Here is a 72,089-nt window from a genome sequence, read left to right as displayed (position 1 = left end):
TTGATTTTATTAACTTCATGTCAATCAAATGAATATATTGCAACATATGTTGCCTTTGAGCAAAGCCAGCGTTTTCATTCAAACAGAAAACATTTAAAAGTGTAACTGACCCAGCATCATACTTGTCCAAAGAGCTGCCTGAGGTAAGAAGTAAGCTGCCAATGATGAGATGAGTGTCTCAGAGTAATAGACATTAGGGTCCCCTTCTTTGTCTAGGGGTGCGCTGTTTATGACATCCAGGAAGTGTTATTGAAAAGGTGTTGGACCAAAGGCGTCCTAAAAGAAGAACAAGAAAAAATAAATATATATATCTCTGATTTTCAAACTCGATTAACAAAAGACATTATTTCAAATCATTTAGAGATTAGTGGGTACCTCAAGGTCCTCAGGAACAATGCTGCTGTAATCAACAGTTGAGTCCCCAGTGGTTGTCAGCATTTTTTGAATGTTGTTGAAGTGCTTCTCAACATTTTCTGAGCTGCATGGGCTGGAGAAGATGACAGTGCAGCTGAAGAGCATTTCATCTAACTCAACAATGGAACTAGCTGATGTCAACAGTCCAAACACATGCATGGCCAGCTTGAAGTTCTTGGGCACACTATGAGAGAAATAAAAATGATTGCATTGTCTTAATAAGCACTTTGTTGCTAGTAGTATACTGTAGATATCTGCATTCTAAAATAATGGTTTCACTTAGTGCTTTTTGCAATAAGTTTTTGCAGTTTTCATTATGTGACTGAGACAACGGTGGAGGATACAATGGCTGAAGTCTTGAGCAATTCCTTTCCCTGTTAGTATGTTATAAGAACTGTGGAGCAAGGCATTGAGGTTTGTTTTGCAGAAAGCCATTTTTAAGGCCTGCATGAAGACCATGGAGCTATCACATATAACCATGAGTGGACTGATGTTTTTTTTTATCATTATTGTTTGGCATGATCTGTCTGAAAGGAACTAAGAAAATAAGGAACAGAGGCCGTTGTGTGGTTACAGGTCACAAACGTAGCGACAAGAAAAGGAGTGTTTCTGACCGCCAGCTCAGACCCTTGCTGTGTTTTGATTTCTTAAGAATGCTTCCAGTTGCATCTTGGTGCACTATGTCCTCTTTAGATCAGTTGTGGAATATGCTGATGTTTCTCTTGGACCAAAGCATCACACCCGTTGGATGAAAAATTACTTTCTGAAGCACTTCATCAGGTTCGTCTTTTTTTTCTTCTACCATCTTCAGGAGACTAAGAGTTTCATTTTTATGTTTCCTTTCCATCATTCTTTGTCTACAGGAAATGGATTTAAGAACACCTAATGATGGTGCTTCATCTCTACAACCTGACTCAACCACTGATTCCTCAAGTTTGGCCAAGCTTTCAAGATAAAGTGCCCTTGGAGGGGTGTTTTGTAGTTGCTGGTGTATTATTTTTTGATTGTCTGCTATGACAGGTTGCCTTTGCAGCTCTATTTTACTATGCACTGCTGTTTCGCCTCTGAAGTACACGTGTGCTTTAAGTGTGGTCTCACTGTGCACAATGACATCAACTTCCACTGGACAGTCACTGTACAAGCAATGTGCAGAGCATTGAAAAAGAGGTGCATTCCTTGTTGATCCACGAACTTTGACCCTGTGTCCAAAAACTGCAAAACTACAATGTGCAATGCACAATGGCTGAAATTATGTTAGTCCATTGCTGTCCCTTGAAGTGGTCCTTCTTTTGAGTTTTCTGTAGTTTTGTCCAATCCTTGCGAAGAACAAAATAAATGAAGGTGGTGATGGAAGGCTCTGTATAAAGAATTCCTCTTCTTTGTCATGAGTAAATCCAGCTACTGGTGGTATACATAGTAATAAATGTTTACCATGTGTAATAAATGTAATTCCTTACATATTCCTCTAGCGGGGCATATGTCGTCTCCTGTGCAACGTCCTCTTTTAAATCTTCCTTCTCTTGTATCAAGTCCTTTTTCATTGCCTGTTGATTTCTATCTTCTTCCTTTTCAAAAACGTCCATCTCTTGTGTGTCTTCTTCCTCTTGTGCGGCTTCCATCCGTGGTGCATCTTCCTACTTTTGAACCATTCGCATTACGTATTTTTATTTCTTCTTTATTTCCATCCTCTTGTCCAAAAGCTCTGTCCTTTTCATTATCCTCCTTTTTGATGTCCTCATTTGTCGTCATTCCACCGCTGGTTATCTAGGTGGTGCCCAGCCAACGACATGGCCAACGTTGATAATTAGAACTCTTTCTGGGGAAAGCCTGGTCTGATTAGACGAGATGGAGTTCACCTCACCTTGGCGGGTGCTTCTCTTATCTCTAGGAATTTGACCGATTTTATTAACCCCCCAAAACCATGACAACCCAGAGTTAAGTCCAGGTGGCAGAGTGGCAGGCTTACATGCCTCTCTGCTGCTTCTCTAATACTGTCTCAGACCCATAACTCCCCAAAGTCCATAGATGTGCTGTCTGCTCCCAGATTTTTTGAATGGAAAAATAACAATAGAGGAGTTATTCATAGGAACCTTATCCAAATCTACCTATCTGATGACGTAACTGATCATCAGATTGATCTATTTAGTTTGACTGAAACGTGGCTGCAGGATGATAAGTATGTCAGTTTAAATGAGTCCACGCCACTCAGTCATAGTAACTATCACATTCCTCGAGGCACAGGCTGAGGAGGAAGAGTGGCAACAATCTTCCACTCTGATTTATGTATTAATCCTAGACCTAAGCAAAGCTTTAATTCATTTGAAAGCCTTACTCTTAGTCTTGCTCATTCATACTGAAAAACACAAAAACCAATTCTCTTTGTTGTGTTGTATCGCCCACCTACTCTTTACTCAGACATTTTAGCTGAATTCTCTGAGTTTCTATGTGATTTAGTGCTTAGAACAGATAAAATCATTATGATAGGTGACTATAACATCCATGCTGATGTTGGCAGTGACAGTCTTAGTTCTTCATTTATGTCATTATTAGACTCAATTGGCTTTTCTCAGAATGTAAATGGTTCAACTCACTATTTCAATCACACCTTAGATCTTGTACTAACTTATGGCATAGACACTGAAGGTTTAACCGTATATTCTCACAACCCTCTATTGTCTGATCATTTTCTTGTAACATTTGAATTTACTATAAGTAATTACACAGAAATTGGAGAGACATTTCGTTATGGTAGACACTTATCTGATGATGCTGTGACTAGATATAAGGAATTAATACCTTCAATATTTAACTCAGTGCCTTATGTTAGTGATGTGGATGTCAGCAACCACAATCTAACTCGATCACAAATAGATTATTTTGTTGACAGCACAACAACATCGCTTAGTACAACTTTAAGTCTAGTTGCTCCTCTTAGAAAGAAGGTGGTAAATCGAAGGAGGGTAGCTCCATGGTATAATTCACAGTTGCGTAGTTCAAAGCAGACAGTTCGAAAGCTGGAAAGAATTTGGCATTCCACTAGTTCTGAAGAAGCTCACATAGCCTGGAAAGATAGTTTAACAACTTATAAAAAAAAATTCTCCGTAAGATTAGGACAGCGTATTATTCTTCATTAATAGAAGAAAACAAGAACAACCCCAGATTTCTTTTCAGCACTGTAGCCAGGCTGACAAAGAGCCACAGCTCTGTTGAGCCATCTATTCCTTCAGACCTCAGCAGTAATGATTTCATGAGCTTCTTCCCTGATAAAATTGTTGGCATTAGAGATAAAATTCATAGCACCCTTCCATCTGTCAAAGATGTAAGTACAGTGGCATTAGAAACCTCTGTAGGACCTAGTCAATATTTGGATTCTTTCTCCCTAATTGATCCTCCTGAGCTCACTTCAGTTATTACAGCATCTAAACCATCAACTTGTCTTCTAGACCCCATCCCAACTAAGTTGCTCAAGGAGGTTTATCCATTAATTAATACCTCCATATTAAATCAGATAAACTTATCTGTATTAACAGGATATGTGCCCCAGTCTTTTAAAACTGCTGTAATTAAACCATTACTTAAAAAACCCACTCTTGACCTAGATGTTTTAGCCAACTATAGGCCAATTTCCAACCTTCCTTTTATCTCTAAAGTTTTGGAAAGGGTTGTTGTCAATCAGTTGCTTGATCATTTAAACAGGAATGGTTTGTTTGAAGAGTTTCAGTCAGGTTTTAGAGCTCATCATAGCACAGAAACAGCTCTGGTTAAAGTTACCAATGATCTCCTCATGGCTTCAGATAATGGACTTGTCTCTATGCTTGTCCTGCTAGATCTCAGTGCTGCATTTGACACTATTGATCACAATATACTACTACGGAGACTTGAAAATGTGATCAAAATTACAGGAACTGCACTAGACTGGTTTGAATCATATCTGTCAGACAGATTCCAGTTTGTCCATGTAAACAACAACTCTTCTATATATACCAAAGTAAGCTATGGCGTTCCTCAGGGTTCTGTGCTAGGACCAATATTATTCACATTATACATGCTTCCCTTAGGCAATATTATTAGAAAGCACGGCATAAACTTCCATTGCTACGCAGATGATACCCAGCTATATTTATACATGAAACCAGATGAAACTAATCCGCTGATTAAACTCCAAGCATGCCTTAAAGACATAAAGGCTTGGATGACCTGTAATTTTCTACTTTTAAACTCAGACAAAACTGAAGTTATCGTATTTGGCTCTAAACATGTCAGAGATTTATTATCTAATCACCTGCTTTTGTTGGATGGCATTACCTTGGCCTCCAGTACTACTGTGAAAAACCTTGGTGTTATATTTGACCAGGATATGTCCTTTAATTAAAGCAGGTGACCAGGACTGCTTCCTTTCACTTTTGTAATATCATCAAAATTAGGGAAATCCTTTCTCAGAGTGATGGGGTAAAACTACTTCATACATTTGTGTCTTCTAGGCTGGATTATTGTAACTATCTGGCTGTCCAAATAGCTCTTTAAAAAGCCTCCAGTTGATTCAAAATGCTGCAGCAAGAGCACTGACAGGAATTAGCAAGAGAGATCATATTACTCCAGTATTAGCTTCTCTTCATTGGCTGCCTTTAAAATCTAGAATTGAATTTAAAATCCTCCTCCTTACATACAAGGCCCTGAAAGGCCTAGCTCCATCATATTTGAAAGACCTCATAGTACCATACTATCCCAACAGATCACTACGATCTCTAAGTGCAGGTCTGCTTGTGGTTCCTAGAGTTTCTAAAAGTAGAATGGGAGGTAGAGCCTTCAGTTATCAGGCTCCTCTCCTATGGAACCAGCTCCCAGTTTGGGTTCGGGAGGCAGACACAGTCTCTACATTTAAGGTCAGGCTTAAGACTTTCCTTTTTGAAAAAGCTTATAGCTAGGGCTGGACTTAACCATCCCTTAGTTATGCTGCTATAGGCCTAGGCTGCAGGGGGACAATGCACTGAGGACATGTCCTCTCCTCTTTCTTCTAAGGCTCCTGTCCTCTAATATCTTATCATTTTATTTTCTATCTCTTATAACTTACTAACCACTGTGTCTTACTCTCTCCCCTCCGCTCCCCTCCCCCTCCATCATCTTGTGAGGGTCTCTGGTCTGGAGTGCTGAATATCTGACCTGTGGAGTTTTAAGCTACATCTGCTGCTGTGGCCTCATCAACCAGCCCAGTCTTCATGGTCTGGTGTGCTGTGTATCAGACCTGTGGAGCTCCATAAACTGCATCTGCCCCAGTCATCATGGCCTCCTCCAGTTGTCCACTCCTACCTAGATGAACAATTCACCAACCTGCCCATGATTCCTGTCATACTCACAAACTGTCACAGATCATGCGCTATGTGTTATATTACTAGACCCTACATGTTTCCTTCTGCTTGATGTATGTATCTATGACAGAAGTTTGTTTATCTTGTTTCTCCTGCTCTTCTTTTCTCTCTATCTTCGCTGTTTCTAACCGGCTGGCCTTAGGCAGATGGGTCCCTCCATATGAGCTGGGTTCTGCTCAAGGTTTCTTTCCTGTTAAAAGGGAGTTTTTCCTTGCCACTGTCACCCTCAGGCTTGCTCTGGAGGTTGCAGGCTGGTTTTTGTGAAGCGTCTTGAGACGATTTGTATTGTTATTGGCGCTATATAAATAAAACTGAATTGAATTGAATTGAATATATACTTTTCAAGTTGAGTCCAGAAATTGATAGATTGGGGACAGTGGTAGAATAAATGAGTTACGGTTTCTGGTTCCATATTGCAAAAACTGCATTTGTTATCCCCATCTAAACATTTAGAGAAATATAAATTTGTTGGATATATAGTGTGTAAATTTTTTATGTAAACCTCTTTTATTTTATTGGAAATACAATACTTACAAGGCAATTTCCATGCCTTCTTCCAGTCAGTGCCCATAAAGATGTTAACCCAAAATGCTTTCCCTCGGGGAGTTATTTTCCTCTTTTCATAAAAAGTATTACGTATATGTTTGTCGTTGCACTTTGAATCCATTAAATCAAGTCCACTTATCATTAGAAGCGGTTTTATTCTTAATGTTTGTTGATACTGAAAATGGCTTCTCATCAGGAGAGAAAGGCCATTAGGGATTGCTTTAGTTATGTAATTAAATTCTTTACTTGTAACAGGGAAGGATTTAAGACGAAGACAACGTTCATAACTAAGCATTATACCGTGACAATCAAAAAGGCCACATACGAAAATAATGTTCTTATCAATCCACTTCTGTTTAAATACGGATTTTTTTCCTGACAGTAGTATCTTCACTATTTCATATTATGGCTTTGTGAGAGGAAAAATTGTGGGAATAGCACAGTTTCCATGCTAAGAGTGCCGTAAAATTTTGATAATTTCAAAGGTAAGTATTTTGTTAATTTCTTTGGATGTTGAGCACTCGACAAATTATGATAGAGCAGGATATACCAGTCTTGAGATACCTTCCGCTTTGGATTAAGAGAATTCTGCCAAAAATAAATGGGTCACGTTGAAGCCATGATATTTTGTGTTTTATTAAGTCTGGGGAGGAAATTAAGTTGTTGTTGACATATCTTTAGTGATATCAATGCCTAGGTATTTCACTGGTCCAGGAAGGGTCCAGTGCAGTGTGGATTGGGCAGCAGACCAAGGCAGGGGCCTTGGCGATCTGACCCTCGGTTATGGAAACTTGCTTTTTGGACATGGAACGTCACCTCTCTGGCGGGGAAGGAGCCAGAGCTTGTGGAAGAGGGTGAGCGTTATCGACTAGATATAGTCGGCCTCACCTTGACACATAGCATCGGCTCCAGAACCCAAGTCCTTGAGAGGGGTTGGACTTTCTTCTTTACTGGAGGTGCTCCGGGTGGGAGGTGGAGGGCTGGGGTGGGCTTTTTGCTTGCTTAGACTCTCTGCCTGTATGTTGGAGTTCACCCGGATGGAAGAAAGGGTTGCTTCCCTGTGCCTTCGGGTCGCGGAACAGGTCCTGACAGTTGTTTGTGCATACGCGCCGAACAGCAGTGCAGAATACCCGCCCTTTTTGGAGCCCTTATGTCGGGTGCTGGATTGTGTGACCTGGAGGGGTGTGATTCGGAGGAACGGCCTGCTTGATCTGAACCCGAGCGGTGTTCAGTTATTGGACTTCTGTTCAAGTCGCAGTTTGTCCGTAACTAACACCATGTTCGAACATAAGGTTGTTCATCGGTGCTCTTGGCACATGACGGTCTATGTCGTAGGTTGATGATCGACTTTGTAGTCATATCATCTGACCTGCGACCATATGTTCTGGACACTCGGGTGAGGAGAGGAGCAGAGCTGTCAACTAATTCCCACCTGATGGTGAGTTGGATCAGATGGCAGGGGAAGATGCCACACAGACCTGGTAGGCCCAAATGAATAGTGAGGGTCTGCTGGGAATGCCTGGCGGAAGAACCTGTCAAGATGGTCTTTAACTCCCACCTCCAATAGAGCTTCAACTGCGTCCCGGGGGTGGTGGGGGACATTGAGTCCGAATGGGCCATGTTTCGCTCCACCATTGTCGAGGCGGCTGTTGTGAGTTGCAGCTGCAAGGTTGCTGGTGCTGGTCATGGTGGTAACCCCCGAACCTGCTGGTAGACACCAGAGGTGAAGGGAGCCGTCAGGCTGAAGAAGGAGGCCGACACGACATGGTTCGTCTGTGGGTCTCCGGAAGCAGCTGACCGGTACTGGATGGCTAAACGGTCTGCGGCCAGGGCAGTCGCTGAGACAAAAACTCGGGCGTGGGAGGAGTTCAGTGAGGCCATGGAAGAAGACTATCGATCGGCTCCAAAGAGGTTCTGGCAAACCATCTGGTGTCTCAGGGGTGGAAGACGGCAACTTGCCCACACCGTTTTCGGTGGAGGCGGGGAGCTGCTGACGTCTCCTGGGACTATTGTCCGGCGGTGGAAGGAATACTTTGAGGAGCTCCTCAATCCCACCAACATGCATTCCATAGGGTCCGGGGTTGGACCGTCCAATCTCTGGGGCAGAAGTGACTGAGGTGGTGAAGCAAATACCTGGCGGTGGAGCCCCAGAAGAGGATGAGATCTGCCCTGGGTATCTCATGGCTCTGGATGTTGTAGGGCTGTCTTGGTTGACACGCCTCTACAACATTGCTGGGGTGGTGGTTCCCATCTTTAAAAAAGGGGACCACAGGGTGTGTTGAAACTATAGGGGATCACACTCCTCAGTCTCCCCGGGAAAGTCTACGCCAAGGTGCTGGAAAAGAGGAACCAATCGATGGTTGAACCTCAGATCTAGGAGGAACAATGCGGTTTTCGTCCCGGGCGTGGAACCATGGACCAGCTCTTTACCCTCACTAGGGTGCTGGAGGGGAAATGGGAGTTTGCCCAACCAGTCCACATGTGTTTTGTGGATTTGGAGAAGGCCTACGACTGTGTCCCCAGGGGCATCCTGTGGGGGGTGCTCCGGGAGTATGGGGTCGATAGCCCCTTGCTAAGGGCCATTCAGTCCCTGTACCAAAGGAACGCAAGTTTGGTCCGTGTAGCCGGTTGTAAGTTGGGCTTACTCCCAGTGAAAGTTGGACGCCAGGGCTGCCCTTTGTCACCGGTTCTGTTCACAACTTTTATGGACAGAATTTCTAGGCGCAGCCAGGTGGTGGAGGGTGTCGAGTTCGGTGATCAGAGGATAACATCCCTGCTTTTTGCATGATGCGGTCCTCTTAGCTTCATCAAACTGCGACCTCCAGCTCTTGTTGGGGCGGTTCGCAGCCGAATGTGAAGCGGCTGGGATGAAGATCTGCACCTCCAAGTCTGAGGCCTTGGTCCTCAGTCGGAAAAGAGTGGATTGCTCATTCTGGGTCGGGGAGGAAGTCCTGCCTCAAGTGGAGGAGTTCAAGTACGTTGGGATCTTGTTCACGAGTGAGGGTAGAATGGAGCGGGAGATCGGCAGATGGATCGGAGTGGCGTCTGCAGTGTTGCGGGCGCTTAACCAGTCCGTCGTGGTAAAGAGAGAGCTAAGCAGAAAGGCGAATCTCTCAATTTATCGGTCGATCTATGTTCCAACCCTTACCTATGGTTGGGTGATGACTGAAAGAACAAGATCGCGGATACAAGCGGCCAAAATTAGTTTCCTCCATAGGGAGGCTGGGCTCAGCCTTAGAGATAGGGTAAGGAGCTCGGACACTCGGGAGGAGCTCAGAGTAGAACCGCTGCTCCTCTACATCGAGAGGAGTCAGTTGAGGTGGTTCGGGCATCTGGTGAGGATGCCCCCCTGGACGTCACCCTTTAGAGGTGTTCCGGGCATGTCCCACCAGTAGGAGGCCTCGGGGTCGCCCCAGGACGCGATGGAGGGATTATATCTTCCGTCTGGCCTGGGAGCGCCAGGGGATTCCTCCGGAGGAGCTGGTGGAAGTGGCTGGGGAGAGGGCCGTCTGGACCTCCCTCCTAAAGCTGCTGCCCTTGCGACCCGGACCCGGATAAGTGGACAAAGACAAGACAAGACGAGATGTTACATATGTTTGCACAATCATAAAGACACAAGATTTCGCATTTGTTAATATTGAGATGTAAATCTGAAGCTTCAGAGAAATCATTAATTTGTTGTGAAGCCGGCTGAACTTGATGTTTTTCCTTGATGTAGAGCGGTATCATCAGCTAGTTGCATGATTTTAAGTTCCTTTTGAAATAAGCCTTTTATACTGTCATTATTTAAGATTTTTAGGGAGAGGAACTCTACTGCAATTAAAAATAAATATGAAGAAATGGTCATCCTTGGCGGACCGAGCGGTTGATCGGAAATCTTTTGGAGGTGTTAGGATAGATCATTAAATTACGGTTGATGTCTTTGTATAACATTTTAAAATGAATGGGATTTGGAGAAATCTTTGTGTCATTAGTTAATGTATTAAAAATAAACAAGTCAGAAGCTTTGTAGAAATCAAGAAATACAATAACTGCTTGTGACGCCACATGTTCAGACTAGTCAAGTAAATCTAAGATTAATCTAATGTTATTACTAATGTCTTGCTTAGACATAAAGCCTGTGTGGCATTCATTTATTATCTCCAAGATTAGATTTTATGTGTCTGGAATAGTAGACAAATACAAATAATTTATAATCCACATTCAGAAGTGTGATGGGTCTTTATCAATTAGGTCAATTATCTATACATAAAGGGTCTTTGTTTGTTTTTGGAATTAGGCTGGGTATTCAGAGAATAAAAGCTGCCACTCCGAATGCCCGAGTAGATCAGACTAGGAGTTTAGGGTTTAGAAGGCCCCTTTTGTCTGAACATTTAGGCTAGTAGATTGCCCAGGTATTCAGAGAAAAAAGCTGCCACTCCGAATGTCTGAGTAGATGAGACTAGGAGTTTAGGGTTTAGAAGGCCCCCTTTGTCTGAATATTTAGGCTTGTAGATCGCCTAGGTATTCAGAGAATAAAAGCTGCCACTCCGAATGCCCGAGTAGATCAGACTAGGAGTTTAGGGTTTAGAAGGCCCCCTTTGTCTGAATATTTAGGCTTGTAGATCGCCTAGGTATTCAGAGAATAAAAGCTGCCACTCTGAGTGTCTTAATAGATGAGACTAGGAGTTTAGGGTTTAGAAGGCCCCCTTTGAATATTTAGGCTTGTAGATCGCCTAGGTATTCAGAGAAAAAAGCTGCCACTCCGAATGTCTGAGTAGATGAGACTAGGAGTTTAGGGTTTAGAAGGCCCCCTTTGTCTGAATATTTAGGCTTGTAGATCGCCTAGGTATTCAGAGAATAAAAGCTGCCACTCCGAATGTCTGAGTAGTACAAGAGAAGAGTTTAGAGGTCTGAATGTATCTGAATGTAAAAGACACCCTATGAGGTAATAAAATAAAAATAAGAAATCATTATAAAATAGCAGAAATAGAGAAAGATAAAAGAGGCTATGAGGTTTATGTAGGTATTAATAAGGTGTCTTGTGTTTTTACTGTTGTGAGTGAGATCTGCAGAGCACGCCGAAGCAGCGGGTGGACGGAAACCGTAACAGTGATAGCATAAGTCCACTGTCTGTTGAAATAGACTGTTCCCAAAGCACTTTTTACAGAACCCATTATTCATTCATACACAGTCTCACTGGTGGTGGTAAGCTACTTTTGTAGCCACAGCTGCCCTGGGGCAGACTGAAAGAAGCGTGACTGCCAATGTGAGCCGAACGGCCCCTCCGACCACTGCCACATTCATACACATTAACACGGGGCAAGGTGAGTAAGGTGTATTGCCCAAGGACACTACAACAGTAACCGGGACAGAGCGGGATTCGAACCGACAACCCTCTGATCATTGGACGACCCGCTCTACCACCTGAGTCACTGTCGCCCCAAATAAGTTCAAAGGTCTAAATAAGTTCTGGTGTCGTGACCGGGTCCTTATGTGAACGGTCACTTGGGCTAAGAACTCGGGACATAACGTGCCATACCTCTCAGCTGGCCAGATCGTGTGAACGAGTACACAGAATGTGTGATTCAGAGACAGAACCAGAACCCTATCTCTAAGGCTGAGAGGCTGCAAAGGAAAGTCATTTTGGCCACATGTATCCATCATCTTCCCTTCCAAAACAAAAATATATTGCAGTATAGTATATACAGAGGGTTCGTGATTTTGTTTCTTGTAACGTTATATGTTTTTTATTTTTTGTACAAAAACTGCTATATAAACAAAGTTTGATTCGATTTTATTTTGTACCATGTATTAACTAACATGAATTCCAATTTTTGGCACCGAGGGCAAAACACAGAGTATTGTGTGGTATACTTCATATTTGCCTTTCAAACATGAAAACTGCATGGCGAGACTCAGCTCCTTCAACTCAGCTGTTTCACTGACCAAGGGGATCGCACATGCTTTGATAGAGAAGGTACTCTCTTGCTCCCTCTCTAAAACCTTAATGATGCCTATTCCCAAGCCTATTTCTGGTACATCAAAGGATCAACTAGTCTGAGCGCTCATGCCACAGTATAATGGTACACGCTGAAGCCCCTATTTTAAAAAGTGCCACCATTACAATACTGATGTGAGATTTTTCCATTTGCTGCAAAGAGCATGTCCGTGACATGAGGCAATGACGCCATCATATGGGCAGTACAGGTACTGACAATGGAATAAAAGATGAAAACACAGGTGATAAGCCTTGCGGAATTTATGCATGGCTCTAAATAGATTTAGATTCAATTTGTTTTTGGTAGCAAATCAGAGTGAATGACATTTTAGTCACCAGCCATCCTGATCCAACATTTAAACCGTCTTTAAAAGATTACAATGAATTCTGTGTCTAATATTTTTAGATTTGATGACTTTTATGAATCATGACATCCCAAATTACACAATTTTCCTGTAGGAATGATACGTTTCATGCTTTTGGTCGCTTAAAACTGCTAACGCTCATCTAAACTTGTGATTTTCTTTGCTGTTTTGTCCTCCATCAACATCTGCTGCTTGAGGATGGCCATAGTGATATGTCTGTTGCTAAGCAACCCCTTTGACTCTCATTTAGTTGTGCAGGACCATTAACTAGATTTTAAGTCAAGGTTGCATCAGTTTGGTTGGATTCTTCTGCAATGCTGAAGACATGTGGATATCATAGACTCTATTACTGACTCTCTTTATTATTGATGTGGCTGTATCTACAGTCATTATTTTGATACTAGACTGTTACAGGCAGGAATACAAATGAATGGAGAGAGTAGCTGCATGTAGCAAGGAGCTCTGTGATGTTTACCTTTTCAGGTTATCCTTAGTGTGTTATTGGTTGTTGTTTTTTTTTGTTTGTTTTTTTTTTGTCTGACTTGTTCTAGTTTTTCTGTGCCTTGAACCATTCAACATTGCCTTTTGAACATTTTAGACAGTGTGGTGTACAGCACTAGTCACAAGGGTACAAAACAGGCATCAATTATCACAACTGAATGTCAACTCCCTCTTAAGTTTATATCAACCCCAGATTTCTTTTCAGCACTGTAGCCAGGCTGACAAAGAGTCACAGCTCTGTTGAGCCATCTATTCCTTCAGACCTCAGCAGTAATGATTTCATGAGCTTCTTCCCTGATAAAATTGTTGGCATTAGAGATAAAATTCATAGCACCCTTCCATCTGTCAAAGATGTAAGTACAGTGGCATTAGAAACCTCTGTAGGACCTAGTCAATATTTGGATTCTTTCTCCCTAATTGATCCTCCTGAGCTCACTTCAGTTATTACAGCATCTAAACCATCAACTTGTCTTCTAGACCCCATCCCAACTAAGTTGCTCAAGGAGGTTTATCCATTAATTAATACCTCCATATTAAATCAGATAAACTTATCTGTATTAACAGGATATGTGCCACAGTCTTTTAAAACTGCTGTAATTAAACCATTACTTAAAAAACCCATTCTTGACCTAGATGTTTTAGCCAACTATAGGCCAATTTCCAACCTTCCTTTTATCTCTAAAGTTTTGGAAAGGGTTGTTGTCAATCAGTTGCTTGATCATTTAAACAGGAATGGTTTGTTTGAAGAGTTTCAGTCAGGTTTTAGAGCTCATCATAGCACAGAAACAGCTCTGGTTAAAGTTACCAATGATCTCCTCATGGCTTCAGATAATGGACTTGTCTCTATACTTGTCCTGCTAGATCTCAGTGCTGCATTTGACACTATTGATCACAATATACTACTATAGAGACTTGAAAATGTGATCAAAATTACAGGAACTGCACTAGACTGGTTTGAATCATATCTGTCAGACAGATTCCAGTTTGTCCATGTAAACAACAACTCTTCTATATATACCAAAGTAAGCTATGGCGTTCCTCAGGGTTCTGTGCTAGGACCAATATTATTCACATTATACATGCTTCCCTTAGGCAATATTATTAGAAAGCACGGCATAAACTTCCATTGCTATGCAGATGACACCCAGCTATATTTATACATGAAACCAGATGAAACTAATCCGCTGGTTAAACTCCAAGCATGCCTTAAAGACATAAAGGCTTGGATGACCTGTAATTTTCTACTTTTAAACTCAGACAAAACTGAAATTATCGTATTTGGCTCTAAACATGTCAGAGATTTATTATCTAATCACCTGCTTTTGTTGGATGGCATTACCTTGGCCTCCAGTACTACTGTGAAAAACCTTGGCGTTATATTTGACCAGGATATGTCCTTTAATTCTCACATAAAGCAGGTGACCAGGACTGCTTTCTTCCACCTTCGTAATATCATCAAAATTAGGAGCATCTTTTCTCAGAGTGATGCGGAAAAACTAGTTCATGCATTTGTGTCTTCCAGGCTGGATTATTGTAACTATCTGGCTGTCCAAGTAGCTCTTTAAAAAGCCTCCAATTGATTCAAAATGCTGCAGCAAGAGCACTGACAGGAATTAGCAAGAGAGATCATATTACTCCAGTATTAGCTTCTCTTCATTGGCTCCCTTTAAAATCTAGAATTGAATTTAAAATCCTCCTCCTTACATACAAGGCCCTGAAAGGCCTAGCTCCATCATATTTGAAAGACCTCATAGTACCATACTGTCCCAACAGATCACTACGATCTCTAAGTGCAGGTCTACTTGTGGTTCCTAGAGTTTCTAAAAGTAGAATGGGAGGTAGAGCCTTCAGTTATCAGGCTCCTCTCCTATGGAACCAGCTCCCAGTTTGGGTTCGGGAGGCAGACACAGTCTCTTAAGGTCAGGCTTAAGACTTTCCTTTTTGAAAAAGCTTATAGCTAGGGCTGGACTTAACCATCCCTTAGTTATGCTGCTATAGGCCTAGGCTGCAGGGGGACGATGCACTGAGGACATGTCCTCTCCTCTTTCTTCTCTGGCTCCTGTCCTCTAATATCTTATCATTTTATTTTCTATCTCTTATAATTTACTAACCACTGTGTCTTACTCTCTCCCCTCCGCTCCCCTCCCCCTCCATCATCTTGTGAGGGTCTCTGGTCTGGAGTGCTGAATATCTGACCTGTGGAGTTCTAAGCTACATCTGCTGCCGTGGCCTCATCAACTAGCCCAGTCTTCATGGTCTGGTGTGCTGTGTATCAGACCTGTGGAGCTCCATAAACTACATCTGTCCCAGTTGTCCACTCCTACCTAGATGAACAATTCACCAACCTGCCCATAATTCCTGTTATACTCACAAACTGTCACAGATCATCAGCTATGTGTTATATTACTAGATCCTACATGTTTTCTTCCACTTGATGTATGTATCTATGACAGAAGTTTGTTTATCTTGTTTCTCCTGCTCTTCTTTTCTCTCTATCTTCGCTGTTTCTAACCGGCTGGCCTTCGGCAGATGGGTCCCTCCATATGAGCTGGGTTCTGCTTAAGGTTTCTTCAAGTTAAAAGGGAGTTTTTCCTTGCCACCGTCGCCCTCAGGCTTGCTCTGGAGGTTGCAGGCTGGTTTTTGTGAAGCGTCTTGAGACGATTTGTATTGTTATTGACGCTATATAAATAAAACTGAATTGAATTGAATTGAATTGAATATCCGGAAACGCTGCTGTATTCATTGAGAATTTGAAAAATAGTAGTGAATGAACTGATTGGGTCTGAGACATATAAAAGAAGGTTGTCCGCATATAGGGAAACTTTGTGTAATGAATCTAAACGGGTGATATGCTGTAGGCCAGCATCCGAGTGTAATCAGAGAGCCAGTGGTTCTATGACAAGAGTAAACAAAAGTAGGGAGAGAGGGCAGCCCTGTCTCGTGCCATGGCCCAGATGGAACGTAGAAGAGGAAATATCGTTGGTTTGTACTGAGGGTTTTGGAGACGAATATAGAAGTTTAACCCATTTAATAAAAGCACCACCCAGCCCGAATCTGGCCAACACTTCATGTAGAAAACTCTACTCAACCCGGTCGAAGACCTTCTCCACGTCGAGGGAGACCACAACTTTTGGGGAGAGAGAACCGGATGAAGCTATAATGTTCATCAAGCGCCTAGTGTTATGAAAGGATTGTTGGTTTGGCATAAAACCGGTTTGGTCCAGATCTATGATAGATGATAATACAGTCTGAAGTCATAGGACGAGAATTTTTGAAAAGATTTTAAAATCGACATTCAGGAGCGAAATTGTCCTGTAACTACTGCAAAGGAGGGGGTCTTTATCCTTCTTAAGGAGGAGAGAGATGGAGGCCTCCAATAGGGTATCTGGAAGGTGACCTAGGGCAAAAGCTTCGTTGTACATATCAGCCAGATAAAGGTTAAGTAAGTTTGAGAAGGACTTATTATTAGCCTTGAGGTTGCTTCAGCCCTTGCGATTATATTGTGAGCGAGTAACTTGCCTGATTTGTCTCCCGATTTGGGAGTGGTGGAAATAAGTGGTGGAAATAAGATCAAACTCGGACTTTAGTTTAAGGCGTTCTCTATACAGGCTTGGGTCTGGATTAGCAGCCTAGCATTTGTCAATAGCCTTTATATCTTTAAGAAGTCTGGCAGATTTTGCAATCTCAACTTTTTTGGAGATTGATATATAGGAAATAAGGTGGCCCCTAATGCAAGCTTTGGATGCTTCCCAAAGTATTCCTCTGTCTGTGTCGGGCAAGTCATCCTCCAAACCTCCAAGGTCTCAATGGCTGCAGTCGTGTAAACAAGGCCAAATCAAGACAAGTTGGGGCATGGTCACAAATAGCGATACTATGGTATTCTGTTGTAATTATTTTTGAGAGTAGCCTTACATCTAAAGAAATCTATCCGAGAGTAGGAGTGGTTGACGTGGGAGAAAAATGAGTACAATGAGGCCAAATTGTTGTGACAGGGTAGATAAAGTTTTTGCCGACTTGGATAGTGGAGCGACTTTGTTGGACGATCTGTCCGAGTCCTGAACCAAATTAAAATCGCCTCCCGTGATTATAGAATGACCGTCAAGGTCTGGGAAGGATGTAAATAATCTAGATATAAGAGGATATCATCCCAAATGGGGCCATAGACACATACAAACAGAACAGGAATTCCTTGGAGTCGCCCTGAAACCATCATATACCTCCCCTGCGGGTCTGACATTGATCCATATGCAGTAAATGGAACCCCCCTGCAAATTAGTATGGCAGCACCCCTGGCTTTGCTGTTAAATGTTGAGTGGAAAACTTCTCCAACCCAGCCTTTTTTAAGCCGAACTGTCTTCCTGTTAAGCATGTGTGTCTCCTGGAAAAGGTATACATCACCTTTAAGCTGATTCAAGTGGGTCATTACTTGGCCCAGCTTTGTGGCATTACCCGTCCCCTTCACGTTCCAGGAAATAAACCTAAGTACAATATTTGAATTCATACCTCAATAGCAAAGTCACCAGGATGTATGAAGATCTGTCACATACGATTTAGGTTAGAGATGTGCGAGGCAGCCAGGGTAAGCATCTGCGAAGAGACTGGGAAGGCAAATGAACAATGGAAAGAAGAAAAAAAAAGAAAGACAGAGAAAAAAAAACCCTGCAAACTCCTGTCGAAGGAAGGCATCTTCCTCTCCTTCAGTACTAATTCTATCTAGACTCCGCCCGTAAGATAATAGGGAGGAGTACTGGCTCTCATGTGTCAGTGAATTTCTATGTGTAGTCAATTAGCTTTATCTGGTGTCCAGCATATGAAGTATTAGGGTGTGATGTATCCTAGTCTGTGAGCAAGCTGTAGCAAAGCGGAAGACAACTCCTTGTATGGTGAGATAGCGGAAGTAACATTCTTTCTGATTTTTCCCAGTGTTATACACAGGCTGAAAGCCTTACTTAACCCCTTAAAACCCAACAAATCCCCCTGTTGGTGTGCCTTAAGGGCACGCCACCCCTTAAATATCATGTAATGTAAAAAACCCTGTATAAAAATGGGTGTATGGATGCAATCTAAACTATATTTGTAACCTGGGCCTCCTTCCAGCGGTCACGTGAATGTGCTCCCCCAAACATGTTGCCATCTCTCCGGTAGGTTCAGGTTGTGTGTGCAACATCTTTGGAAAATTAACTAGCATTCACTATGTGTGTATAAAATACATATATATATATATATATATATATCAAAAGCCAAAGCCTAGAAGCAAGCCACAAAGCGAAATGCTATTCTGACATCATAAGATCAGTTATTGTAGACCCTGAGCTAACACTACATCATCCAGGTCAGGCTCGTTGTCAGAGCCCCCATCTGAATATTGGAATGGCCTCTCCTAGATATCAGCACTTGGATCAAACAGAGGCACACTCTCTGTGAGGTTCATCTGATGCGCTAGGGGCGCTCCCTTGGACTCCATATTCCCCCGCGCCTTGTTGATACACCGCACAATGAGAGCCCTAATATATGGGATGGGAACAACCACACAGAGCAAACACCACAAATGCAATAGCCAGTGAGGATGCGACGCTAGCTACTAATTTTCCTCATTTACCGAAGAATTTGTCAAACAGTCCAGATAATGGGGTCAGTGAGCCCAGAATGCTCTTTTAATTCATTCGAGAGGGCTCTAAGGCCTCTCAAGGTTTTGGTCAGGAATCCATCAGGGGCAGTATTAATGAGGATGAATGTACAGCACACTTCTCCAAACATGCTACAAACACCCCCTTTTTCAGCCAGGATCATATCGAGAGCAGGTCTATTTTGGTGTACTGTAAGAGAGGTCGCAGATAATTGACCATGAACAGCCTCGAACCCATCTCTTGTATAGTTCGCCAACCTCTGGATATTATAGTGCAAGTAATTTATTCAATCCACATTTTTGTTGGGGGTGATCCAGTGGAATATGGATTTCCACCCGGCTGCAATCTGATCAGCTAACTTATACTCATCTGGTATCCCTCGGGGTATCCCAGTCGCATTTATCCACACTGGGCTTCTTTCATTGTAGTCAGCCAATCTTTTACTCCTAGATGCATGATCCCTCCTTAGGGCTGATCCTTCTGTATTCATGCTTTCCTCTATGGGGATGACCTGTATGGGGGAAAGCAGAGACACGAGAGCACACACACCCTGCCAGTTGTGGAGCAGGTAATCATACAGCGCTTTTCCTCCACAACACCACCATACATCAGCCCTGGCCACCTTAAGTTGGTTCCCTAACTCGTCTTCAGTAAAGTTTCATTGAAATGTATACAGAATGTAGCATTCTGAGCATATTCAAACGCTGTTTGAGTCAGCCTAAGGTTGTGTTTTTCTGGCTGTAACCAGTCTCGATCTTAAGTAAATCAGTTGGTGTGAGTTTGTTGACTTCATAGGTTGTCACTTTTTTGTTTTCCCCATTTTGGTGCTTAGCAGTGGAAGGGTTAATATCAGAGTTATTAACAGGTTTATCGTACAAATGTAACCAGACCAGTCCCATAGTATCCTTACCTGTCTGGTCTACACCCAGAACAAAATACAGTGTGTCATTCCTCTCAGTCTCACAACTGCGGCCACCCATGGGGTAGTCGTTTTGCCTGAGCCCTTTTACTGTAAACAACATTGGAAGGTATTTTCCTCCGGGGCCAGGAGCCCCGGAGGAAAATACATATCCCCTCCACTGGACGCCTTCACCCCCATAAATTATCACGTCACACAAATCAAATTGGAAGGTAGTGTCTGTACCCTTTTCACAATAGAGCTCAACCCCCCCGTACTTCTGTACTTCCGCATGCATTGATCTTGGTGAGTCTCTTGACGTGTTCGAATTTCGGGTCTCCCTGTTGGAGTGATTACTCCATGGGAGATTCTACAGCATCCTTCTCCTCTGCATTCAGCCATAATAACAGCATGGGCACTATCAGACTTACCACTGCCAAACAGGCTAGTGCATGCCATGACCTGTAGGTCAACATCTTATTCTCCCTGTTTCTTCACCTATGCACCTATGTCCCTTAGGTGCTTTCTGATTTCTCTAAGGTTTCTCTCTGTGGACGGCTGTCCTTTTCTATTGTGTGTTTTGTGCCAATATTTACTTACCTTAGTCTGCTCCTCATCCAGCCACACTCACACACCATATGTAGTTGATGATACTACCTTGAACGGCCCAATCCACCTTAGCTCCTCCCACGTCCTGTGGAACACTCTTCTGTAAATCCACTCTCCTTCTTTTATCTCCTCCGATGGAGCTCCACTATGCTCCTTTATAAGAATTTCCTGTACGTAGAGAGACAAAAACTTCACAGCTTCCTGCAGCTGTTTCACATAGTCAGCTATCTCTTTCTCCCGAGTGGCCAGGTCAGGAGTTTCACCGCTATGCAGGTTATTTGTGAAAGGACAGGGCATGTTTCTTCCTGTCAACAGCTCATGAGGTGAAAGTCCTATTGTGTTGCCTGGGCTTGATCTTCAATGAAAATAGGACCCGAGGTAGAGCCTCTGTCCATTTCATCTTTGTTTCATCACATATTTTGGCCAACTGTTGTTTTATTGACTGATTTGCTCTTTCCACCAGCCCCTGGGAGGTCGGGTGGTGGGCCGACCCAAAGCGATGTTCTTTCAAGGACTCTGCTGTAAAGTGGGTCCCGTTATCAGAACGGATATGTTATGGGACCCCGTAGCGAGGTTTATATATCAACCAATTTATGACCTCTTGAGCTGTCTCAGTTTTGGTGGGTTTAGATTCCATCCATCTAGTAAAAGTATCAACACAAACAAGCAAATATTTCTAGCCTTTTACTCTCTGATTAATCCCCATGTCCGTGAAGTCAATCACCACTTTTGCCATGGTCTGTTTGGGATGGGAAACGCTCCCATCCCCATTTTAAGAGTTGCTCAAGGGTTAAACTTCGAGCAACTGGAACATGTATCTACAACATATATACACACTTCTGATAGATAGGAATGCCACCATTTTTGTCCTATCATTTCAGTAAGCCTTCTTCCTGATTTATGTCCCTTTTTATGTCCCTCTTCACATAACATCATCAGCAAGGTAGAGGAGGTGACAATTCTCCCATCATGTGACCTCCATATGCCTGTAATTTTACATTTACTGGAACCTTTTTCAACCCACGCCTGTTTCTCATGAGGTGCTGCTTCAGCTTGCATACTCAATACTTCACTAATGATTTTCTGTTCCATAGTGTCATTGCCTTCTTCCTTCATTCCTTTTAAGACCATTTGTAAGGTTTTGCTGAGTTTTTCTTCATAGCCGGCCACCTTTTTAGCCACTGCGTCTGCAACATTGTTGCCTAGTGCTGTCATACCTGTCCCTGTTTGGTGTCCTGAACATTTTATAATTGCTGCCTTACAGGGTTTGGAGAGAGCTTCTTGTAATTTTATCATTTGAGTCATGTGTTTCACAGGTTTGCCCATGCTGGTGAGGAAATCTGTTTTCATCCATTGTTTTAGATCTACGTGTACAGCTTTCACAGCATAAGTGGAGTCGGTGTAGATATTCACTTCCTTTCCCTCACTTAGTTCACATGCTCGAGTTATAGCTACAATTTCTGCTAATTGTGCAGAGGCTTGAGGTGGTATTATGTCTGCTTCTAAGGTGGTCCACATGTGTTCTTTTATCAGGGAGACCTTCCTGTCGACTGCAGCATAGGAGGCAATTATGCCTCCCCCTGGTATTCCATGACTATGACCATCTGTAAACAGATTCTCAGCATCAGCTATCACTTCGGTGACTATGTTGGGAAAGGTGTCCATTTCTTCTCTGACCAGGGCTTCACATTCATGAGATATTTCGCTGGTTATAGGAGCGGCCATGTTGTTTTCTGAACTGACATGATGCATATTTGGCTGAAGCAATATCTCCTGCATTCTACTGGTCCTTTGTTGGCTTAGGGTGAACTTTTGGCTGGAAATGTAGCTCGTCACCGCGTGGTTTGTGCGTACTGTGATGTCCTGTCCTCGTGTGATGTGAGCTATCCCTTTTAGCGGTCAGGTCAGGTCAGGTCAGGTCAAGTCTTTATTCATCCCACAGTGGGGAAATTCTGGTTGTTAACAGCAGCAGACATTCAACATTCAACTACACAAGCAGTGCACACAGTGCACATATGGGCGGACAAAAAAAAAAAAAAAAAGAATAGAATATAAAAAATATCAAAAATATATAAGAAAGTTATATTGCAACAAGCAAGGCAGTGTTTACATAAAGAAGTGAGTATGTTGATAAATATAAATGTGCATATATGTTCACATATCTCCAGTGACAGGGAGATGCAGACAGTGCAAAAAAAGAACGGCAGGTATATAAACAAAATGAAATCTAAACGGTATATGTACATGTAGTTAAGATTGGAAGGAGTATTGCACAAGTATATGTAGGAGATATTGCACATAATTTCACATTGTGTAGTTGTGGGTCTACTGGGAGCAGATCTGGTTATAGAGTCTGACAACAGAGGGGAGGAAGGACCTGCGGTACCGCTCCTTTGCGCATCGTGGGTGCAGAAGCCTGGCGCTGATGGAGCTTTCCAGGGCTCTGACAGTCTCATGCAGGGAGTGGGAGCCATTGTCCATGATTGACAACAGCTTCGCCAATATCCTCCTGTCCCCCACCACCTCCACAGGCTCAAGACTTCAGCCCAGGACTGAGCCAGCTTTCTTCACCAGTTTGTTCGGTCTTTTTCCCTCTGCTGCCATGATGCTGCTGCTCCAGCAAACCACACCATAAAAAATGGCTGACGCGACCACAGAGTCATAGAAGGTCCTCAGGAGGGCGCCCTGCACTCCAAAGGACCTCAGTCTCCGCAGCAGATGGAGTCTGCTTTGGCCCTTCCTGTATAGTGCCTGAGTGTTGTTAGTCCAGTCCAGGTTCTTGTTTAGGCGAACACCCAGGTACCTGTAAGAGTCTGCTATCTCAATGTCCATTCCCTGGACGTTCAGCAGTGGCGGGGGAGTGGCTTTGCTCCGTCGGAAGTCCACAACGGGCTCTTTGGTTTTTCCTGCATTAATCCGGAGGTGGTTCCGCTGGCACCAAGCCACAAAGTTCCGGTTCAGTTCTCAGTACTCCCTTTCGTCTCCGTTGTTGTTGATGAGACCGACGATGGTCGTCCAAGAACATCTGTAGGTGACAGTCGGTTGAGTGGTAGGTGAAGTCGGCTGTGTAGATGGCGAAGAGGAGAGGGGCCAGGACCGTCCCCTGTGGCGCCCCCGTGCTGCAGATCACTGTGTCCGACACGCAGTCCTTTGTCCTCACAAACTGTGGTCTGTTGGACAGGAAGTCCAGGAGCCAGGGTGACAGCAGTTGGTGCACCCCCACACGGTCCAGCATGTCCCTCAGGAGTTCCGGCTGAATGGTGTTAAAGGCACTGGAGAAATCGCAGAACATGATTCTAACAATGCTTCCAGACTTCTCCAGGTGGGACAGGGATCTCTGAATGAGGAAGATGACAGCGTCCTCAGCTCAGATGCCAGGCTGGTAAGCGAACTGCAGTGGGTCTGCGGATAGGCTCACCAGGGGGCGCAGTTGTTGGAGGACCAACCTCTCCATGGTCTTTGCCAGGTGGGCTGTTAGAGCTACTGTTCGGTAGTCGTTGAAGTCGCTGCGACAATTTGACTTGGGCACCGGTACCACACAGGATAACTTCCACAGCAGTGGTACTTTCTGCAACCTCAGGCTCATATTGAAGAGGTACTCCACAATCCCATACAGGTGGCTGGTGCAGGATTTGAGGAGCCTAGAGCTGATGCCATGTGGACCAGTTGCCTTCTTGACCTTTAGCCTGGCCAGTTCTCTCTCTACCTGGGAGAGCACCATGCTGGGTGGAGGGGCAGTGGGTGTGCTGGGCTGTCGAAGGATAAGGCCCTTGTGCAAGTACGATAGCCTTAGTCCAGGTAAGGTTAGCTTTTAGCTGGCTATGTCCCACATCTGTAATAAGCCTTCTTAAAGGGGACACAGTCTCAGCGTACTCAGGTGTGTAATTTTACTGTAATTGGCCATCCCTAAAAAGGCCATCATTTGTTGTACAGTAATAGGTTTTGCGTATGTTGTTTTTGTGGTTTTTGCTGTCATACCTACACCATGGCCTGAAATTATTCTCCCGAGGAACACCACTCGAGCTCTGCAGTTTTGTAAATTAGATTTGGATACTTTAAACCCTTTCTCTCCCAACCATGTGAGCAAAGCAGCTGTCAGTTGTGCAACGCTTTCCTCAGTCTCACCTGCAATCAGAATGTCATTAACATATTGCAATATGCAACATGATTTCAGCAACGGATTTTGGAATGTGGACATTAGGACCTGTAGTGAGTGGTTAAACAGGGAAGGGCTATCCGTGAGGCTTTGTGGTAATAGGTATATTGTTTCCCTTCAAAAGTGAACACAAATAAACACTCTGGTGCTATAGGGATACAGAAGAATGCATTTGATAGATCCATCCAAGTTTTGTGAACAAGTCTTATGGTTTAGGTATGGGGTACTGATCTACCTCAAGCCAGAGGTTAACAGACACATTACAGTCCCCACAGATTCTCACTGTTTGATCCACTTTAGGAATATTTACAGTTGGAGCAGCCCATTCACTGAAATTAACAGCTGAATAACCCCATGAGCCTCCATTCTGTTTGGTTGGGCTTCCATGGCGTCCCTAAATGCATAAGGCACAGACCGTGGTTAACAAAACTTGGGAACAGCCCCTAACACCACATGTAGTTTAGCTTTAATTCCAGTCACTTTTCCTAGACTGGGCTGAAACACTTCCGGGTATGTCTTACATAGCTCATCAAATCCAGTTTCTTCCCAACAATGCTGGACCATTACCTTTTACCACAAGGAGGGTAAGTATGCGTGTGCTTTCATTACACTTGACTTTCACAGAAATACTCCCCATCAGTCTGAGTGACTGCGTACTGTAGGTTCTCAACACACAATCTGAAAGCATTAATTTTTCCTTTCTTAAACCTTCGTTTTTAGTTTTTCAGAAATCACAGAAGCTGCTGCACCTGTGTCTATTTCCATTTTTGACCATTTCTCATTTACCCTTAAATAGACATAATAGGGTTGTAACGAAGCTCATTTCGTTACCTGTATATTTTTCACAATTATATTTCTTTCCACAACTAGCGGGTGATAGCAATAATTGCACATTGCACTTTAATCATGATAGCACTTTATTTGCGAAGCTTTGCACAGTACAATTTGCACATTGCGTATTTGCACATATTTTATGGATCTTAAAATTACTCTATTGAATGAGCTTCACGACCACGGTTGATTGTGTGCTGTCGGGGCAGGTGCGGGAGTGTGCCTTCGACTTCGCCTGCAAGAGGAAAGGAAAATTAAGCTCCGCTAAACGTGTGCATATAATTGAGAGAGTAAACCATACGCGTGCCGAGGTACTGGGAAATAAGTGTGGCGCAATATCGTCAAGTGGTATAGGTATAGAGATGTTGCGCTCGCAGACACTTGACACAGTGTCGACCTTTTAAAGTAGAAGTATTGCGACAAGAGTGTTCGATGCCTCGCTTCACACAGCGAAAAATCACGTGACTCCTCAAAAGAAACTTCATTACATCACACGTGTATCGCCGTACTGAATTTAGGTCGGGGTTATCGATCTCACTATGTATATAAATAGTCACAACTCCTCAAAATGTTGTAGTTTTTTGAGAGGAGAGTTTTGCATACGTCATCGATTTAGAATGAGAGAGTGTGAGGTTTTGGGTACGAGTAGTATAACATTAGATTGACTTATATACTTACATTGGCACATAAGCATTCACACACATATACATATATTGAATAACATAACTACATACAAACCTACATACATACTAAGCACACATACAGGGAAACAAGTATTTTATACAACCATTGTCACCACACTTTTGGTATGTTGTATTTCTATCAATCACCCAATATCTAAAACATACAGTATTATATGAAGGCACAACCACGCAAGCATACTATTGTTACAGTGCCTTGCGGTTTCACGACACTTTGCCCTTTTACTGTGACCGCTATGTACACTTGTATCCAGCAGATATCGCTACATTTAATTGTATCAAATGCTTCAATACACTGAACCACTTCAACACAACTGCTTCATATCGATTTAGTGTTTCAGCAAGTTTCGGTTTCTCCATCACTATATTGGTCCAATGGTGGAGAGAAACGAATTGGTTGGGTTTAACTTACCTGTCCGGTCCAGTGTCTGTTTCAGGATACGCAGCCAAAAGATTCACCCGGAGGCACAGCGCCATGATAAACCTTCCGGGAGAGACCAAGTGGCAGGATAGGAAGGGGGGAGTTTCTAATAGTGGTGTTGTTTTCTATGTATTGTTATTATCTTTTATATATGTATTTGGGGGTCACGATAGCGGCAAAATGAAGAATTGTAAATATTATTTCTTAAGAGGAAATATATCTGTGGTTAGTTAGCCATAGGATAATATTTTAGTTCACCTCTGAGTGAAAGAGTCCAGTGATTAGGACCAGGGACGCAAGTTACAATCTGTCTGTATTGCAGGTCTCATCTCAGGCATGAAGATCTCTCTCGTTTGTTGCTGCTCGCTAGCTGTTGATTAACAAATGTAAAGAAAACTGGGAAACCTGAACACTGCCTGCTCTTCCTTCGACATCATCCAGCCGCTCACGGGTCACCTAGCTAACAAGGGTTTCACAATCTCTGTACCTGCTTCAGATGCAGTGTCCTCACTTTCAGTCTCCATGGAAAACAGTTCTGACATTATCTGACCTATACCATGTGACAAAGCCAGGCTCTGCTATAGTCTCTGCTATCCCGGCTTTCTGTTGCTCCGGCCCGACAGGCGATGTCGTCGTCTCCCTCTGTGTGGGAAAGGCGGTGAAAAACGACAACTAGGACTGTTAGCAGGCAGCAACCATTTATTAACGTGCAGGGTGGTGTACCATCTCAAAACTCCTTACTGAACAGAGAGGAAACCCCGTGACACTCGGACAGTATACTTGTTGCGCCCTCTAAGGATCATACAATGTGCAGCCGGGCACTGTCTAAAATAACCCTTTAACCCAGACCTGGGCATTCCCGTCTGGCCCGTGGTATGCCAGTCATAAACACAAATGAACAAGTATTTATGCTGTGCATGCAATACGAATGTGTTGCTTTTATTTACTTTTATTATTTTTACTTCACTGTTAGTCCGTTCATTCTTCAAAAAGTAAGCTTGAAACAGCTTCTTGCCATCTATTAACCCTCAAAAGCCTGAACGGATCGCTTGCATCCGTCAAAGCGGCTGATTTTGAATTACCGTAAGTCACAGTGGTTTGCGCTATTGACAGTATTCATTGTGACTGAACACTGGTTAGTTGTGCTTTTGCCTGGAAGACCTTCGTGACATCTCAAGGGTATAACTAACTTTGTTTTTACCAACAAATTCCTCCAAACAAGTCCCTCTTGCCGGGGCTCCGCGATCGTTGCTCTCCAACCTGCAGCCGACAGCGGCGGTGCGTCATCATTACCGTAATGGTAGCGTTTTTTCTAGAATGCGCAAATTGAATATTGTCCATCGGGGAGTTACGGTAATTCAAATACAGCAAACTTCTCTTTGTGGGCAGACGGACATTCAGGTCTTAAAGGGTTGAAACATTTATTGAGCTTTATTTGGTCCCTCCTTGGTCCACCGAAGTTTTCACAGAGGACAAAGTTTCCAACATTCCAATGCGTTATATCCAAAACTACACATTGATTATGTTTCATATTCATCTTCAACCTACACCAAAACTCATAAATTTAAATAAATATCTACAGAATATTTTTATGTTTCTGATTACCAGTAGCAGCTTATCAACATATATAATTTACTGCTTTTTACAATGGGCCTTCTTGTAGTTGCTGTCAAACCATCCCCTCACCTCTGACCCTGAATCACCTCACCAACCCAAAGGCACTTTTAAGAGCCATATTTCTAGGACCACGCCTGCCACTTTTGTGGCCTGTTTCACGTGTTTCATGTGTTTGTGTAATGTGCTCAGAGCATTGATAATCATTCTGATTATGTGTGTTGGTTTAAATGAAAATAAGGTGAACTAAATGCATTCCTTTTGTCTTAACTGTCCAGGCTCTCATTTCATTGTGCCTCATATTTGTTTATAATCTTATATCTACAACACCTCATTTGCTCTACTTTACTTAAGGCTGACAAATACCACCTATGATATTAACATAGTCATTTATAGTATTGTGCATATGGGGTAAAGATGCCAGACTTAGTACTTAGTTCATTGCACCTTTTAATTACTCATAGTAACTTATATCAGATATAACTCACTATGAGTACTGAGTCTGGCATCTTTCCCCCATATGCGTAATATCATAAATGACTATGTTAATATCATAGGTGTTATTTGTCAGCTTTATGTAAAGCAGTGCAAATGAGGTGTTGTTATAAATAGATATAAGACTATTATAAACAAATGAGGCACAGTGAAATGAGAGCCTGGACAGTAAAGACAAAAGGAATGCATTTAGTTCACTTTATTTTCATTTAAACCAACACACATAATTAGAATGATTGTCAATGCTCTGAGCACATTACACAAACACATGAAATACGTGAAACAGGCCACAAAAGTGGCACGGCATTGTCCTATACTATGTTGTGGTGGTGTTGTGGTATCAGTTTCTTTATACAGGATCGCTAGAAGTGTCCGCGTTTATTTGTCCTATGTACGGCAAGATATCACTACGCTGGCAATTCCGTCAGACATTATTTTAATATAGTTTTTATTAATATTATTATTATTGTAGAAATGTCATTCCTTAGTCCATGACCCCTGACCTCTGACCCCACCCACCCACCTCCCTCCCCAACTTCACCCACTGTTGGAAAGCATTGACTGTATGTACTAGTCGGAAAGCGGGCCACATACACTTATAGCCACAGATATAAAGCACTATAGTAGAAGTCAAAACTCATTATGCATCACTATACACACAAGCAAAGCTCAGTAGTTATGATGCATCATAAAATGAACAAGTGACTAGGCAGATATTGACATATTTATAATGCACTATTCAGATTAAAATTATAATCATTCATAACCAGTTGTCATAATGCATCATGAAGTTGGTTATGACGACTTGTGAATATGTATAGATGGTAATAATGAGCATTACAATGCTTTATAGACACCTTATAAAATATTATGAGCACATTCATAGGGCATTATAAATACAACCCTCATAGAAAGTGTTACCAAAAATCTTAACTGAGTGCAACAAGTTTATCCTTGTATCCTAGTGCTATTCATACCATACATTCTCTGCAACATTATGTTACATTTTGTATGTGTGGACTGCAGATGTTCACTTACACTTCCTCCTGACCTTCTCACCTCCTTTCTATGCAGAAGTAAGACTCAAGAAAGGGAAAGTACATTTCCACCAGCTCCACACGTACACGTACAGGACCAACGTGAGCGTGGACTATAAAACCTGTCACCCCACAATCGGTGTAACATACACTTTGGATTTTACTCTGTGTGTATGTCTCCTCCCGCCATAGAATACTGTATTTGCAAATAAACCGACAAAAGTGATCACTCAGTCTGAATCCTTCTGAACAACCCTCACTTGTTGAATTTTTCCACGACTGCTGCATCTTTCTCCAACACACCTGTTATTCATTCAAACGTGTAAAATCTTCAAAAAAAGAACAACAACAAAAAATGTATCATGCATAATCAAAGATAGATGAAAATGCTCAAATATGATCAAAAACAACTAAACTTTATTCCCCGTTTCTCTTTCAGGAGAAAAAGCAGAAACTAATCTACAAAATGCATGTTCTCCCTGTGCCCGCATGGGTTCTCTCCAGGTACTCCGGCTTCCTCCCACCTCCAAAGACATGCTCATTAGGCTGATTGGTAATTCTAAATTGACCCTAGGTGTGTGTGTGAATGGTGGTTTGTCTATGTGTTAGCCCTGCGATAGGCTGGCAACCTGTCCAGGGTGTGCCTTGCCTTCACCTGATGCCAGCTCGAATAGGCTCCAGCAACCCCCATGACCCTAGTGAGGATTAAGCGGTACGGAAGATGAGATGAGATAATCTACAATAACTAAACCAAGTCTACGCATAACGTTTTTTTTTGTTTTGTTTGGTTTTATGAAACGTATAGCACGAGCACAGTGCCTGTTTGCAGGCAGCAGTTGTGTCCCCTATATTGTGTCGAATTTTATCCAAAATGGCTACTATCTGTGTTTCATTGTAATAGTGAGCTTTGAACACGCTATGCATACTTCTAATAATTTGCATTAGTTGAATGTTATAAAACAGTCCAATGTTATCATACAGCCAGCTCTGCATGGCTGCAGGTAAAAAAGCCTCTGTTGACAACGCAGCGGATGGGGTGCCATCTGTTCATTCTGCATAGGGCTAGTCTTACAACACATTTATCACGTACTCTTTTGCGAACCCTCCCCGCAGATAGAGGACTACTATTTCTAGTCAAGGACATGCATTTAAAATAGCCCTATCTGAATATCTATTGTCATGTAGACATCTGACTCCAGTCTATACTCAGGGTATAGGAAATGAGAGTTTGTGTAGGTTAGAAAACTAAACATTAAATTCTTTCAGTTTGGCTTTAAAGAATTATGGTTAATTACGAGTTTGAGATAATGTCAGAAAGACAGAACAATACATGAAGTATTCTTATATAATACCAACAGAACTTTCCAAAAGATCATTTACTCTGATCTGTGAGCACAATTTAGCATAAGTGATATAGCCTAATATACATTGCAAATATATCAGTATTGGTATTTGTCATTTGTTTTTAGGTTCAAATATTGAAAATTGGTATGGATTGGGCTTTACTGTATTTTCAGACATATGAAATGCAGCCACATATATTGTATAAATTAATGTCTGTTTAAAGTTGTCACAGTCTGAGGGGATGTGTTCATTTCTGCAACTTAATAACAACGTTTAACTAGACAAAAAATCTTTTTGACGCTTTTGACATTTTGACAAATTCTTGCAAGTCAAGTTAAACACTATTCATGTTTTTGCACATGAGAAGTTTCAGCTTTATACATATTTATTTTCTATATATTGTCATAAAACTAATTATCTTATCTCAACTTGAATGAATATGTAAATAACATTTGGAACCTCTGTAGGATAATTTCTGGAAGAGCCAAGATTAAAAGAACATCCTTAATCAGTCAAATCGACCACAGCCTGAGCTAAACACAGACAGTTTATAACCTCAAAGGCAACATATCCATTTTGGTACTACTGTCAGTCTTGCTGTCACTCCACTTGTTAGGTGCCTTCTGTTGTTTACTATTTATAGAGCTCTCTCTCTCTCTCTCTCTCTCTCTGTCTGTCTCTGTCACTCTTCCCATCATCTCCTTTGGATTTTGTGGGATGGGTCAAGTGCTTTTTTAGTACCACAACCCTCCATCAATAAAGACCAAGGCAGTTATTCCTGCCAGTACTTGTTCAGTACCTGAGTGCAGCGTTGTGTCAGTCTGAAACAGACCAGAAGTCATGGATGACGTATATAAGGCGGCAGTGAGTATGCTGTGTCACTTGTATTTCTCTATCTAGACCTTCACTGTGAGGTTAGCTAAAATCTGCTCCTACAATCTACTACAATGCTACTACTACGATGATTACAAACTTGTGAATCTACAACATAGAAAATTTTAGAGGGGTATATATATAGTGTGTGTGTGTGTCTTTATATATATATATATATATTTGTCTTTTTTAAAACATGAAAGGATTTCAATTTCTAACTGTCGTTGGGGCTAAGTCTAACATTGAGGACACTGAGGTCATGTCCTTGGCTATGTTTTAGGAACAATCTAGTAGTGTTATAATACTTATTTCTCATAACTATGTTTTGAAATGGTTAATTTGGTTTCTCTATATTTTCATTGCAATACAGATAGCTTTGAAAAAGCATAGAAAGAAAGAAAATCCATTTTCAAAACATCCAAACTAAAACAAAGTGTAACTAAAAGTGTAACTAAAACAACAAATAATTCCACAGTCATAACATAGAGTAATCACTGACCTTTTATTTCTTTGTAAAAAAATAAAAAATAAAAAAATACATCATTCATGCGTTATGCCCAGTAACAGCACAGAGAGCCTGTGATGAGGTTATATTTGTGTGCCTGACAATGTAACAAAGAACAGTGGACAGTTCAGGGGAAAGAGGAGAAGAGGCAGCTGATCTCCTCATTGCCCCACCTCCTTTGAATAAGAATAGTATGTGAAGAAATTGTATCATATTACACTGCAACTATACTCAGAGTAGCACAGGCTGGTTCTGCTGCACTCCTGCAGTAGTGGTAAAAAGAAATGAATTGACAGTAATGTATACAACATTTGTCTCTCTCCAGGTTGAGAACTTGACAGAGGAACAGAAAAATGGTGAGGAAACTATTGTTGTTATTCTTTATTGCTTTAATACTTATATATTTACTATTATGTACCTGATAATGCTTATGAGACACAAGTATGATACTGTTATGTACAGGAGAAAAAATGGAAATATTAAAACTATTAAAAAATACGAAGATAATATGAAGATAATTGTATGTACAGTACTCTACAAAAGTTTTAGGCAGGTGTGGAAAAAATGCTGTAAACTAAGAATGCTTTCCAAAATGGAAGTGCTAATAATACAGTATCATTTTCATCAATTAACAACATGCAGTGAATGAACAGAAGAGAAATCTAAATCAAATCAAAACTTGGTGTGACCACCCTTTGCTTTCAACAAGCACAGTTCTACTCAAGACAAATATTTGCAGCAGGAGGGCATACAGTATGTTCTCTGTCATGTTCATTACTGTAAAAAATATAAAATGTGAGAAAAGCAATAAAAAGACAGCCAGCGTACACTGTAAAAAAAAAAATAAATAAATGCAAAAAAAACTGTAAATTTCTGGCAGCAGGGGCACCATAAAAATACCATAAAATAACGGAAATTACTTTCTCGTAAAAATACAGTTATTTTAAATAATATAAGTAGAGTTTGTACTTGTAATTTTAACAAGATATTGCCGTATTTTCAGGTTGTTTTAACGATTAATGAGAAACATTTTCACATTTTAAAACAAATCATCTAGAAATATGGTAAATAAATGTTGTATTACTAACAATAACGGTTAAATTTACAGAAATGTGCTGTTATTAATCGGTTTTAATGACATTATTTTATGGGAAGAGATTGTATAATGAATGAATTGTAAATTTGATGTAATACAACAGTATGAGACACAAAACAATGTGATTATTCTTTCAAAACACATCAAAAAACTCTTGCAAAACTAGATATTTGGTTAGATTGCAAGAATTTACTGTTAATTTTAGAAAATATCAAATGGATATTTAATTGTTTTACGTTGTTTTTAACGTCTAGCAAATTAACATTGTAATATGAATTATAATACTTAAAGTTACAGAAATGTGCTCTTATTAGTTATTTTAATGGCATTATTTTATTTAAAAAGGCTGTAGGCTATATTAAATTAGATGTAATATAACAGTATACAACAATTTGATCTTTTCAAAACATGAGAACATGAGAAAAAATGAGACCAAGCTGAACAAGAACTGCTACAATTTCCCATTCTCGGTATTTTTATTCAACCGTAGCAGGTAGCCATTATTACAGCAATATTCAAAAATCTATTCAATTAAAATTAATGGGTAGGAAACAAAAACAAAACCAAAACAAAATTCAACTGAACTGGTAATGAAAGAAAAAAGTTTTAAAAAAAACTAATTCGAAACTTGGTGAAACGTCACTGGAAATGAATCCATACTCTATACCAGGGGTCGGCAACCCTCAACACTCAAAGAGCCATTTGGAAAGAAAACACTGGGAGCCACAAAACCCCTTTGACATCTAAAATGAAGATAACACTGCATATATTGTTTTCACCTCTATGCTAGGCCCACAGTGTGTTGCATTTATGAAATGAAATAACTGCTACAGAGAAAACGAAATTGCATTATGCATACATAACGGGGATTTATCCATGGTTGGCTTACCTGGGGTTGAAAAGTTCAATAAAGAGCGGGCTGGACCTGCCGGCGGGTGTCGTACGTCAGCAGTTGTGGCGTATATTTTGTGCAACAAAAAATTAAATACATTTTATTTTAATGTTAAAAGATCACCATCAATTCAAATTTAGAATTATATTTAAAAAACTAATGCACTAAAATAAAAATAAATTTGAATTAAATACTCGACAGCAACTAGTAATGAGCTGCAATGCAATGTGGGAGTTCAGTGTTTTTTGGTTGATGTTACAACCATGAGTGTGGTGTGGCATTCAGTGTCATTCAGTTGTTGTGTAACTCTCGCTCGTTCACTGAAGAGTGACTAGTTGCTGCTATTCTGAGGCAGTTAGTTAGTGTGAAAAAGTGAATGGCTTTGATCAGCATCCTTGCTCCGCACCGCTCGCTGCAGAGAGCTGCAACAGAGGAACGAAAGAGTCGCATGCGGCTCCGGAGCCACGGGTTGCCGACCCCTGCTCTATACACTTGACGAGGTGTGGTGTCTATACTTGAACTACTTGTTGATCATAGTGAAGTTGCAGTTTCTGAGCTGTAACCACCTGAAGAGAAGACAGAAAATAATAGCGGTTATTAAATAATAACAGCTTATAACAGTTTAAGAGGCAGGACCAGGATAAAGGTGCAAGAATATACAGCCTTTTCCAACACCACAGCAGTCACACGAGTCCCACTATAGACGACACCGTTGCTTTGGGACAGACAAGCTGCTGATTGTACTATATTACACTAAGTTACAGGTAGATTATGTTATTTTTCAGCACATCTAACCCAAAAGAGTAATTGTGTGCAACAGATGCATGTACTCACCAGAGAGGGGCATCTGGTCAGACTGTGTTACTGGACTTGTACTGGTACTGGCTCTGCTCAACTGTTGGTTGCTCTGGCTGCTTGGAGGACTGTCCAAGACATGTTGTTGGCCTTATTAAAGGACAGATAGTAGTAATATTTAAATACAGACATCACATAGCTCAATGTGGGTATATTATTACCTAACATAATTCTATCCCCAGTAGCCATTGATATATTTTAAACTGTTCCTTTCTCAATATAATGCAGTACACCACCAATAAGACCCACTATGACTCTCTGCATCCATGACTAGGAGGACTAGAAGGGATGAAAAATACTGTTACTGTCAGATTTTAATTTTTCAAACTCCAGATGACTCTGAGTCAACAATGCTATGCTTCAGTGAAATTACTCTTGTCCCACAAAGCTTGTACACATGCAAATGGTAATAGTCTAGTTTCTGCTCAGGCTTCCAACATTTCATGCTTGTTTCACTTCATACAATGCAAATGCTGGCACATAGGACACATCATGAGGTGTAACAATAAAGTATACATGCTGGTCCTGCATCACAAGCATGAGCTGAATCTGTCTGAATTCAAGTGCCTCACCTTGGTTTAAACACAGAGAGACCCTTTTTGTACTCAGTGCCAATGCTTCACTGTACAGTTCAGCATGGAAAGGAGTGGTGTTCTTAACCACAAGATTATGCCATGAAATCAACTCTCACCACTTATCTGCAGAAAGAAAGAAAAAAATCCTATCCTAGCCAGACATTTCAAGACACGCAGTAAAAGTTATGGCCAAAAAATTCGAAAAAATGTAGAAGAGGGTTAATAATCGATTATTGTTCATTGTTGCAGCTCTAAACCAATATTGTTCCTCTTTCTCTCCGCCTGTGTCAGTCAGTTCACAAAAGTAAACGTAATGACTTACTGTTAAGTGCTAAGCTAACGTTAGCGTAAATAAAATAAAAAGTGGTTGGTCTGGCTGACTACTAACGCTCATAGATATATATCTATGACTAACACTGGCAGACACTACGTGAAGACGCCGCCGCCGCGGGCCATGCTTTTGTCATCGTAGTTAGCTAACATTTCAATTGATGACATGCTAGCGGATTCGTTTTGTCGACTGAGTAAAGTCAGAGGCATGGTAGTAAATAAAGCTAATACTACTAAGCTTCAGTTTGATACTTGCCTTCTGCCTTCGTCCTCCCTCCAGCCTCGACATTAGCTGCTGTTTGCTCCAAGTTTCTGTGACCAAACGGGAACAGCCGCCTGGTGGTTGTTGACCTTGTTAAGCGTTACGTCAAAGACGGATGTTCAGTCCGAACAGCCAATGGCATGTCTTCTTCTTCTTCTTCTTCTTCTTCTTCTTCTTCTTCTTCTTCTTCTTTTTCTTCTTTTTCTTCTTCTTCTCCAACCGTTTCTGTCGACCAATCCAAACGGGACCCGCACTTTTCAAAGCACGCACTCAAATGACTTGTCGCGTTCACGTTTTTGTCTTTTGTATTTGTGCAGGGAGACGTTGCAGCAGTAAAATGTCTCCTGATTACACGTGTTTTGTTTAGACATGCTGTGAAATAATTCAAGACGTTGTGATTTACATTGGATTGTATATATATACACACACAATAGCCTACAGTGTTAAATAGTTATTTTACTTATTATTATATTAATTTCTCAGTAATTTTAAATGATATAAGTTTTAACTTTATTCCATTAAATAACAGACAAATATTTGTAAAATTACGATACACGTGTGGACATATTTTAACAATGAATATGTATATTTGTAATGATTTTTTTGTAAAAGAACAAAAATTTCATGTTTTCACACGTATTTTCACAGTTACAGTGATTTCATGTTATTTTAATTTTGACATGTAAAATCGCAGTCTTTTTCGTTGATTGTCCAGATCGTTTCTGTATTTTTAAAATACATAAATAATCTGTAAAAATAATCAGTAAAATTCTGTTATATTACTTTTTTTTTTTTTTTTACAGTGTACAATGAGTAAGGACACAAGGATTTGTGCTGGGGCTGTAATAAATCAGCCCATTTAGAGAGATTCTATGTTTTTCTGTTGACTTTTTGGTGCTGTTGCTTCCCTTGTTTCACCAAAATTTTAAAAAGATATGAGAGCTCACTCTCACCTGGATGGGTGGAAGGGCACTGTGAGGATCATATTCAGCCCTTTCCAATGAGTGTAAGCTGCTCAGGACGGGTGTCATCTCTGATTTCTTATACAGCTCTGTTTCCTACCATCTGCAGAAGTTCTCTGATAACTCTGCTGTGGTATGGTGTTTTAGAGATGGACAGGTGGTGGAGTATAGTACACTGATTGTGCACTTCGTGGAGTGGTCCCAGGCAAACCACCTACTCCTGAATGTGGACAAGACCAAGGAGCTGGACTGACTTAAGGAGGAAGAGGGCACCAGTGGAGACTGTCACCCTCGAGGAACTTTAGGGTGGAAGTAGTGAACTGCTACAAGTACCTGGTAGTCTACATGAACAATGGGCTGGACTGGAAGGACAGCAATGATGCTGTTTACAAAAAGTAGACTCTACTTTCTCAGGAAGCTCAGTGTGTGCAACGAGTTACTAGAGTCTTTCTACCAGTCTGTTGTAGCAGGTGCCCTGCACTTTGCTGTATTTTGTTGGGAGAGTAGTACCAAAAAAGACATCAGTAAGTTCAACAAATTGATCCGAAAGGCTGGACATGTCCAGAAAGAAAACAGGAAGTCATAGAAGAAAGGCGTTAGAGTTGGAGATGCTTGTCTCAGTGAGGGACAGGGGGACATTGGATAAACTGCTCTCCATTATGAACAACCCATCCCATCTACTACACCAAATATTTGAGCGGCAGAGGAGCTCATTCTCCAGCAAAATGATTCAGCTCCGACAGTGAATGCTACAGAACCTCATTTATACTTTACTCTATCCAACTGTAATAACAGCTTTTTGTAACAGTTAGGCTACTATAACCAAACAATTTCCCATGTGGATTATTAATGCCTGTCTAAGTCTAGTAGATTATTTGTCATCGCTTGCATTGCATTTTAATCAGAGTTGTCCATATTTGTCTTCTAGAGTTCAAGGCTGCATTTGACATCTTCATCCAGGATGCTGAGGATGGTTGTATCAGCACCAAAGAATTGGGGAAGGTGATGAGAATGCTGGGACAGAATCCCACCCCTGAAGAGTTACAGGAGATGATTGATGAGGTGGATGAGGACGGTATGCCATCATCATTCCGCATATCTGATCTATTGTCATCAAGAGCATGTTTGTTTTATGGCATGACTTAGAGAAAAAAAATTGAAGTTAAAGATAACAGCTGAAATATTATACTAAAGTCTTTAGAACTTTATGCTATCATATTCACAGGCAGCGGCACAGTAGACTTTGATGAGTTCTTGGTTATGATGGTTCGCTGCATGAAAGAGGAGAGCAAAGGAAAATCAGAGGAAGAGCTGGCGGAACTTTTCCGAATGTTTGACAAGTAGGTCTCTGGTCACAATGATGTCAAACAGAACTCTCTTACTGTTCTTAATGTGAGAACAAACAATGTTAGAAAAGATGATGTAGTTCAACACTGTACACTCAGAACAGTTAAGCACTAAAAAAGTTAAATTCAGTGAGTAGATGGATTTCTTTCTCTTATTTTGAGGAATGGAGATGGTTACATCGACTTGGAAGAATTGAAGACCATGCTGGACTCCACTGGAGAGGCCATCACTGAAGATGACATTGAGGAGCTAATGAAGGATGGAGACAAAAACAATGATGGCAAGATCGATTACGACGGTATGATGCCCAGCCCATTTAGAGCACAAAAACAAAAAAGAAACACCAATTTTATGTCCAGCGGACATAATTCATTCACTGAAACTAAAATGTGCTCCATCCAGCATCCATGAACTGGTTGTTTCATAAAAATCAAAACAAAATCACAGGGCTGAGACAAGATCAAATAGACATAACTATTTGCTTTTAGTAACGAAAAGTAAAAGAGTAATAGTAATGACAGTTCAGGGGTGGTTACACTGACTATGCATTGGCTTGACCTTTTTCCATAGCTATTGTATACTAAATTGATCATGCCTCTGCTACATAGTAAGACAGAAAACATAGCAAGACAGTAGACTCTGTAAGGCTGTAGACCACACAAAAGTAGCCTAATGATGTAGTCAAAACAGTTTTCAACATAATATAGTAATTATCATAGTAATGTAAAGTAAATCAGACATCAGTAATAATCAAAAATAGTGACTACTGACATCATCTTACTAGTGCACTATATTTCATGAGAAAAAATAAAGAAAATAAAAGTTGCGACAAAGAGTTCCTTAAATAATACAATAGGTTAGACTCTGCACCTTCCAAACTATCTATGGAAAAATTTGCAGGCTGTGGCACAGTTAAACAATACTAGACTGCCTCAGAAATACTAAAATTAAATGCGTTACATTTGGCTTGTGCCCCTGTTAATGTTCCTCTTAATGGTATTGCATTAAGCAAAGTAAGCAAATAGATTTTATATATACTGCAAATCACAAAATTCAAATGATATTAACATTACATTATTAGGCTACTACTGTATATTCCTTGCAATAACAATCTTGGTTGTGGCACACACTTTCTCGCTAAACTAAATAATGCATGTTTACAACCAATGGGATGCCAAACCAAACCAAATGATTTGATAATGCTGCCATCAGATAGCCCATAAAGATTGTTATTATTCTTAAGGTTTTTCTTTAGTTAAATCTCAGATCTCACTTCATAGTCAAATATAGCTAGATTTTGGAATGCTAATACAAGATATTGCTTTTCTTTTTTCCAACATCCTGATTCTGTGTACAGTATTAAGGTTTAGAGATCAATAGCAAGATGGAAGATCAAAACTAACACAGGTATAAGTCACTGAGGATGTTTTCTACTTGTGGATACTGTCTGCACACTTGTATTCATGTGTGTGATTTTTTTTTTATCAAGTTCAATTATAATTTAATTAGTAGTATCAAACAAAGAAGAAAATGCTTGTATATTAGGGCCACCTCAAAGTACATTTTCCAGTTGCACTCAAAACGTGTCATGTGTAGTCTATTACCAATTTTATCTTTCACATATACTTATATGATGTACTGCCCTGGGTAATAGGCATACTAGTTTCCCAGAACAGCCTTTTTTTTTAATAACAGCTGTACTATTGTTGTGGACTCAGTCCCACCCGTCCAAATGCATCCTGCAATAAGCCACTTTTCGATCACAGCATCTGATATTTTAATGTAATGGACTTTATTTGTCGGTGAATTGATGCGTTCATCATGTGTTCATCATTGGTAAAGGTGCCTATAGGCCTAAATATACTTTATTACAAAATCTAAACCTGCAAAGTAACTTAAGCTGCAGAGTGGTACAAAAGGTGTAATATTACTTCTTATATGTAGTGGGGGAGAAGCAGAAAGTAGAAGATCCTTGACATCATGTCTGCAGGGCAATTCTGGTATTAAAATACAGAGCTGCAACCTTTTGTGAATATGGCACAAGTAACACAGATGTGGGGTCATTTCTAAATGATAAGACATCTCCAGATACCAGGAGGTAATGCACATTACAACAAAAATGTATATCCATTTCACATTGGGTATCACATCATCTCTGTATAATAAGTAACAGTAAATATTGATACCATAGAAATATTGTGCATCTCGAAGAATTAACAACAAGGCATACATTCTACCTCCTAGGGTGTTTTTCTTAATTTGAAGACAACAGGAAGGTGGCATGAACAGTACACCACACAACTCAAGAAAAATGAAATAAATAAATAAATGAATAATAATAATAATAATAATAATTAAAAATAATAGTAATGGTAACAATTAAATAACAGAAAATTCATTTATGCAATTATTAAGTATTAAGGGTGCACAATATAAATAAAGCCCACAAAAAATAGACAAAGACAAAAACAAACAAACAAACAAACAAAAAGAAGTAAATGCCAAAATATCTAATTGATTAGAGGTAAACTGGTTATGGTCCTCTGGGAGCCAAATATGGCAATGTGGGGGGAGACTTTTATGACCACAGAAAGAATTTTTGACATGGTATCAAAGTCATTCAACCAGAAGCGAGAAAGTAGTGGACAAGAATAGAACATATGGGTTAAATTGCAGGGTGAGGCATAACATTTGTCGCATTTGTCTGCGATACTGGGATAGATTTGTGACAGTCCAGCTTTAGAAAAATGGACTCTAAAAAGTACTTTAAACTGTATAAGTGTGAGACGGGTACAGAATGAGCTTGTATGAATTGTCTTAAGAGCAGCGTCCCACCAGTCATCCTGCAAGTTTAAGTCCAGTTCCTCGTCCCAGGCAGCCTTAACTTTAGTAACTGGTGAGCAATCAAAAGACAGAAGTTCATTATAAACTTTAGAGATAAGTGATTTTTGAAGTGGATCGTGGTTTAGCAGCTCTTCCCACTGTTGAGTTGGCGGTGAGGAGGGGAAAAGAGGAAACAAAGTTTTAGCGCAGTGTCTAATTTGAAAGTATTGGAAAAGATGAGAAGGTGGGAGATGAAATTCTCCTGAGAGATCTGTAAAGCTGCGAGAAATACCATCCTTGTAAAGGTATTTAAAACATTTCAGGCCTTTATTATGCCATGCTAGGAAAGTTGGATCTGTAAGTGGAGGTCGAACTAAATGATTTTTTAGTAAAGGAGTTAAAGTAGATGCTGACTTAAATTTAAAGTGCCTCCTAAACTGATACCAGATTTTAAGTGTGGAGTGAACCACTTGATTGTTTGTAAAGCCAGAGAGGTTGGATGGGATTGAGGAAGTAAGTAGAGCAGATAAGGATGATGAGGCACATGACTGTGCCTCCAAGTTGCACCATGGCAGATTCATTGATTTGAACCAGAATGAAATTTTATGAATATGTGCCGCCCAATAATACAATTGGAAATTTGGAAGTGTCAATCCACCATTGAATTTACATCTCTGAAGTGTGGATTTGCAGATTCTGGGAGCCTTTCCACACCATAAGAAGTCAGAGATAGTTTGATCAATTGTTTTAAAAAACTGCTTTGGCAGGAAAAGTGGGAGACAGTGAAACAAAAACAGAAATTTGGGCAAAATGTTCATTTTAACTGCGTTAATTCTTCCTATTAACGAGAGTGGTAAACTTCTCAAACTTTGTAGGTCAATTTTAATTTTAGACATTAAAGGTGAGAAATTGGCAGAAAAGAGAGAATTTAACATTCTGGTAATGTTGATCCCAAGATACCTAAAGCCAGTCAAGTTCAATTTAAAAGGGAAATCTGACTGTGTGAGCTGTAATGCTGAAGCATTAATAGGGTAACATTCACTTTTAGAGATATTCACTTTGTAGCCTGAGAATGATCCAAATCTCTGGAAAGCAGATACAATTGTGGGAATGAAAAGGACAGGATCTGAAACATACAACAATAAATCATCAGCATAAAGTGACAATTTAAATTCTGTGCCCAATCGTGAAATCCCAGTAAAAGTAGAGGAGGATCTCAAAAAAATTGACAAGGGCTCTATAGCTAGTGCAAACAACAGAGGAGATAGGGGGCAACCTTGTCTGGTGCTGGTGCTGGTGAGTGAAAAAACTAGACTGGATGCCATTAGTGGAGATATTTGCTTGTGGAGATGTATAGAGGAGACGTATTCACGAAATGAACCCATTTCCCAGTCCAAATTTCTTTAGCACAGTAAATAAATAGTCCCATTCAACCCTATCAAATGCCTTTTCAGCGTCAACTGAGATTACTACTTCGGGCGTTGTTGTGGCACTTTTAGAGTAAATAATATTAAGGAGCGTGCGGACATTAAAAAACAACTGCCTCCCCTTAACAAATCCAGTCTGTTCATGTGAGACAATAGTTGGTACAGTGTTTTCCAGGTGGAAAGCCAAAGTTTTTGCAAGGATCTTAGCATCTACATTTATTAATGAGAGAGGTCTATATGAGCTACAGAGATTTGGATCCTTATTTTTTTTCAGGGATCCTTATGCAATGAGCCAGATGAATCTTTTATTTGACGGATTATACGTGATGCTGCCTGGCGACAAAGTTGGTGAGCCAGGAGCTGGCTTGCCTTATCGCCATGTTCATAATATGTGGAGCGTGACCGTAAGAGAAGTTGCTCTGCATCACTAGTGGTGATGAGATCAAATTCAGACTCTAAATCAACACGTTGTTTAAGTAAGCTGGGGGAGGGGCAAGAAGCAAGTTGTTGGTCCAATTTGGTGATATTGATAGAGAGTTCATGCAATTTGGCTTTACGGGGCTTATTCAAGCGGGCAGAGTAAGAAATGATTTGCCCCCGCAAGTATGCTTTTAGTGATTCCCGCATCAATGAACAGGAAACTGGTTCCATATCATTTTGCAGATACCAATCCTGTGCAAATATTGCTTAAAGCATTGTGTACATTTTTAATGAGTCAGTGATAATGTTATGGAAGGCAGCTAATACAAAAATGTCCCCCTGAATGGTTAGAAGTACCTGGCAGGTGCGATGTTTAGCTCACTGAGTAGAGCAGCCACCCCACGTGTTGGGGCTACAGTCCTCGCTGCAGGCGGCCCCAGTTCGAATCACTGGGTGCATAGGCTTTTAGCATAACATTATAACTGGTGAAGTATAGTTTTACTGGTGATAATATAATGACTTTTACGTTACGTTTGTTGTCTCTGGCAGAGTTCCTGGAGTTCATGAAAGGTGTTGAATAAAGGATTCGACTTGCTTCACATTATTACATTCATCTTCACTTTGTATTGACAAGATCATCTAAGGCCCCTCCTGAAGACACATCCTCCTTTGTAAACAATATACAATGTTTGTGCTCTCAGCTATTCTCAAACTGTCACAAAGCCTAAAAGGCCTACAAAAAGTGTCACTGAGTTAAAAAATTGAGTTGGCAAATCAAAGAAAGACTATTTTGAATAAAACTATTTCTGTAATTGTGTGTTTTCTTTGTCATAATAGATCAATTTGAATTGAATTGAATTAAATCATGTTATGTGTTTATTAAATCAATGTTTTACATATTGACAAAATACACATATATTTTTTATATCAGCCGTAAACTAGAAAATGTTAGATAAAAGACAAACGAATAATCTTCACAGCTGACACAATAAAGTTGAATATGGTAAGGCTTGTGATACTTTTAGAGGAAGCCATAAATTCTTAACCTCTACCAAGTGAAATGTTTTTAAAATACATCCAGAAAGCAGGGAACGACATCATTCAGTGCATGCATCAGCTGTAAAATAAGGAAATTGATGAATCCATCGCTGATGGTAGATGAACTTTGACCACCAGGTAAAGGAAAGATGTACACCACATTGTTAGTGTAGTGTTCACAGCAGAAGGGAAAGACTACAGACACGGGTACCATTGAAAACATTTTTACACAACATTTTGTCTTTCCAGTCAAGTAAAAATAGTGTGGGGTCATTCACCAAAAAACGTCTCCAGCAATTATGTTTACTTGTTTTCTTTTTTTATGCTTCATGCTTGTTTAGTTTTTTGTTCTTTTGGGATGGTTTTTACATCTACTAGGAGCTTCAGTCATTTGTACATTAACAGTCCCATTCCTTCCACTCTTCTCAGTTCCCAACTTTTACATAAAGCGTGTTTAAGTCTTTACTTGCCTACCTGCATGTCTTAGTCCCTTCTGTCTGAGATGTGAAGAAGACGTGTCCACTTGGTATCAAATTGATTGTATATATGTGAGCAGAAGACATGTCCACTTGGTATCAAATTGTGTATACCCAAAACATTTTCTTCTCTGGGCCAGTTCCTTGAGATTCTCCTCTTTAATGCTTTCTGATATTCCCCATCAAAATCTTAGTGAAGAGAGTAGACCATGGTTTACTTCAGTAAACTTCATTTTGTTTTGCAATTACATACCCATGTTACTCACAGTTTGAAATTCTGTATGCTGGTAGTCATAGTCAGAGGGGACATTTAGACTGTCTAACATATGCACATGCCATAAAGACAAGCTAACATACATCACATACAAGTTTCACAGTTCGTGAATTCCAAACAGTGATTTTTCTCTGAGCAAAGACTGGTGTTAACAAAGCTTTCTGGATCAAGTCATAACCTCTTGCATTAAAGAGAGTAGTTATAACAGTTGAGTGCAATAACATTAGATCCTCGAGAACTGACTAACTGGGATATTGCCCTTCAAATGTTTGGGGTGATTACTAGTGATATTCAGATCCAAGTGCGGCCAAGTATGGCGACCTTAGTGTGTTTGTATACATTGTTTTACTTTGTTTTGTCTTTTATTAGAGTATATTGCAATAATATCAGAAGCTCTTACACCAGAGAAGATCTTATGAATATCAGACTCTCAAACCCAGTAGATTTATTTCCAACCTACATCACTACCTTCATAGAATAACTGGTCAAAAGCGTTGTGATCCTTGTTCCCCACAGTGAAACAGCAGGGAAGAGGAAAATGTGTTAGTGCAATTGTGCACCCTGATTTGAAATCATTTTTCATAAACTGTAAACCATTTTACTCCCCAGGGCGCACACAGCATGTGCTCATTATTCTCCATGGCAACTTTATCAAAGGCAACCTCACTAATGAACTCTCCAAATACAGACAGTTTATTATATGTCCAACCAGTGAAGAGAACATTCTGGATAGCAATGCCTCGCGCCGTCTTGTTCCCCTAGGACACTGGGTCATGGTACAGGTGGAATTAAAACTCTCTCTAGCTAATACCCCTTCACATCAAAATTACCGGGTTGACATGGGATTTTCAGACCCAGGTCATCCCGTGCTTTCACAATGCCAGCAGTCCTGGATCTGACCTCCTGCTGTGAGAGCTCCGTGCTTGTTTTTTCTTACCTCTCATACATCATTGCGTCATCAATGTAATCGTTACACATTTAAATATGCTGGAACAAAATGCTGGCGATGTTCAAATAAATCACTGTGTCCCACACAGTGCCTGATATCTGCTGCTGAACTCCTGTTCTGCTCGAATGCAGAGCTGCTTGCAGATCTCACAATCTTGCCAGTGTGTTGCCATTATCGGTAAAAAAGTGTGCCATATCGTTATACAGAGCTGCGCATGCGTTGACATCAAGATTCCCCGATAAGATTTTACCAAACATGATGTAGGGGTAAGTGTGTAACAACACATTACAATTATTTGATTGAAAAAATGGACAAAAATCTCTGCTCTTCAGAGATCGGTCTCTTATGGGAATAGACCAAAACTTTGCTCTGTTTTTGAGCTTCTCGCAGCCCTGGAGCTTCTACAATGACACAGTCTGACTGGCCATCCAGTGACAAAATCAGAATGCGACAGGCAGGTACATCAACATGTCGATGGAGCATTCCTGTTCACAATAAATTGGAGCCAATATCTGCCGCTGAACTCCTGTCCTGCTCAGATGCAGAGCAGGTTGCAGATCTCACAGTTTTTGCCAGCACGTTGCCATGATCTACAGTCCCCTCCAAAAGTATTGGAACAGCAAGGCAAATTCCCGTGTTTTTGTTGTTCACTGAAGAGATTTGAGTTTAAGATCAAAAGATGAATATGATACATAATGAGAATGTCAGCTTTTATTTCCTGATATTTACATTTTGAAGTGTTAAAGAACTTGGGACATACCAAACCTTTCTTTGAACCCACCCATTTTTCAAGTGAGAAAAACTATTGGAACATGTGAATGACAGGTGTTTTTTGTTGACCAGGTGTTGCCTTTAAGGTTGATGGTTCAAACATTAAATAGCTTTGCATGACTATTCTACTTTTTGGCCTGGTTTGAAACCTATAAAGAATGCATTTCTTGTTAAAGAAGATAAACCAACATGAAGATCAGAGAGCTGTCTATGGGAGAAAAGCAAGCCAAACTACTTGTGTACTGAGCAACAGACATCGAACGGGTCGGCCAAGGAAAACAACAGTAGCTGATGACAGAACTATTGCGAGAGCTGTGAAGAAAAACCCCCAAACATCAGTAAGTGACATCACCAACGACCTCCACAGTGCAGGGGTGAAGGTATCACAATCCACTGTTGGAAGAAGACTCTGAGAGCAGAAATATAGAGGCCATACCAAAAGATACAAAGTACTCATAAGTAGTAAGAATTGGAAGGTCAGATTGAAATTTGCAAAGAAGTACAGAGATGAGCCTCAAAAGTTGTGGAACACAACCGTATGGACTGATGACACCAAGATTAATTCATCTCTACCAAAGTAATGGAAAGGCCAAAGTGTACCGATAGAAAGGGACTGCTTATGATCTAAAGCATACAAGCTCATCTGTGAAGCATGGTGGAGGCGTGCATGGCCGCTTCTGGAACAGGCTCATTAATATTTAAAACCCCATTTAAAACCTCTGTTGATAGGATGCTGTTACAGGCCACAAGGGTCTGATAGTCTGTGTGAAATGTTTGACAAGGTAGCAGATGAGAACAAAGGAATATATTTATTGGGAGACATGAATATTATTTTTTTCACCAGACATTAACAAAAAACTGCATTAAAAAAAAAATGTTCACAATAGCTAATGCTCGCAATTTGGAGCAGCTAATTAAGCAACCAAACAGAGTGATCACTATTGGTAAAGGTGTATGATCCACATGCATTGATCACATATTTACTAATGCAGGAGAACAGTGAACAAAAGCAATATACCTATTGGTTTCAGTGATCATAATGCAATAGCAATATGCAGAAAGGCTAAAATTCCAAAAGCAGGATCAAAAATAGTATTTAAGATCATTTAAGCTATTCTGTTGTGATTTGTATGTGGAGGATGTTGAAAATATATGTTGGTCTGATGTTTTCAAGGAGAGTGAACCAAACATTGCACTTGAGATTTTTAGGGAACTGATAACTCCGGTCAGGCCAAACACGTACCTTTAAAAACCTTAACTGTATGATCTGTTAATGCACCCTGGATTGATGAGGAGTTAAAGAAAAGCATGGCTGACAGAGACAGATCAAAAAGGACAGCATTAAAATCTGGCGATTTTTTTGATTGGCAATCATGCTGTAAACTAATAAATGATGTAACTAAACTGAAGAGGAAAAAGATGAAATTATATTATGAGGCTAGAATAAGGAGTATAAAGCATGATGGGAAAAAGCTATGGAGTACCCTGAACAACATAATGAGCAGAAAGAATACTTTGACACCATCCTACATTGAGTCAGACAGGGTATACATAACCAAACCATTAGAAATGGCAAGTTATTTCAAGTATTACTTTACAGCTAAAGTTGAAAATTTGAGGCAGGGGATTTAAAAATCTAGCTGTGAAAGAATGAATGCAAATATTAGAGATAAGACAAGAAGAATAAAGTACGCACTTTCAAATTTTCCAAAGTTAGCACTACAGAGGTAGTATTAGTAGAGGTACTATTGATGTCCATTAAGAATGATAAATAATATAAATGGTAAACTGTTAAAGATGGTTGCTTCTCAAATTGCTACTCATATTATTAATTTAAGTTTTGAATATAAAAGCTGTCCACTAAAATGGAAAGAAGCTAGGGTGATACCTCTTCCAAAGAATACTGAGAGCGCCTTCACTGGTTCTAACAGCCGACCAATTAGCTTGACACCAGTTGTTAATAAAATTCTAAAAGAAAATGTATTCTATCAAATACAAGACTATTTCTCTGAGAACAACTTGCTAAGTAAATACCAACATGCTTATAGGCAGGAGTACTCAACTACTACAGCACACAAATGACAGGAGACTGGTTGAGAGAGATAGACAGGAAAAATATGGTGGGAGCAGTACTACTCGATTACAGTGCAGCCTTTGATGTAATTGTCCACGGACTGTTAGTTGATAAACTTAGGTGTAATGGCTTCACCCAAACAGCACTAGCATGGTTGGAGAGCTATCTTTTTAGTAGAACTCAAGGGGTTTTTTTAATGGTTGCTCCTCAAAAGCTAGACAGGTTGTGTCTGACAGTCCACAAGGGAGTTCACTAGGTCTGTTACTATAGACCATCTTTACAAATAACTTTCCTCCGGTGCTGAAGAAAGCCAAAGTGTCCATGTATTCTGATGACACAACAATATATGTACATGCGCCAACAGTAAAAGAAATCAGTGATATCCTAAACACAGAACTAACAGCAGTATTAGAATGGGTGACTAGCAACCGATTAGTTTTAAACATACAAAAACCAAAAAGCATTATAATCCAGACAAATCATTCACTGAACAGTAAACCCCAGTTAAATTTGATGATGAACAATGTTACTGTTGAGCAGGTTGAAGAAATAAAGCTCTTGGGTGTCATTTTACAAAGCAATCTGTCATGGACAAGGCACATAGATGAAGTAGTTGCAAAGATGGGGAAGAATATATCAATCATAAGGAGATGCTCTGTGTATTTGACAACAGAACTGGTCGAGACACTAGTCTTGTAAATGGTCTTGCTCTTATATAGCACTTTTCTACCTACTCAAAGGTACTCAAAGCGCTTTTACAGTCAGAAACACATCCACCCATTCACTCACACAAGCACACACATTCACACACCAGCGCCAGTTGCACTGGGAGCAACTAGAGGTTCAGTGTCTTGCTCAAGGACACTTCAGCATACGGCACACTCGGGGGATTGAACCGCTAACCCTTCGGTTCATGGACAATCCGCTCTACCTACTGAGCCATAGCCGTCCCGCCCCTTGTCACAGCTAGATTACCGCTCGGTGATTTGGTCAAGCACAAACATGAAGGACCTGTGAAAACTACAGCTGGGTCAAAACAGAGCAGCTCGTCTTGCACTTAAGTCTACAATAAGGTCAAATGTAGATGAGATGCAAAACAAGCTCTCTTGGATGAAAGTCACTGAAAGGTTGAAAGTATCACTCCTTGTCTTTTTAAGCAATATTAGATGTTAAAACAACCTACCTGTCTATATAATCAATTAACTTTAAGCTTGGTTGTACATGCATATCAAACGAAACAAGCCACAAGAGGCTGCTATCAACTGCCTGCTGACAGTGATGTATAGAGCAATGGTAGCATGGAATGCACTGCCAAAACACATTATTGAAGAAAAAACTAAATCAAGCTTCAAAAGCCAAATGAAAAATCATCTAGCAGCTCAAAGGAATTGAGGTATAGATTGGACACATATACATAAGAGTGCACACACACACACATACATATACACATAGATATATATGTCGGTATTTTTGATTATTGTAATGATGGTGATTGTTAATAATGACTTGGTTGGTGTTGGTTATTGTTATTGACATTTAGGAATGTTATTTCATTTACCGTGGGTTTAGTTATTAATAGTTTAACAAAAAGTTGTGGTTTTGTTGTTGTCATTGTTTTATTTTATTTGTTTTTTACAGTTGGACCCCAGGAAGAGCTGTTGATGGGCAGCAGCTAATGGGGATCCCAATAAACACAATAAACACAATGTAACTGATGATGGTAACAGCAGAATGAATTCTGAAGTGTACAGAAGCATTTTGTCTGCCAATTTACGGAGAAATGCATCCAAACTAATCAGGAGGAATTTTATCATGCAGCAGGACAATGACCCAAAGCACACTGCCAACAAGACAAAGGACTTCATCAGGGGAAAAAAGTGGAAGTTTTTAGACTGGCCAAGTCAGTCACCTGACCTTAACCCAGTTAAGCATGCATTTCACCTCCTGAAGAGGAGACTGGAGGGAGAATCCTCCAAAACAAACAAGAACTGAAAGGAGCTGCGGTAAAAGCCTGGAATAGTTCACAAACGAAGAATGCAACAGTTTGTTGATGTCAATGGGTCGCAGGCTTGAGGCAGTCATTGCAAGCAAGGGTAATTCAATTCAATTCAATTCAGTTTTATTTATATAGCGCCAATAACAATACAAATCGTCTCAAGACGCTTCACAAAAAACAGCCTGCAACCTCCAGAGCAGCCTGAGGGCGACGGTGGCAAGGAAAAACTCAGGAAGAAACCTTGAGCAGAACCCAGCTCATATGGAGGGACCCATCTGTCACCAAGGAAATAAAAGCTGACATTCTGAACTCTTGTGTCATCCTTTGATCTTAAACCCAAAGTGAACAACAAAAACAAGGAAATTTGCCTTATATTTGCCTTTGCCTAAAGCCCCCGACTCTATGAACGATCTGCAACTAGCCAACAGTCTGAACGAGTTTTAGACCACGTTTACACGAATACTACCTTTCGTGTTAAACTGCATAAGTCTTGCACGTTTGGGTCGACCGATTTTTCAGTGACTGGAACCACACGACAATAGGTGGCCTACTGGCTTGTGACGGTGCTGCATCAGAATATTGACCCTTGTTGGGTGGGTAGGGCAATGTATACTGTTCCTTCACCACTACCATGAGCTAAAAAGGATTACGGACTGTAATTCAGACTGAATGTTTGTATTCCGCGCAGGGTTGATTTGCATGCTTCACCTCTTCATCTTGTTTTTTTTGCTGTGTTCTGTAGCTGAAATAGCGCTACACATAGTTCTGGGATATGTAGTACAGCCTTCTACAATTAGACGAGGTTTTGCAATGGATCGATCATTTACAGAGAAATTCTTGAAACAATGCCAAGGAAAACTGGAGAGAAAAGGATTGTTTTGGTACGTGTGACCGTGGCCTTCCTGTCACACAAAACAATGAGACAGTCCTGACAACATCCCCCACGACCCCACCCTTCAGCTCCAGCCCACCAGCTTCACAAGTCCCACCCAGCAGGAATAGAGGCCCCTTCAAGACTTTGCAGCTTTGTCCTGGACAACTGAGTGGATTTTTCTCAGGTTCTGGCGGACTCTAACAAACTCCATTAAGTGGGCATCACCTTGTGCCTCTTCATGTTGTTCTTTCTCCCTCTAAGAGAAAAAGAGAAGCATTGTCACTCAGTTACTCATGTATGGTGTTATGGTATACAGATGGTAGAAGTATTATTCAGCAAAAATTTGTGTGTACATACACACAGACACATACATTTTGCAGGATAATATTTCAAAACTAGACAATTCCCTCTGGGAAATTTTGAAAGGGCTACAGGAGCTAATGCCGGGGGTACCATCTCTGTCAACATGGGAGTTAGCACAGTTAGCCTACATTTAGCACAATTAGCTTACAGTGAGCACAGTTAACCCACAGTTGGCACACTTAACCCACATTTAGCACAGTTAGCATACAGTTAGCATAGTTAGCTTACAGTTAGCACAGTTAGCCTGTGTGTGAGAGACTAATGCGCGCTTTCACTCTTCCTGAGTGTATCAGTAACTGTAATAACATAAAGTTACCTGTGTGTTTGTGTGTGCATGTGTGTGTATGTGTGTGGTGCGCTTGCACGCGTCTGTGTGTCTGTATGTAGCTCTAATAACATAAAGTTACCTGTGTGTTTGTGTGTGCATGTGTGTATGTGTGTTTATGTGTGTGGCGTGCTTAAGTGGGCGCGTGTTTGTGTGCATGGGTGTGTGTGTGTTGAGGGTGAGGAGTGCGCGCTTGCACGCGCATGTGTGTATGTAACTGTAATCACAAAATTACCTGTGTAATGAGTGTGTGTGGGTTAGGAGGGTGAGGAGAGCGCGCTTGCGCATGCATGTATATGTGTAACTGTATTCACAAAGTTACCTGTGTAGTGTGTGTGTGTTGTTGTAAGTTAGCACAGTTAGCCTACATTTAGCACAGTTAGCTTACAGTTAGCACAGTTAGTCTGTGTGTGAGAGATTAATGAGCGCTTTCGCGCGCATGTTTGTGTGTCCTACTACTCTTCCTGTGTGTATTTGTAACGGTAATAACATAAAGGTACCTCTGTGTTTGTGTGTGCATGTGTGTGGCGTGCTTGTGCGCGCCTGTGTTTATATCTGACTTTGATATGTTTTTTGTCCTCCTGGAGTAAATATTTTGGACACACTCGTGAGTTAAACACAAAGGTCCTTCTCCTTTTCTCAGAAAATTTTTGCATTGGAGTGAATGGAGAGCAGACAGGTACTTTACCGCGAACAGAGGCTCGCAGTTTAAATTCTGTACGTCTCACTGCTTTGCTGAGCACATTGTGAGAGACACAACAAGTTTGTCTACAACTGTGGGAAAAATCATGTGTCTAGTGTGTAAATTGTGTCCGGGACGAGTGTGGAAAGAGAAAAATGTCAGGTGATTTCACACACGTTCTCTCACATTCCACACTCTAAAACAAGTTTTTTCATCATGGTCATTGAACTGTGATTGATTAATAACGATTGTGTCTACATTTTGAAGTTTAAATGAAGTCTGTAGGTGAAAGTATGCTTGAGCAGTAGACCTTTGAAAAACTGTTTTTTTTTGTTTTTTGTCCCATTCATTTTCAATGGGAAATTATTCGCAGTTTTTCGCGACTTATGTCGCAAAAATTTGTATTTCGGAAAGAAGAGTAATAGCACACCGATCCCGATCAAGCCGCACGTTTTGATATATACGAGTTATATATCATTAAGGGACGAAAAAAAGGAAGGAAGATGAAAAATAAGAAGAAACACGTGGAATAACAACAGGGCTTGGGGCTTCGCAGCAAAGCTGTAGACTGGAGCCTCAGGTGTAAACAATATCACAAATTAATTTTGAAAAATGAATGACACTGGTTGTTATGCATCACATTTATGTGAAAACAAATACTGAACATATATTTGCCTTCTTTGAATAAGAAAATATTTTAACTCTATTTGAAGATGGACATGGATCATTACTAGGTCTTGGAAGTGAATGAAATCAGTTCTGTACTTGCTAGTGCAATAAACAGGATAATACAGGTCTGAAATGAAATCAGTACTGTAAACAAAACAAAAAACTAAGTAACATGGGACAAAATATGCCCCCATTAATCATACAGATTTAAACCATACAACATGCCCTTGTGTGTGTATATATATATATATATATATATATATATATATATATATATATATATATATATATATGTATATGAGAGAGAGAGAGAGAGAGAGAGCGAGAGCGAGAGAAGCTCAGGAGAGTCCAGCATGAGCTGAATCTCCTTGGGTAAGACGGATTACAAAATGAAAGTGGAGAGGAAGCTGGAGAACAGCCAGCACCTCGACCATTACCTCCCCTTCACCATCTCCTCCTACTCCTCCCTCACACCATGGCACCCCCAACACCAGTCTTGGAGAAGGCGCTGTAACTTCCCCCTTCACTCCCCCCACCCCCTCTCCCTCACAACAGAGGAGGTGAAAGGTGAACTGAAGCGAATGCGTCCAGGTAAAGCAACAGGACCTGATGGTGTGTGCTTGAGGCTGCTGAAGGTCTGGGCTGCACAACTGGCTGAGCCGCTCCAGAGGATCTTCAATGTGAGCCTACAAACTGGCAGGGTCCCGGTGCTGTGGAAAACATCCCAGTTTGGTCCCAGTTCCCACGGTTGGGCGACCACCAGTTATCAATGACGACAGACCGTTGCACATTTTGAAGACACTGGAGAGGCTGTTTCGCTGTCTCCTAAGACCACAGGTGGAACATGCGCTGGACCCCCTGCAGGAGCATCTAGGCATCTAGGAGTGGATGATGCAATGCTCTACATGCAGCACATCAGGCACATTTGGATGTACCAGGTGGATACGTGAGGATAATGTTCTTGGATTTTTCAAGTGCATTTAACACCATCCAGCCCCTGTTTCTCCAGAACAAGTTGGAGGACATGGGGGTGGATCCCTCCCTCACTTCCTAGATCACAGACTACCTCACAGGGAGGCAGCAGTTTGTGCGACTGAGGAACTGTACATCATCAATGGAAGTGATCACACTGGGGCTCCTCAGGGGATAATTCTGGCACCATTCCTGTCAACCCTGTACATGTTGGACCTCAAGTACAGGTCTGAATCCTGCCGTATTCAGAAATACTCTGATGATACATTTATTGTGGCTTCGATGTGTGTAGTGAAATGCTACTCATGTTCTACCAGTCTATGGTTGCCAGTACTCTTTTTCATGCTGCAGTCTGCTGGGGGGCAGCATGAATCAAAGGAGCTCTAAGAGACTGGACAGACTGGTTAAGAAGGTGGGGTCTCTGATTGACAGGAAGCTGGACTATTGTTGAGAGGCGCACATGCAACACAGTGCAGTCCTGAACAACATCAGGCACCCCCTTCATGACATCCTGGAGGGGCAGAGAAGCAGCAACAGTGGGAGGTTTCTCTCACTACACTGCAGGACTGAGAGGTTCAGGAGGTCCCTTGACCCCACAGCCATCAGACTGCACAACGCCACTGTCTAAATGTTTTAAAACTAATTTGTAAATTGTAAATTCTTCAACTGTACGTAGTTTTTATGCAGTAATTCATATTAACATGCTGGTACAGCCCATACATATATATGCTTTCGCACATATCTACATATTTTCTTGCACTGTAGATCTGGTGATTTGTTGGTGTGTTATGTTGATGTCTGTGTATGTTCGTGGACAAGCTATTGGACACTTGAATTTCCCTCAGGGGATGAATAAAACATTTTTCTATTCTATCTACCTCAGATTGTTTCTGTAGACGTCTGAGCAGCACATCCTCCAAAACAGTCCTGCTCTGTCCTTGCTCATCCTGGTCGCTCTGCACCTTTTTCCTTCTTTGCAGGACTTGCTGGAGTTCTGACCTGCTGCTCAATGCAAGACCCCTTTGCCCACAGAAGAGAAGAGCTTGAGTTAGATGATGAAATAGTGAAAGTGGATTGTTATGGATTTGTTATCGATGTTACTGGTAGTTTAATTGTTTAATTGTTGTTGTTGATTGTATTAATAATAATATTATTATTGATTGAATATGGTTATTTTATTTTGTAGTTGTTACCCTTGGTAATAACTAATGAGGATCCAAATAAATAAATAAAGAAGAAAGATTTAAAAACAGGATGACTGGTCTAGTTTTCTAAGATATGAATAAATGAAACAACTACACTATAACAGACATGCCTTGGGTAAAACACTGGACCAAAATATGTTCCCAATCATAGACAAGCACCAAGTGTTATAGCTGAACTTGCATTTGTGTGCGAGTTAGTTTTTAATGGGTAAATGAGAATTTACCCAAGATTTTCCATTTTTAACACTATTTTTTTTAAAAAATGAGCAATGGCACTTTGTTCACCAGACAACAGACAGGAGACTAGATAGTCTTATTGGGAAGTAAAAAGCTATTGTATTTTGTGGCTTTAAATAATAATAAAAATATCTCATCTCCCCTACCACTTAATCCTGCACTAGGGTGTGAGGCAGGGTACACCCTGGACAGGTCGCAGGGCTAACACTGAGACAAACAACCATTCACACTCACACTCAAACCTAGGGTCAATGTAGAGTCACCAATTATGTATGTAGATGTAGAGCACGTCTTTGGAGAGAACCCACGCGAACACAGGGAGAGCATGGCAACTCCACCCACAAAGGCCGAGTGGGACTCAAACCCCGACCTTCTTGCTTGGAGGCATCAGCACTAACCACAGAGCCACTGTGCCGCCCATAATAAAAATATATACTAATATAATATATATTCAATATAATATATTCAATTCAGGGCAAAAAAAAAGAATATTTTATTTAATTATAATTATTCAGTATACTTAGGATTCAATATGTGGCACATTTACTCTTTAATTACCATGAGGTCCATACTTGTTTGGAAACCAACAGCATTTTTAAAGATTTTATCTGCCTATTTTTTATAATTAACAAGGGCTTAAAGTGCAGACTGTCTTGCTTTATTTTGGCTCAAATGTAATTTGGCAAATTACTAATAAATAAAATATTAATGTTAAATATGTTGTTGAGAATCCTTTGCAGGCAATGACTGAGTGTATTTTGGAACCCATTGAAATCAACCCAAAATGGGTTTCCCACTTTATGATGGTTTTTCAGCTGTGACTGCAGCTCTCTTTGATTGTTTTTTGTTTGTGTGCCTTTCTGCCTTTAGTTTTGCATTCAGTAAGTTAGATTTAGGAAAATACAACTACTTCAGTCACATCATGGAAGCTGTGCATCACACTTCTTCCACAGTGTTTTACAGGTGATGTTGTACGCATCTGGTTCATAAATTCTGCCGAACCTGTTCAATATTATTTTTCTTTTCCTGTTTTAACCAAATAGTTTCCCAGGAAGCAGCTTTGTTGAACAAAAGCAAGTAAAGCAAGCTTTTAAATACATAACCTTTTCAAAACAGTCTGAAAGCAAAGAAATCAAAAACATAAAAGGAGCAAGTGATAAAATTACTTAAAAAAATCACACAAATCCACTCCAGCTCACAATATATGAATTATTTTTTGGGCTAAAGTTGTTTTGTTTAAAGCAGTAGGTACAAATTCTCAGACCATTCAACTTACTTTTAGGACATGCTGCGTCCAGTTTGGAAGAACAGTATAAGGTCTGGGTAGAAATGGAACAATATTCTTTTAACAGGTGTCATACATGAATCGTGCTTATACACAGATTAGCTCAGATTTGGTATCATCATTAATCAAACCTCTGAAATGAGTGGTGTATGAACAAAATGCAGCACAAATAGGTACAGAATTGGTGTGTTCAACAGTTTAATGAAGCAGCCACAGGCAGGCAAACAACTGCCATAGTGCTGGTCCTCTGATACCCGAGGCTCCGGGTGGTAGCTCATGAAGTGATTGTATTGAAGAAGTGTGTCAAAGCGTGGTCTGAACATGTGACCAGTGACGTTTGCTTTGAGAGCTAGAAGTGTTGTATCAGATTGCGTATTTTGTTGAGAATCACCGTAGATAGATAGTATGCTAAAGAGAGAAAAAGCTAAATTAGTTATGTAGTTAGACAGACTTTGAATTTGTGCCTGTCCCAGGTGAAAAATTACATCAGTCTGTAATTGAAGAGCACATCTACAGAGTATACGATATGCCAAATAAGTAAAATAGAAACATAATATTCAACACATATTATCATCATTATTACTGTTATCGTTATTATTAATTCACCATCACTATTAAATCACCATCTTCCACGATCTACTTCAGTCTGTGTGCTTTGTTCAGCTTGCCAACATGGACACTGCCGGATTTATGACGTGCCGTGTAAATGACACGCCCCCCGTTGCCATTTTCAGTGGTTAGCGGAGAATAAACAAAATGTGAGCAGACAGCAGGGGAGGTTTAACTGAAGATGCAAAATGGAAAAGCAGATACCGGGTCAAACTCAGCAAAGATGCCAAGGACAGGTACTTGGGCCGTGACTCTGAGTTTAGAAATTGGCCTGAAATTAGACAGAACCAAGCGATCCAGGTTTTTCTTTTTTAAAAGAGGCTGCACGGTGGCATGTTTAAAGGAGGATGGGATCTATCCTAAGCTGAGACACAGATTTATAAGAAACTAAATAAAAGACCTAACTGAGCTAAAAATCTTTTTAAACAAACAGGATGAGATGCTGTCAAGTGGGCAGTTAGCAGGACTTAGGTGTTCAACAATTTCGGTGAGTGCAGAAAGTGAAACAGGCTCAAACGGATTAAAAACAGCTGAGCTCAGTGTTGGAATGGAGGGGTTCCTACCAGCACCACATGCCTCTCCTCCACTGTCTATCCTTCCACATCTTTTCTGTCCTTTGTTCTCCCCCTCCTCACTGAGGTGTAGCACTGCCCTCCCTGCCACACAAGGTTACTACACTCAATAAAGATCAACAGGACAGTTCCCAGGGAGGGCTGGTGATGGTCAAACTCACGCACTGAAGTAATAAAGCTTTCAGCTGCAAGAACATAACTGCATCAACCTCATATAATGTTGACACCCTGCGGTGTTCAACTATGCAGACAAATGCAGACAAATGCGAGAAAAAAAAGGAATGGAGGGGTTCTGTGCATGCTGAGGGAGTGGGGATTTAAAAGCAGAAATCTTATTCCCAAAAAACTGCAAAAAGTCCTCGCACAGAGAAGAAGAGGGTTCAACAGAGACAGCATCACAAGGGTTCACTAAAGAGTCAAATACACTAAAAAGACCCTGAGGTTTGTGAGCGTTTTTGGAGATAATCAAGGAAAAATATTCAGCTTTATCTGCTTTAACAGCCTGCTGATTAGTTGAAAGACAATCACGGAGGAGATCCCTAGAAATCTGGAGATGGTCCTTTTTTCACTATCTTTCCACCTGTCTACATGCACGTCTGAGCGCATGAGTGAATTTGTTCAACCAAGGCCCGGCCTGTGGCTTTACGCGCTTTAAAGTCATTGGTGCAATACAGTCCAAGATCTCAGTACAGAGAGAATCAAACATCTTCATACAGACATCCACATCAACATTGCCAAAATTATCCTAGTTTATACATCTCACCCATAAGTGTTTAAATAAGCTATTAACGGTCGTAAAATGAGCTGTGGGAAAATGACAAGAAAAGGCAAGGGGCTAAGATCGAAAAAAAGCACCTGTGAAGAAGATTTTGTCGAAAAAGATGCCGACGCGGAGACCACTGAGCAGGCAGGTGCTATTGCGGCTAGTGCTACTGCTGTTGCATTGAGGTCATGTAATATATCAATATTTTAGGAGCAATACATCAAATGAAAAGCGCCATTGACAATGGATTTGACAAGCTCAAAGAATCCCTTTTCAGCCTTAAATTGGCTTTTGTGTGTACAACAGAGGATGCCATTGAATCACATGAAAAAGGCTCTGCTGCGGTATGGTGGACTTCCTGTGTTCATCTTTCCTGAGCTAACATCAGCAACCATGAAGAAGCGTATGGCTTTCCAACATAATAAGGAGAAGTGCAGAGCCAGGAAAATACGGTGCGGCTTCATGCATCCGGCAAGGTTCATGGTCACGGTCAACGACAACGCGGGCACCTTCAGTACCCCGGCCAAAGCTGAAAAGTTCCTGAATCGAGAGGTTCAGGACTGGGACAGACATGTGACAAGATGGGAATTTGGACTGAATTTTGACCGGTAATAAGACAATGTTACTGTGATTTGGGTGAGGTTAAAAGCCTTATTATCTTGTGAGTTTTTTTGTTTTTTTTAGGTGGTTTGCTCCACGGTATGTAGGAGATAAGCAGCTATATGCTAACCTGGGCCTTCATACGGCGCCAGTGTTTAGCTTTGTCTTTAAGTTTGGGGTGTGGAAACAAGGCTTGTGGGTTTGTTTACCTCCTGGAATGTGTTCTGTGACTGTTCAGGGTTCTCTTAGTTTGATCTATTTTTTCAGGTTGTTGCACTATTTTTTGCCATGGTCATGTAATTAGTTATTTTACATTGTAGACAATATTTATGTTGAGAGGTCCAAGAAAGCACAGTGGTGATGGGCTGACTCTAGTCAGCTGGAATGTAAGGGGGGTTAATAGCCCATTAAAAAGAGTAAAGAGTAAAGTGTACACACATTTACGCACACTTAAAGCTGATATGTTTCCTTCAGGAAACACATATTAAAAGAAATGCTGCTAAAATATTATGTCCTTTATGGGCATCTCATGTCTTCCAATTGAACTTTAGTACAAAAGCAAGAGGAGTTGCAATCCTTATTAAGAAAAACTCCTTTTGTACATATGCAAACCATTTCTGAATTTTCTTAATAATCTGGTATTTTCCTACAATCTCACAGACATCTGGAGACTCCTTAATCCCACAGCAAGAGATTTTTCCTATTTCTCAGCCGTTCATAAATCTTACTCAAGGATTGATTATTTTATATTGGATTCTAAATTATTGTCACAAATCAAAAAATATTTTCAGATCATGCCCCTGTCTTCTTAAAGCTTAATTTGAATCATAAACGGGGAGAATTCAATTGGCAGCTAAACAATACCTTACTGAAAGAGAAGGAATTTTGCTCTTATCTCTCAAGCAAAATAGATCTTTACATAAACACTAATGATAAAGGTGATGTTAGTGACTCCACACTTTGGGAGACCATGAAGTCTGTTCTCAGGGGTCATATCATATATTATCAGGAAGCGGAAAAAAGAAAATCTAAGGCTAGCTTAACTGAAATAGATAGTCTATTATCTAATCTAGCAGTGCTATATAGAGTGGATAACAAACTTCACGTACTGTAAAATATGAGTACAATTCCATATTGTCCAAAAACGTTTCGCATCCAACTAAGACAAAAGTATTTTGAGCTTGGGGATAAACCCCAAAGGTCTACTTGCACGACGGTTAAAGCAATGTCAGGCATCCAGGTCCATACATTCAATCAAGAAGGGGGTTGGGTCGCCTCTGACGGATCCTGAAAAAATTAATGAATGTTTTGCAAATTGTTATGAACATGTCTACCAGTCACAGGGAGGATCTGATCCAGGGAATATGGCACTTTTTTTTCCAAAATCTAGAACTACCACGCCTATCAGAAGAATCCTCCTCCTCACTAGATGCAGACATCACTTTGAACGGGATAAAAACGTGATTTCCTCTCTCCCCAACAATAACGCAGCAGGGCCTGACGGCTTTTGCATCGAATTTTTCAAGGTGTTTAGTCATAAACTTTCCTCACTTATACTAAGAATGCGCAACCACTCATTGATGATCTCTTAGTTGCCCCCTACTCTATATAAGGCCAATATTTCACTCATACCCAAACCTGGGCGTGACCCTAACCTGGTCTCCTCATATCTCCCTGCTACCTATTGAAACGGAAATTCTCGGGAAAGTCTTAGCCAATAGATTAAAGAAGCATATCTGTTCTATTATCCATCCTGACCAAACAGGTTTCATGCCAGGCAGACATGTGTATTTTAATTTGTACCAATTGTGCCATATTTTGTATACAGAACATACTGAAGAGACAGTGATAATTTCCTTAGATGCACAGCGTGCCTTTCATCAAGTAGAATAGTGTAGAATATGTTGTTTACACTAAAAAAAATATGGTTTCGGACCCTCCTTTATGAAGCGGATTGAGTTTATCTATTCACATCCAACTGCCTCTGTCATAACCAACCAAAATATCTCATTCCCTTTTGCAATCAGTCGTTGGACCCGTCAGGGATGCCCCCTTTCCACTTTCCGTTTTCAATTATTATAGAACCGTTAGCAGTTAGTATTAGACAAAGTCGTCTAATATTTCCTGTCAACATTCATTCACTGTGCGTGGACGACATTCTCTTATTCATCTCTAATCCCCAAGCCTCCATACCTCATCTTTTGACTAAAAACTTCTCTGGATTTTCTGTTAACTGGGATAAGAGTGAGTTAATGCCAATCTCTAATGAAGTTAATATGACATATATAGAGTCTATTCCTTTTAAAAAGGCATTCAAAGACTTCCCATATTTTGGTATAACTGTCATGAAAAACCCTGAGGACCTTTTACAAAAGAATTGGCATAATAAAGTTGAACAACTTAAACAAAGCATAAATTTATGGAAGACTCCTCCTATCTCTCTTGTAGGTAAGATTAAAACAATTAAGATGATTGTGCTGCCACATTTCCTACATCTCTTTCAGTCTCTCTATTATTTTAAACAATTATTACAATTATTGTACCTTTTTCTCTGGAACTACAAAGCCGTCAGAATCTCCAAAAGACATCTGTGTAAGCCTAAAAATGGTGGAGGTTTTGGTTTACCAAATTTTAAAATGTATTACTGGGCGGCCCATTTCTCTATACTTGCTTGGTGGAGGAAAGGCCCCCCCTCCACTTCATACTCCTGCCCTGCCTGGCTATGCTTAGAATGACTGCAATGTGACAAGACCTCCTTGCTAGCACTGCCCAACAGCCAAAATCAGTAAGTAACAGTATAGTAACAGCTACACTATACGCACATGGGAGCAGATATAACTCGATATCAAGGTCCCAAGTGTGTATATTGATACACCAATCTGTGAAAATTTTCATACCTGGCCTAAATGATATTGCTTTCTCTGCTTGGAAACAGGAAGGCATTAATAATGTAAAAAATTTGTATGTGGGGAGAAATTTTGCCTCATTAACACAGCTACAAGCCAAATATGGAATACCTGCCTCGGGTTTATTCAGGTTTTTACAGATTAGAGATTTTGCTAAAAAAAAATGTAGCAAACTTTGAAGTTTTGAATAAACATAATACTCTTGAGTCTATTAATAGTCTGGACCGGGAATTTGTGGGGCACTCTTTGTTCTCTATTGAATGCTTCATGATGAAGTTCCAGTCAATTCAGAGGTACATAAAAATGCATCGACAGACGAGTTGAATATGGAAATAACTGATGAGATTTGGGAAGAATGTCTACAAAATGTGCTAAAGTGTTCAGTTAACACCAGGCACAATCTAATACAGTTTAAAGCACTCCACAGACTCCATTACTCACAGGAAAAGCTACACAAATTTTATCCTGATGTCCCACCAATATGTAACCGATGTAAATCCGGAATAGGTACCCTAGCACATTCATTCTGGGCATGTAGTAAACTCATTTTGGAAGTGCATTTTTCAATGTTTTTCTGAGGCTTTTGGTAAGAATCTGGCACTCAACCCTCTGGTGGCCATTCTAGAGGCCACTAGTGTCCTTTCTTCTGTTAATAAATTTGAAAGAAGAGTTATTCAATTTGGGATGGTGATTGCAAAATAGCTGATTTTACAAGCATGGAAAACTGACTCTTCGCCTACTTATGATTTATGGTTGGGAGAACTGTCAAACACTTTACACCTGGAGAAACTGAGATTCTATAATGAAGAGGAGATAGGTTTGATAAAACATGGGACCCAGTACTGAATTACGTTAAGAATGTGAGCCCATAGATAGTAGCTATTGTACAAACCTCATAGTGCAAATGAATGTATGATTTTGTTTGTCTAACAACTTATTATTTTTATATAAATATACGTTTTCTGTCCATAATAGACACCCATTTTATAATGACCATGAAATATTGTTGTATCACTAAATGTGCTGTTTTTTTGAAAAAAAAAAAAATCCTTTTTCAACACAAACAAGCAAACACAAAATTTAAACACAACAATGCTCAAGCAACAGTGACTCAGTTACACAAATACAGTATACATATTGATGAAGTACATAAAAAGTACATAAATAAGTAAATAAAAGGAAATCCCATTATTATGACCTTCCAGGGAATCCCTGTAACAGAATGGAAAATATATTGTCTTCTAAGTAATTCAAATAAGGTTCCCAAACTTTATATATTATATAATATATATATATATATGTATATATATATATATATTATATTTATATTTTGAATTTGAATGTAATGCCCAAGTCAAGTATTCCAAAGGCACTAAATCAAACAGCACTTTATGCCATCCCTTAACAGTTGGTTCCTTATTGCTAATCCAACAAAATGTTCTTTCTAGCTGCAAATGTAAGAATACAGAACAGTCTTTAATTTTTTAACCTTACACCTCTAGCAGGTAAGCCTAATATTAGAGACAATGGGTCCATCACCAGCTTTAATCCCACTATCTTTTCAAAGACCAATATTTCTGCAGCTTATGGCATGACCAAAGACAATGAGTTAGAGTGCCAATTTCAGTTATACATTTAAGACACATTGGAGACAAACTAGGGTTGAACTTATGTCTGCGATTAGGGGATATATGCATTCTATGCAAAATCTTAAACTGTATTGATTTGACAAGATTACAAACTGAGATTGATTAAGCATAGGTCAATATATTTCCCCACTCAGCAGCGTTGATTGTGACAGACAGTTCATTCTCCCACTTTTCTCTGAGCTCTTGTAAAACCATGGATGGAACAGTGCACATTGTTCCATAAAGTAGACTAATAGACATCTTCGTAACTGTTCCAAACAACACCTTCACAAGTGGAGATGTGTCTGGGTTATCAATTAAAGTCGTGCTGTGTACTATATAATGTCTTATCTGTAAATAATGAAAAAGGTCACACCTGGGGGTTTTGTAATTCTCAATGATCTGTTAAAATGACATTAATGTATTATCAGTAAATAAATCTTTTAACATGATAATACCACAGTTACCCCAGTGTCTAAAGTCAGCATCAACTAGTCTTGGCTGGAAATCAGGATTATTCAGAATAGGAGTGAAAGCTGACATCAGTTTTGACCTCCCCTCAAGTCTATGCAACAATTGCCATGCCTTAATTGTGTTGAGTGTGACAGGATTATCACAGAAATTCTTAATAAACAGCATGTCTCTTAATGGAAATTTTGAAAGAGAGGATTCAATATCTAGCCAGACAGAGGTCGTCTTATTTAAGATCCAATCACAAATGTATCATAAATGAGCACACAACTGGCACCTTCTAAAATAAGGTAAATCTAACCCTCCCTCAGAGCTTGGTAACTGCAGAGTAGCAATTTTCAGCTTTGGTTTACGTTTGCTCCATATAAATGAGCTGAGCCAACCGTTTAGTTTTTTCACAACCTTATTTGAAAACAGTATCGGAATCATCTGAACAGGGTAAAGTAATCTAGGCAATGTGTTCATCTAAATCAAAGCTATACGTCCTAGCCAGGATATTGGCAGAGAATTCCAACGCTCTAAATCTTGCCTCACTTTCTCAAACAAGGGAACAAAGTTAACCTTATATATTTGCTTAAATGTAGAGGTTATGTGTACACCTAGATAAATAAAGCCTGTCGGAGACCACTTAAAGGGGAAGAAGGGCAATGTTTTAGGTATTGAATTTAGACTCCCTAACGGCATGTCAAATTGATTTTGTATACTGAAAATTTGCTAAATAAATAACATTAAGTGACGCAGGTACCGAAGGCTCTGGAACTGAAACAAAAATTAAAACACCATCCGCATTAATTATGATGGACCCTGTCTACCTGCAAGCCTTGTATAGTAGGCGCTCTCCTAATGGCTTCTGCCAATGATAAGCAGGGCGAATAAAAAGGGGGATGGGGGCATCCCTGCCTGCTTCCTCTATGTACAGGAAAATTGTCTGATCCGAACCCATTAGCTAGAATGGCTGCTTGAGGTTTATTATACAGGACCTTGATCCATTTGATAAAATTATCACCCACACCAAATTTATTTAGATAGTAAAATAAGTATAGCCATTCGACTCGGTCAAAGGCCTTCTCTGCATCTAAAGAGAGCACTAGACCATTAATTTGCTGATGCTGAAAGACCTGAAGGACATTGAGCAGCCTAACATTATTACTTGAATTTCATCCCTTTATGAAACCAGTACTTCCCAGGTCTTTCCCCATGTTCATAAAACTTTTGAATAGTAAATCTAATCTTGACTTCCTCATCCTGTGTTAGCAGATTCTCTAAAGTTGCTCTAACCGCTCTAATAGTGGGAGATGGAGACTCGATATAAGCATTTTCTTTAGCCTTAAGTTCAGCCCTTAACAAATTTTGCTTTTCTCTTTTCTGCCTCTATTTAGTGGCTGAGAAGGAAATGATTAACCCTCTAGCATAAGCTTTAATAGTTTCCCATAGAATGGCCGGACTGTCTGTAGATTGGGTATTGACTGAATTCAGTGGCAAAGTAAGTAATGAAAGCATGATCATTCAAGATAGATGTGTTCAATCTCCAGTATTTCACTCCACTGTTTACACCCTTGAGGGAGGGATCTAAAACCACCTTGGCATGGTCAGAGATCAGAATACTGCCAATAGAGCAGGACAAAACTCTGTGCAGAGAAAGCCCTGACAAAAAGAAGTAATCAATTCTACTGTGACAACCATAAAGTGCCGAGAAAAAAGTGTATGCTTTATCTGTCGTGTGGGTTGTTCTCCAAACATCAACAAATCCAAGATCCTCACATATAGAATTGAGTGCTTTAGCTTGTGAAGAGAGAGGCATAGCCTTAGGACAGGGCTGGGCAATTAATATCTACAGGGGGCCACATGAAAAATCTGAACTGTGTTGGAGGGCCAAACCAAGTGATAACTTCAATGTAATTCTGCTCAATATTATTTTTTTCCCATTGTAAAAAGCAGTAAATTATATATGTTGATAAGCTGCTACTGATAATCAGAAACATAAGAATATTCTGTAAATATTTATTTAAATTTATGAGTTTTGCTGTAGGTTGAAGAGGAAAATGAAACACAATCGATCTGTAGTTTCGGATATAACGCATTGGAATGTTGGAAATTTGTCCTCTTTTGAGAACTTCGGTGGACCAAGAAGTGACCATGTGGCTACATGAATTATTATCTGTATCTCAATAAAGCTCAATAAATGTTTAACCCTTTAAGACCTGAATGTCCGCCTGCCCGCAGACCAAAGTTTGCTGTATTTGAATTACCGTAACTCCCCGATGGATAATATTCAAGTTGCGCTTTCTAGAAAAAACGCTGTCATTACGGTAATGATGACGCACCGCTGCTGTCGGCTGCAGGTTGGAGAGCAACGATCGTGGAGCCCCAGCAAGAGAGAGTTGTTTGGAGGAATTTGTTGGTAAAAACAAAGTTAGTTATACCCTTGAGATGTCACGAAGGTCTTCCAGGCAAAAGCACAACTAACCAGTGTTCAGTCACGATGAATATTATCAATAGCGCAAACCACTGTGACTTACGGTAATTCAAAATCAGCCACTTTGACGGATGCCAGCGATCCGTTCAGGCTTTTGAGGGTTAATAGATGGCAAGAAGCGGTTTCAATCTTACTATTTGAAGAATTGACGAACTAACAATGCCATGACGTAAATAATACATCATGGCTCAAAATAAAAGCAACACAGTCGTATTGCATGCACGGCATTAATATTGACTGAATGACGGACATACCGCGGGCCGCATACGGCCCTTTAGGCATTCCTGTCTGGCCCGCGGTATGTCCGTCATTCAGTCAATATTTATGCTGTGCATGCAATACGACTGTGTTGGCCGTAAAATGCCCAGGTCTGCCTTAGGAAGTAGTCTATCAATAAGAGGGTTTGGTATGCAGTTAAAATCTCCACCCACAATAGCAATATCCGACTAAATCTGGGAGAAATCTAGGAGCACTTTAGTTATAAAGTCAGAGGGATGTGCAGGTGGGTAGTACACATTCAGTATAGAAATAATTGTACCTTGTAAAACACCCTTGACAATAACATATCGACCATTTTTATCTTTGATACAGTACAACATTGAAAACTGCAAATGTTTTCTCATCAAAATTGCCAGTCCTCTACTTCTTGAGGTGAACGAACGAACCCCTTTAGTATTCCATGTTCACAGACGTAGCTTATCACTGACCGTATTACCTAATTCAATCCTTTATACAGAAAAAGGATACACCACGCTCGTGTAACAGAGTTAAAAATGAACTTTATTAATTATTATTATTATTATTTTGAGTATTAATGAATTTTATCTCTATGAGTTATTTTCATCTACTATTATTTTATGAAATTTCCTTTTGGAAATTAACTTTGCACTCTGCCCTTTTCGTGCCTCCTGGACTTCTGTAACCCCTCCCCTTCCGCCCTCACAGTCCCGTTTGTGTCGTTGAGGGTAAGTTATGTGAGAAAATGCTGCGGTTATTTTGTATAATTTTCTTTGATTATCTAGTCATTTATGTTGAAATCTTCGGTGTATAATGTTCTCTGTTTCATACTTCATGTTACCAAGCAGTTTTGTGTTGTTTTGATCGTTAATATAAGTTTTATGCATGTTTTTAGTTTCATGGTTTTGGCGCGATTTGTTTCACGTCTTTATGTAACCTATGCAGCATTAGCTTGCATCCCACTCGTGTTAACACTTGAACGTTTTGCATGTTTAGGAGAAGAGGTGCAGAGGTGAAGAAAGGCAGAAGGCTTATGTATGTTTTGATGTCTTCTGCAGGTATGTGATTTATTTTGTTAGGTTAGGATGTTGTTATTTTTGTATTGTCACTCCACCCCACGCTCTGTGTTCTTTTCGCCACCAGGTGGCATTGTTTTGTTGTATGCGTTTTTCTGTTGTTTTTAAAACTCTGCCCACGGACAGTCCCGTTTGTGTCGTTGAGGGAGAAGGGGTGCAGAGGTGAAGAAAGGCAGAAGGCTGATGTATGTTTTGATGTCTTCTGCAGGATTAAATGGTCGCAGGAAACAAAGATTGAGTCCTCCTCCTTCGTGCCCTAATTACACGCACATACCTGTTACACTCGGCAGCGATGATCTTGACTCCAAGAGAAAAAGATAGAAAAAAATAAATAAAATCCAAGCACACTCACAGTGGCTATCATTTGCTGCATAAAGTGCATACATAAGTCGAACAGGAGGGTATCCATACACCGTGTTGTTACCTTTGTATATTGTCAATATGACATACCTTAGCGTCCTCCTTCTAATGACTAAGCCAGTGCAACGGCGTCCTTCGGAGAGTCAAACCATCTCTGCTTTCCATCCACTGTCAGAAGATAGCCGGATAGAGCAGAGCATAGTCCATGTTCCATTTCTTCAATTGGGATTTCGTGTTGTCAAATGCTTTATGATTCCGAACAACTTCAGCCGAGTAATCATTGAAGAAAGAGACTCTGGGTTCTCCAGCTGGACGGTCATGTCCGCAAGATCCGAGTCGACGCGACGCGCCGAGTCGAAAGTTGTGGAGCTTAAGTATCAGTGGTCTTGAACGTTGATTTGGACTGGGTTTCGGTGCTCAATATCTGTGAGCCCGGTCAAGCTTCAGACGTTCATCCTTTGTTGTCATTTGGAGAAATTCAGGGATCCATTTCTCTAAGAACTTTACCGGATCAGGTCCTTCAGTGTCCTCAGGTAATCCAACCACATGCACATTGCATCTGCGCCCACGGTTGTCAAGATCAGCGATATGCTCCAGCTTGTCGCGCACTTGTTTTTCAAGGGCCGTTATCCTAGCCTCTGAGGATGTAGCCGTAGTTTCAACATCAGCAATTTGCTCTTCAGCTTCTGCAACATGCGTGGCCACTGCTTGCAACTGTGAGGTCTGCTCTCTGATGGCCTCTAAGACCGTGGTAACTTTGGTATCAATGACTTTAGTGAGGTTGTCACTTATCTTATCCAAAGCTTGAAGAAGACATGACTCCATAACTCTCGAGTTAGCATCGGTTAGCTCACCTCCATCGTCAGCGTTCGAGGGAGAGCTGGTCTTTGCCGTTTTTTTTTTGTTACTTTCTTAATACTGTCTGAGGTTTGCAAAAAATAAGTGTCCAGGCTCATGATAGGATACCTCCTGATCAAAATTTCGTATTTTTATTGCACAGACAACCGGGCGCGGAGACCGTGGTAGGGGATGTAGGCAATGAGAAGGAAAGTACAACAGGTAAATGGTCTGAAAAGGGTGTGTGGCAGATTTCAATTGTTATCTGTATATTCAATCCATATGACAGCACAAGATCCAGAGTGTGGCCTTTTTCATGCGTTGGCTCCGAAACAGACTGTGTGAGGTTAAAAGAGCCAATGAGTCCAAAAAAGTCTCTGACCAATGGTCTGATCTCACAGCAGACATGCATGCTAAAATCGCCGACAATTAGAAAGTGATCATATTCAAGAATAACACCTGACACAAAGGTGTCCACAAAGTCCTGTATAAAGTCTTTGCTAAATTTCGGTGGGCGACAGACCACCACACAGAGAACAGTCACAGGAATTTATACCTGAAAAAGTTGAAGCTCAAAACACACTTCAGCGTGCGGATGTTCCGACGATCCAAGGGTCTCCCAGTGCGAATACGTCAGCTGGTAGGGGGCAGCAACAGTTGATCAGGGTCCGCTGAACAGCTGACGCTATCGGAACCGCAAGCACCAGGAAGCACCTGTCAGATCGAGCGGTCTCTAATCCTCATTTAGCGCAGACCGAGGTGAACGTCCAGAAAGTGCCAATTATTCCAGTGATCAGGCACACCAACCGACCTCAGGTCAGCCTCGAGCCTAACTTGGAGGCCTCTGCGTTTACCCCTCCTTCTCCGGTGTCTCCTACCTGCAGAACACACAGGCCCCTAGAATCAGTCACTGTAAAACCCAGGGCAAGGAACAAGTCTAGGCCCATAATGTTGCCCCTCTTCTGCGTAATGCAAAAAAGCATTAGGGACACACTGTTGATCATATCTGACCGAGAGACGAGCCACACCCAGAGTGGAGATCGGGAAATGGCCGTAGCCCGACAGGGGGTCTGCCACAGCGCCCAGAGGCACATGTCTGAAGAAGCGGTCGTATGTGTACTTGTTTAGAATTGACACTTTTGCCTCTGTATCGACAAGGAGTGTCACCTGACCTCAGTATCGAGTTGATGGGGCACTGCAAATTATTTGATTCTTACCAAGACTTACAAAAACTTAGATTTAGAAGTGTATGATAATTTGTCTTGTTTTAAGAGTCAATTTCTTATTTCAAGTGTTTAATGTGCTTATTTCTAGACAGCAGCGTGCAAAGTGGTTCAACTTGTTGCAGTGGCAACAGCGCTTGCCTTGGGTAGGGCATGACGGATTTCTGGTTGCATGTTTAGAACAACCACAGTTGTTACAGCTCTTGAACCCACTCTCTCTGGGCCCTCTTTCCACTCCCTCCACATCCCAACTGTCACTCACCCTGTCCGCAGCTGGAGCAGTCTCTTGATCCATGTTCTGAACTGACGGTGGTGGTGACGTCACAGGGTCATGCACAGTGCAGCTTAAGTTGCGCGCCCCGGAGGTGACCAGTGTAGTAGGGTAGTGAGGAGCTCCGATACTATAAGTTGTACCACGACTAAAAATGACAATTAAACTGAAGATTTTTACCGCTGACCCATCGTGGAGAAGAAAAAGAGCATTGTGAGTAAAAAAAAAAAGAGAGAGAGAGAAGAAGAACAACGTGCTAACCCCTAGCTTGTTTGAGTTAGATTAAATCAACATGGTGACAAAAAGAGGAGCTAGAGATAAGGACAAAGCTTCTTTAAATGATCAAAATATTCACAACTTCGATGGTTTGTTCACACCGTTACCGGTAACATCAACAGAGAGTCTGGACCCTAAAAAACAACGATCCTTGGAAAAAAAGTTACTGGAGGCACTTCAAACGAAGACATCCTGTAAGCGGTGGTGGAATTAACGAACCACTTCATAACTCTTGAACAAAAGCTGTCCAGCAACACCGATGCTATTACCGCAGTGTGTGACCAGCTGAAAGGTGTGGAATCTAGGCTCAAAAGAACGAGAA

The 72,089-nt window shown here is 40.6% G+C and overlaps 1 protein-coding gene across 1 annotated transcript; it reads left to right on the top strand.

Moving 5' to 3' along the window:
* The first annotated feature begins 31,628 nt into the window (after positions 1–31,628).
* On the top strand, positions 31,629–44,084 carry tnnc1b (troponin C type 1b (slow)). The gene is made up of 6 exons (XM_047609725.1): positions 31,629–31,769; positions 32,609–32,639; positions 38,184–38,330; positions 38,481–38,595; positions 38,764–38,900; positions 43,822–44,084. Exons 1-6 carry the CDS (start codon positions 31,746–31,748, stop codon positions 43,851–43,853), a joined length of 486 nt encoding a protein of 161 aa, XP_047465681.1. The 5' UTR covers positions 31,629–31,745; the 3' UTR covers positions 43,854–44,084.
* The last annotated feature ends 28,005 nt before the right edge of the window (positions 44,085–72,089 follow it).

This window comes from Mugil cephalus, chromosome 1, assembly GCF_022458985.1.
Source record: "Mugil cephalus isolate CIBA_MC_2020 chromosome 1, CIBA_Mcephalus_1.1, whole genome shotgun sequence".
NCBI lineage: Eukaryota > Metazoa > Chordata > Actinopteri > Mugiliformes > Mugilidae > Mugil > Mugil cephalus.
This window is presented reverse-complemented; position numbering and strand designations above follow the sequence as displayed.

Bases quoted from the DNA above. Each gene is read 5' to 3' on its own strand.
- tnnc1b (XM_047609725.1), top strand. From the start codon at position 31,746: ATGGATGACGTATATAAGGCGGCA. The intron at 38,596-38,763 runs GTAGGTCTCTGG...TCTTATTTTGAG, and splicing joins CTTTTCCGAATGTTTGACAA to GAATGGAGATGGTTACATCG. The intron at 38,901-43,821 runs GTATGATGCCCA...TGTCTCTGGCAG, and splicing joins TGGCAAGATCGATTACGACG to AGTTCCTGGAGTTCATGAAA.